Here is a 56,000-nt window from a genome sequence, read left to right on the forward strand (position 1 = left end):
GCAGAGTCGGAGAGAGAGGAGAAATGGTGTAAATCCATCAAACATAATAGTTTTTTTTATAAAGAAACTATAATTATTGACTATTAACCGACCTACCACTTGTAGGTTAGTAGTGAATGCTATAAAACCATACTAAATAATTAATTGTTATAAGCCCATACTACATCATATACATATATACACTAAGTAGCAGATAATCATTGTCCATACCCATTTACTGTACTCCTATCCTGTTTTTGTAATTTTCATTTTTTCACCAAGGAAAGCTATGTTGTGTTTGTGTTCTTTTTGTTCTTTCCTTCCACATTCGAGCAGCTGGAACTTAATAAACTTGAAGGCTTGAAGGGGAGGGAAGGGAAGGGAAAAGAAAAGGGAAGTGAATGTTTATAAATACTGGGAATAAGTTGGTTAAGTAGTAATACTAATAGCATAGACAAAAGCTAATAGTTTCTCATTTATTTAGCTGCCATATATTGTGAATAAATGTAAGCATGTTTAATGTATTATTTTAATTTTATTGTAATTTTATTCCGGTTAAGTATTGGCCTTATATTATAGTAGTATGAAATAACTTAACACTAGTTTACTGGTAAATCAACTCAAAGAAAAGGTATAGGCTATTTTATAAGTTAAATCTTGGAGTTTATAACTTAGCCTAGCCTATGTTTATAAACCTGTGAAACTTGGATAGGTAACAACTCTTATCAAACTTATCGAACATCAAAATATCGATTAGATTGATAACCAGGCCTACATCTAGCCCAACCAAAAACCAAACTATCAATACATAACGATGGAGTCGGATATCAAAGTTTTGCCTAGAAACCCCTCATGGTTTTAGCTTAAGTCAAAGAGATGTTAATCTACTAACTTATATGTTTAATCAGAACATTTATAGGCGTTAATAAAATAAACAACAGTCTCTACTTTATATTATAGGTTTTCCTAGCGGTTTCTTTTTTTATTGCATTCAAGAGTCGTTGTTGTTAATTGCTGGGGATCGCCTGAGATGCCTAAGGTATTTTAGAAGTTAGAATTCCCAACTAACCTTTAGATGGTTAAGACATAGGCCTAAGTTAGCTTCAGCTATAAACTTTATTTTGTTGGCATCCTTACCTATAAGTCTACTTGCACCATTATACACTTCCCAATAGAACTTTTTTGTAACTTTGTTTGATTCTGTTGTAAGGATGTATTCATCTGAGTTAGAAGAGTTGGTAGATGATCCAGGACTGCCTGAGAATCCCATTGGTACCAGTGAAGATACCTCTTCAAGGGTCAGACTTGACGCTAGCGACGATCTAGATGATTCAACCAATATTGATGATGTAAGTTAACTAGCCTATTGACCTTTTAAGCCCCAAAGGCCGATATTATAGCAATTAGGACTATTGACATAAAAAACTTAAGCATGCGACTATGGGGATAACTCAACAAAAACAGCTGAAATCTGTAACTTACCTGATGTGACGACAAGTGCTGTGTGACTGTTGGGTTTACTAAATGTTATCTTATAAAGTCGTTAAAAGTTAATTTAAAAACATTTCAAAATTTAAAGCCTTATTGATAAAATAACGAACTTAATAAAAAATAACTAAGTTAAGTTAAATATTTATTATTTAATACCCCCCCCCCCCCCACCCAGCAAACCTGCAGACTAAGCAAATTTCAACTTGTCTGATTACATTTTTACTAGAATATTTCCATAAAATAAGACATATTTATTCCTAATTTAAATAACATTAGATTTTTAACGAGTGCTTAGGTCTGCTGCTACGAAGAAAATGAAACTTTTGACCACGTTAATAGAATAGGATGAAACTAAAATTTGCCAAATTTGATCAACATATAAGTTATCCGGATAAACAAGTAAACTACAACAGTTTTCATTTTCTCCGTAAGAATAACATGGGAATTAAAAAAAATTGATAATCTAACTTAAATATATTGAAAAAAATTTAAATACTGAGAATATACCTAACTTTTATAATGGCCTCTAGGGAACTCAAAAAAAAAAAAAAATGAATCGGTCCCGGGTCCAGGTCGTACCATGAGACATATAATAATGGCTTATTCCCTATATGGGAAATTTGCTATTAAGGATATACTAGCTTGGCACATTTTCAAATTGGCAGGCTTTGTAATAAAGGATGTAGGTGTATTTAGTGGTAATAAGGGATGACTGGGTAGCTGAGTATTTATGGAGCTCGCCTATAGTAATCAAAAGGTCGCCGGTTCAAGCCTGAGAAAAGTTTGTAACTTTACTATGGTTCGAAACAGGACCCAGCTGTCCTGATCTGGCTTTCAATGATCCTGACCACAGATAAGTAAAATATACAGAGGAAACATGCTTATGGAACAACCGTGCGCTTTTAGCTCAGGAATGGTGGGACGGAAATATACTAGTACCGAGCCAGTAAGAGCCCGAACGGCTATTGTTTACAACAGCAAACGTACCATACCGCACTGGCTCTTTCTACAGCGTGAGTGCTATAGTACGTGATGGTGAGGATGGGGGGAGGAGAGCGAAAGGGGATGAATAGAATTTGAACTAGACACAAGCAACTGGTGCTAGACATCACTTAAGTGTACCATTGAATGTTTCCTCTGTATCTTACTTCTCTGTGTCCTGACTAATGAAACAGCTGGTCTTAGTCAGTAACTGTACACTACAGAGATCACCTCACTTCATTCAACACTCATATTTCACTCATGTTTGGGTTGAAATACGCACCTAGGTGTCGTCCTCATCTCAATTGGTAATGGTAATAATACTGTGATCTACAGCAAAGCTGTAAAATTTTTGTTTGTGAAGACATGGCGGGGTTTATGTCCATGAACTTTTATCTTGTAATTTAAACCTCAGTAACTTAGCATTGTTTATTGTATATCAGATGACAGAATAGTTTTGAATCCTAATTTTCATATCGGGAATGTATTAAACCAACAATTAATTTGTTGATACTTTCTAGATTGTGTTATGTGTTTACTACCATTCTGAGGCCTTGGCTGCTGCTGTGTACAACACTGGGACATCGGAGGTAATTAATTATATCAATTAAAGAAAAGCCTTTATTGTTAACCTCATTCATCAAGTTTAATTTCCTGTTTGATTGTGATTTGAAGATTTTATTTTTATTTTGCTCAGAAGAGCATTTTACTGATATAATTCTTGTTTCTTTATGACATGTAGCCTTTAAAGATGTATAAACGATTAGAATTCTCAAATGACAGAAATTGTTCAGCCTTTCATCAATGAAAATTACTTGTTTTTCACATAATTCTCGAAATACAAAGAGATTATAGCCCAATTAATATTTAATAAATTCTCTCTCGATTTTAGATGCAGATTATGTCCAGTGAAACAGATTTAGCTCCTGATTTTAAATTGCTCTGTAACCTCTATCAACAGTTTAAACCTAGGTGAGCATAGGTTATTCTTGACTCTTGATTCTTGATTCCATTGTTGAACTTAAAAGGTAACGATCAAAAACATTGTTTAAAAAGAAAAGTTAAATGTGACAAAATATTTTTATACTTGCTACAAAATTCTAATGTAAAATGAGTCTTATTGACATTATCGTAAGTGAATATATATTTTTTAGCTAAATCATAGTTGTGTAAAATAATGATAAAAGTTCATTGAAACCATTCTGTAAAATGCATCTTTTTAAATACAGCCACGTCGTGACCAGTTCGTCACTGTCGCAGCCGTTCCTACTGAAGGTCCATGGCCTTATCACTGGGCAGGATCTGTCAGTTACGCCGTCTGTCGATCCTCCTACCTACTCTGAAAGACTGCACTTCATACCTGCCAAGGAGTTCCGTAAGATACAGAGGGTGGCCAAATTATTAGACTAGACGTATGTACTGTAGTTTAATGCATTTTTGACTTAACTTTGAATTTGGTTAGAAAACATGTATAAACTAAAATAAAACTGCCTCATTTGGTATGGACTACAGTACCTATAAAACCAATTTATATTATGCTTGAATGTTTTTCAATGTTTTTGCCAAAGGCTGTGATACAATGCTGTGTCTTCTTTACAACACTAACATGTTTCATAGGCTACACTACCTGTAAAAGGAGTGTGCTGGAGTTGAAACTTCCGATGGAACTTGAAGACGTCTCAGAGGAGGACAGACACACCTACATCATGTCTCAGATAGACCTAAGCTCGGAGGTAAAGTGGAGAACATTTGTTTAGTAGATTTTATTGAGTTTAATGTATGTTTCGCATATTTAGTAGACAAATTCAGGAACATAATTCATCTCCTGTGATGTTTTTTGTAAGGAAAATGTAGTAATCCTGGAAAAATTATCATGCTGGCAGGAAAAAAACTGATGTAAAGATAATTTGGGCTGATTCACAAAAGCTCACATCTACTACAGATGGCTACTCGAATGTTTAACAGAACCTTAAAATCGTTTTTGGATTGGATAAAGGGTTGGCTAGGTCTGGCAACAGTTTAGGCATAGCAATGATATAATTGAAAGAGTAGGTCTGTAATTAATTACAAGTAAACGTGGTATAATTAAAAGTTTGATAACAAAATATTGTAACATTTTTAAAACTATAAAATACCACTTAACAATATGCCTTGACTAATACAAAGAAGAGATTAGACCGCTGCTGAAGAATTCTCATATCATATGGTTTATCTTTTGCAAAGGTTCGGTGTCGATCTGAAGAATATTTCATTCGAGCCTTCGTGCTCTTCTCTTCATTGCTCACCTAGGGAATTTAGGGTAGGTAATTTAGATAATTTTGTAAGAGTACTACAGTAGTTCCGCACTGCAGACAAACTCTTTCTCGGCTTATACTCTTCCCATAGTCAAAAAAGTATATTAAATGTGTTATTGTTGATCTTTTTGCAACATTTAATAGCTCAAAATTTTAACACAAATACCAACATTGAAGGATGCATTTCAAATCTTATATTTTTAGGATAAAGAAAAATGGAGTGATGTAAGACTTTATATTTTAGATTATTCTCCCTGCAACTCTTCTTTAGTTAAACCTGAACATATAATCTATTAACTATTATTATAACCCCCTGTGTTATTATTGACAGGGTCTAGTGGCGGCAATTGGAGGGCTTTTGTATTTCCTGCAGCGTTCTCTGACCAAAATCAGACTAGTTGCGTCAATCGAGATGCCCATTCTAAGGATTTCATATATTTCAATGTAAGTTGACTAAAATTTGTACGTGCTTAGTAAGCAATGAGAGTTTTTAGTTAGCTTTGCATTCTTCTTCAATGTAACTTCCATGCTTTATTGCTATATTATGAATTCAACAAAATGCAAACAAAAAAGTTGCCACTAACTTCAACCTCTTCTCCATATTATAGTCAGAGTTTTGAACAATTTAATGTTGAGTTATTTGACAATTTTGTGGTCAGGCAGCAGTCAAACTCGTACAGACAAAGTGTACTTTTCATATTAAAACTAGTTGAGGTTCGCAGGAGATTTTGAATGCTATTAGAAAATAACCCAATTTCGAGAAGTAAAAATTAATGACAAAATTAAAATAAAGGATGGAGGATAATAGGTAAGTGATCAGTTTCAAGAACCGATTTGATCGCCGAAGGAAAATAACTGATATTTAAGATGGACTGATCATGTGACAATGAGGGGGACAGTTAAACTAAAACATATAGAGAAGAAGTTCCCCTGGAGCCCGAGAAAAGGTGGAAAAGATTAAGTAAGTCATGTTAGTTGAAAGACATGATCAGGTTAACTGGTGACGTAAAATATATCTATGTAAAAAGGCCATTGGAGAAGTAAGTAAATAGATTTAATAACAGTTGTTTTTACGACTATCCCCTATAATAAACAGGTAATGCACCAACCAATTCAACTGTAACTATTCACTGACAAAATGAGAATGTTTTATAATAAAAACCTTTGGAACTTTGAAACCTAGAAAGTCGCAACCGAATTCTAGGTACTCACTCGTTGCTTCTTTTATTTTATTTTCAGGAAGGACGTAGTTTGGATTGACAATGAGACCTTGCATGCTCTCAACATCTTCTCCCCGGGACTGCATCCGTCCTCGTTCAAATGGTCGTCCAAAGCCAACGAAGGCTTTTGCGTCTTCTCCCTCCTCAACCACTGTTATTCCACTGTCGGCTCCAAACACATGAGGTGACCTGTAAACTTGTAAATACAATAACTAATGAGCTTGTATACTGGTCATTGTTATTGGCTAAGCCAGTGGGGGAGCGAGCTGGTATATAAGTAGATTGCGGGACTTTGGTCCCTGAGGTCCCACGTTCAGATCTCATTTATGGATTTTATTCAAGTGATAATGCTGTGACCCCTTCTAGGTCCAGCCTGAATTAATGTGAAAAACTATTCCAGGCTAGAAACTAAAAAAAATAAAATAATATTGTTCAAGTTATTTGAATTTTCTAAGAAAGAATCATTATTATCATCGGAAGTTTTGGCCAGCAGGCGTGGCAGTGGGCAGGGCTAGTGCCACCATCTTGTCACCAAAATGTTCTACATTCAGAGTACAAAACCAACTTGTATATTTTACAAAGTTTCATTTTTGTTGTATTTTCAGAGTGATGCTGTCTCAACCAACCAAAGATATCAATGTGATTAAGAAGAGACAACAGGTCATCGCTTTCTGTTTGAGGTCAATCAACGAGCAGACTGTGAAGTCTTTGGCAGACTCTATAGTTAATGTCAAGTCTGTAATGGTAAATACAAGGTGGACAGATTTACATATTTAGTAATCTATTTATTTTTGCCTTTATTATATTCTTAAAACCATTTGACAGAGTCTTATTACACTGTTGTGGGCATAATGTATTTGTTTATTACTCAAACAACTTTTTTTATCCCTTCAGGAGCATTACTAGAGACCGCTTCCAGGGTGGGCTACGGTTATATTCAATTTATGTTTTTGCGAAGAATGGCAGGTGATTTTATGGCAGATGAACATAGTATGTTTGTAGATTTTGTGGATGGAAAGTGGACATTCCTGCCGATTCTGTAGACATTTTTGTTGGTGTTAGAACAGCTGATAGCTGATTCAGGACACTTTTGGTACTACTTACCGGTGCTCTGCAGAAGATCTGTGACCTTGTATATTGCATACCGTAAATAAACATAACCCAATAACAACTTTTATATAAAATAAATCAGGAAATCATTAAATAAATTTCTTTTATTTGACAAATTAATTGTGAAGCTAGCATTTGGGAAGGGTAATATATTTATAATAGAAAGTAGCTTTCGATATCAATCTCAAACAGTAATGTATGAGATTAAGTAAGATTTTTCTGGATTTTGTTGTAACTACTTTTGTAATACCGTAGCTTGTATTTTATTTTCAGAAAATCCTAACACGAATGACCAACGCTCAAGCTTCAGTGAGTCAATGGAAGACTTTTTACAATGTAAGAGATTTTCCTCAAGTATTATCTACCATACTTCACAAACAAACCTATTAATAAATCAACGATATACTATATACAGGGTGAATCAGACTACCCATTCACATACTTTTACAAAAGCCACCTGTGTAACTAACTGATCATACTCGTTTACCCACTTCTGGAATAGTTAAGTGATCTGATATTTTTGTAGGGGTCTTTCTTGGTCTGAACCCAGAAAGTCCAAAAATTTACATTTTCAAATCCCAAAAAATCCCTTAAATCCCCCTTTTTTGAGGAAAACAGTTTTTTTTACTGCTATAGATCAAAAACGGTACGAGCTAGCAAAGATTTGAAAGAATTTTCATATTCAAATTTCACATAAGTGGAAATTTCACATTGTATGAAATTTTCATAGTGGAATTTAATTTTATACAAGACACTGTTTAGAGTTTTTTTGAAAATCGCACTCCTTCACCTTCGAAAAACACCCTACTTCAAAAATTTGTATAATGTCTTGGATTTTTGACGTCCTTTTATTTTTTAAAACTACTTTTGTGACATATATTTTTGCTTTCCCAACTTTGAAAGAAAAGGGCCTAAAGTGACATTTTAAAATAGTAACCCTCTATAAAAATTATTAATGGTGGATTTTCAATAAGAAAATGTAGTTTTTTAACGCTTGTTGTGCCAAACCGTTGTGTACGGGTTAATTTTCTGATTCACCCTGTATTGTATAGGTTTTAAACTAATCTTTAAATGATACAATTATGATATGTTTCATAAAAGTATTGGATACATGTAGTAAGATTTTGCCGCAAGATGTGAATGCTGAGCCTCATTTCACTGAACTGAAAGTATTATAATAGGAACAGTCTTCTTTATTTTCAGCTCCAGGATTCAAACATTTCAATTGCTATGTATGGTTAACTAAAGGTCCCTTTCTATGAAGATGAAATTCCACTAAAAAAGTCACAATTAATTAGGCCTATGTAGGTGATTTGTAAATAATCTTTTACACTTTTTACCTGACTTTCTTGACAAATAATACATACATAAATGTCTTCTCCACGTCCTTAGAGTCAATGACCCTGGGTAATACAGACTACTATCACGCTGGAGTTGTCAACAAGTACTGGTCTTCCTGATGGATCCAAATGTTGATTGAGGATTATGGGTAGGGATGGATCCACAATAGGGGCAGGGCAGTGGTTGGTTGAAATATTGTACATGTGGTGTAAACATTTTCTTATGGAGTGAACTTAATCTGTCAGTTACATTTTTGTCTCTGACTGCAGCGGATGTTGTTGAAATAAACACATTTAAGATAGATAATGTTATGATTTTGATAATACTAGTCAGAATAACTTATTGTAAATATTTTGTTGACTTTTTGTATATCAGTAATATTATTTTTCCTGGTCCAGTACATAAAACGTGTAAGGCATTTATAGAACTTTCTACCTTAATTCATTCCTCCTTTCAGACAATTTATAACGCTGTACTAGTTGGGGAAGTGTGCAAAGCGAACTCTACTGACATCATATTCTTCAGAGAGGTGACAAATAAAATAAACACAATAATATAATAATTTAAAAAAATATTATAGTAATTTTGTATATTTTACTTGATTTTTTCTTCACTCAAATGTTTTTGAATTGTATGAAAAAGTGTGTGTTCTTCACCGTGAGGTCTTATGGTATTCCTGTGTAAGTGGAAAATACCTAACGTAATGCTGTGATATTTATTGCAATTTTTATTTCAGACTAGGAAAAAATTAGTTTGTTAACAGTTGGTATATTTTTCCCACATTAATTTATATTCAAATTCACAAATCGGTAAGCATTTAACCATCTTGTCACAGAAAACATACTACTATAACCCAGAATTCCAACCGCATGATAAAAAGCGTTGAGTACTTTAAGAGAGCTTTGCCTACGAATTGACAGGCAAAGCTCTCTCAAAGTACTTAACGCTTTTTACTATGCGGTTGGCATTCTGGGTTATAGTAGTATGTTTTCTGTGATCTTGTCAAGCAAACAGGTCTCGATTGATTTTCTATTTCTGTAATGTCTTGTCTCACATTATTTGTTTAAACTGCGTAATGAGCACCAGAAAATCTGCTCTTTACCACAACCAGCTGAGAGAGAGTGGATGAGGAGCTTTTTGGTAAGCGAGTTTGCTTCACTCCACCTCCATCATTGTTTTTACAAACTAAAGAATTAGTTTAGTCTGCTTGCCACGGAAATAAACAAATATTTATTAGCAAAATTCCCATGTAAGGGAATAAAAATGACAGTTTTAGGGAACAAGGATTAGGTCTCATGGTAAGACCTGGACCTGGGACCGATTGGATTCTTCATTTTGATGTCCTCAGTGTTTATTTGCATTTCCAATCACACACAAATTTTTATTTTGAATAAAATATAAATTTACTATTTACTGTACTAGACCTTTGATTGTTAACTTATATTTTATTCAAAGTCAAAGTCATCTTTATTGTCACAAAACGTTTTTTTTTATGCTCTGGCACAGCCAGACAAAACAGGTGACATTGTCAAACTATACTAAAATAAACTAGCTTATATTGGTAAAAATAAATACATAGTAGGTAACAAAACAAACAATTCACATTGATTTATCTTCAAGAAACTGACCAATACTATAATAATTCTTTTCCAATAAAAATTCAAAAATTTTTTCTTTAAAAGATTTTAATCCTATTATAGATTTGTAGTACCCAGGCAAATTGTTAAAAAATCTTTTACCCATATAAGAAGGTGTCCTTTCCACAAGATTTAATCTGTGTATAGGATATTGAAAATCTGTATAAAATCTAGTGTTATAATTGTGTCGATTATTTTCACTGAGGAGTTTTTCAAAATTTGATTTCACATACAATAAACATTTAAGAATGTACAAATTAGGGACGGTTAGAATCTTTAGTTCTTTAAAAAGTTGTTTGCAAGAATGTTTTACGGGTTTAAAAGTCATAATTCTAAGTATTCTTTTTTGAAGTTTAAAAAGTTGATACGAATCAGATGTGACGCCCCAAAGCTCTATTCCATACTGTAAAATTGACGAAAATAAAGCGTGATAAATCATTAGTCTAGTGTTTAAATCAACAACATTTCTTAAGACCAACATTTGAAAACATACTGAATTTAACTTTTTAGAGGTGTTATGAATGTGATTCTTCCAATTCAATAAACCATCTACATCAATTCCTAAAAATTTAGCTGTGTTGCTAAGATTTATTTTTTCATTATCAAAATAAACAAAGCCTTTAAGATCGTCCCTACACTGTGCAGTTTGAAATTTTACTATTTGTGTTTTAATGTGGTTCATTTTTAAACCGTTTACTTTAAACCATTTTGACAGATCTTGAAGAGCTTGATTCAAGGCTAAACTTAGTTCATGACTGTCTTTTGATTTAATGATGGCTGTCGTATCGTCAGCATATAACAACAAACTAGGTTTAACATTCTTAGGTAGATCATTTATGTACATCAAAAACAATAACGGTCCTAATATAGAGCCCTGAGGCACCCCCATAACAATCTTTTCCCATTCAGAAGCATACTTAATGTTTTCTTTAATAATAACTGTTCTTTGAAAGCGATCGTTTAAATATGATTTCAACCACAAAATAACTGATTCTGAGAATCTATAGGAGGATAATTTATCAAGAAGAATTTGATGGTGTACACTATCAAAGGCTTTGGATAGATCACAGAACACGCCAATAGTGCTCTGTGACCCATCCAAGCTCTGTGTTATTGAATTTACAAAATGAGCCACAGTGGAAGTGGTACTTCGATTTTTCCTAAAACCAAACTGTTCATCAGCTAATAAGTTATTAGATTCCAGAAAATAGGACATTTGATTGAATGCAATTTTTTCAAATATTTTTGAAAAAGAAGGCAGGACAGAAACAGGTCGGTAGTTATCTGAATTACTCTTAGAACCTTTTACTTTCTCCCCCTATACCATAGTATATGGAGAAAGTATTGTTTTCGTCAAAATTTTCGAGTTTGAGTTTTGAGTGGATATATTCGTTTTGGGTCCCCCTGGACCCAAAAAAGTGGTTTTCGAAGTGATGTCTGTGTGTGTGTGTGTGTGTGTGTCTGTGTGTCTGTGTGTCTGGATGTGTACAGAGCTAGAGACTACACCTGTGGTTCGATTTCGATGAAATTTGGTATGTAGGTTCTAATCCATGGTATCTCCAGGCGTTTTTTTCATTTTTTTGAAATTTTGATTTTTAATGGGGATTTTCCTATAAAAACCCATAAAAAACCGGAAAAATCAGATTTTCTCAAAAATGACCCGAACGATTTTGATAAAAATTTAGTATGTTGTAGCCCTTTAAATTCTGAACAAAATGGTACAAATCCCATTTCTGTAAAAATTACGGTTCAAAAGTTATGGTAAATTATGTTATTTTCCCATAAAAATCCCATAAAATAACAAAAAATAGGATTTTAGACAAAAAAATCCGTTTTTATTTAACATAGTATGTTATGATCCTTACAATTTTGATAGGTAGTTTTTCTCATTTCTTAGAAATTTTTATTTTTAATGGGTATTTTCCCATAAAACCCCATAAAATGACGGAAAAAAAAGATTTTCCCAAAAATGGCCTGAACGATTTCGATAAAAATTTAGTATGTTATAGTCCTTTATATTCTGAACAAAATGATACAAATCCCATCTCTGTAAAAATTACGGTTCAAAAGTTATTGTAAATTATGTTATTTCCCCATAAAAACCCCATAAAATAACGGAAAATCATATTTTCCCAATATTGGCTCGAACGATTTTAATAAAAATTTAGTATGTTATAGTCCTTTAAATTCTGAAGAAAATCTTACAAATCCCATTTCCGTATATTTACTCTCACCGCTTACACATGATAAAGGTTGTTGACAAACTTATGGGAGAAAGTATGTGCCAGAATGCTGATACCGTTTATTTTAAATAATGGCTTCACCTCTGCATACTTCAAATGATTAGGGAAAGTGCTATTGGTTAAAGTCTGATTGATGATTATGGACAATGGCTCAGCAACAAACTTAATTACTTTTTTTAACATAGTAGTTGAAATCCCATCCCAACCAGCCGTTTTTTTATCACTTAGTGACTTGACTATTTTGATAACTTGCTGAGGTGTAACTAAACTAAAGTTAAAAATTGGAATATCAGGCCTATGTGTGATTGATTTTTTTACTAGTTCCATTGCCTTACTCTTGGAAAAATTTACCCCAAAATCCTTCCCTACCTCAATAAATTTAGAATTAAAGTGACTTGCAATAACTGTGCCATCTGAGACTATTCCCATTTTTTACTCCCCACTCCCAACAAGGATTCTTAAAACCTAGTTCCTTGTGCTTTATGTTGATCACCCAAACATTATAATTGTTGAAAAAATTGATATAGTTAGGGCCCACTTAAAGGTGTAATTAGTACCCAGATTTTCTACTAAATTTTTAATACCACGATAGAGTTTTAATATCTTGCTATAAAAAAAGCGGTATCTATCTATATATTTATTACGTAAGCCGATTCTTTGCGTCAAAATTGTGGGCGACCGGGAAGTCGTAGAAAGACGGGAGAGGGCTCAAATTAAAGGTCTCAACCCCGTGACGGCGGGAAAAATAGTGAAATTCCCAAAATCTTAACAAAAAATTAGATATAACGTAAAATGTTCTCCATAAGAATAGCATTAGAAGGCATTTTACTGCTGATTTTTGTTTACTTCAATACAGCTGATCGTGATTTATCATCAAGCAAGTAAGCAATATTACATTTGGATTACTCATTTGCCAGTCAATTCTGCAATGTAATGTATAGCCTACTATACAGGGTGTTTCAGTAAAGCGTAGCGGGCTATGCAGATTCAGATTCTACATGCAAAAATAAGTCGAAAATGTAGAATAACTTTTTTTCGATTTCGGCTTAGTTTGGCCGTAATCCGCCATTTTGTATTTTTTTGAAAATAATTAATAACTCAAAAACCCTTGGAGATACTTTTATGAAACTTGGTACAAACTTTAATTCTACAGGTATAAACATTCTCCGAAAATATCTTTGATCAGGCTCATCAAATTTCAAAATGGCGACCATTTAAAATTTTTGTTTTAATGGCCGGTTTTCATTGTATTTACTTAAAAAATTTTAAATGGCCGCCATTTTGAAATTTGTTGAGTCTGATCAAAGATATTTTCGGAGAATGTTTATACCTGTAGAAATAAAGTTTGTACCAAGTTTCATAAAAATATCTCCAAGGGTTTTTGAGTTATTAATTATTTTCAAAAAAATACAAAATGGCGGATTATGGCCAAACTAAGCCGAAATCAAAAAAAGTTATTCTACATTTTCGACTTATTTTTGCATGTAGAATCTGAATCTGCATAGCCCGCTACGCTTTACTGAAACACCCTGTATAAAACCAACTATATAAAGGGACAACGTTACCCATAATAATCAAGACTTTTTATTTATGTCAAAGTTGAAATAAATTGTTTTCAAGATTAAAGAAACGATTCAAGATTAAATGAAGATCTTCTTTGTTTTGATTTCAAATAATATGTTAAAGATTTATTCCACACTTTTTTGTAAATTTACTAACATTTATATTTGAGATGTATTGTAGTGTTTAATCAATATTTTGTATGAAGTGGAATAACCTCAACGGTTACTCTTTGAAAACAATTTGGGAATAAAGATTAAGAAGGTTCGTACAGGTATTTGTTCATTAAGTACTTAAGTACTTTGTTGCTCCAAGCAAAAAATGTTCAAATAATATAGCCTAGCATGCTCGGTAGTAAAGGCAGCACCTATTTAACAGTAGAACATAGAGATAATTTCCATTTTTTTTTAACTAATCAAAAATATTTATATCGTGATTAGTTTCGATAACTGGGTAATGGAACCCTAACCAGTCACAAAATAGTTAGTAATTAGACGTTGATTGGGCCCTTTTTTGGTAGAATATTTAAATCAATCGCACCTTTGGGAGGATTACCACCACATATACAGGGCGTTTATAAAAGAATCATCAGGTTTTAAAACATTTTATTGACGTTAATGTTAAACAAATACTGATATAAAACATATCAACAAAAAGACTGTTAAATTTGTCATAGATACCCCTACAAGTGCTCAATGTGCCATCCATTAGCCGTGGAGCGAATTTCCAATCTATGCAGTAACTTGTCCCATACACCGGCTAGCATCGCAAGGTTGGTTGATTCTACGGCATTGCAAATTCGTCCAGGGAGCTCTTAAGCGTTTGAGGCATTGGCGGTACATAAACTTTGTCTTTTACATGGCTCCATAGAAAAAAATTACACACCGTAATATCAGGAGATCAAGGGAGCCATTTGAAAAGGGTCAAGTCATTATCGTTACATCTGCCAATCCACCTCTGAGGTAGCTTCTCATTGAAGTTATGAACATACGAGTAGATATTAAGGAGAAGGATGAGGCAGAGTTTTCAAACTAGCGATACCACCTTAAAATGCTTTTGTATATAAGAGGAGTCTGTCTAAAATGCCTCCGAAACTCAAGCTGGGCGGTTATTAAAAATGAACTTGAGTCATAATAAAAAACAGAAAATGTGTTTTCTTGAATTGTAATCATTTAAAAAATGATGCGAACACGTCCAAGAAAAAGAACAAAACTGATTATTGAACATCTAATTATAAAACTTGGAAACGTGCTTTTTAAGCACATGTTTGAAATATTAATGTGGTACAAGAATTGGCTGAGATACATGCCATCAAAACCTGATGATTCTTTTATAAACGCCCTGTACTTACACTAGGCTAATAGTGTTTTTTTTTTGTGTTGATCAGAAACAAATTTAGGGTTAAGTTCTGTCAATGGGATGCCTTTACTTATGACTAATTTTGTTAAACCTTTACAAAATGAGCATAGAAATAATAACTGGGTAGGGTAGGGATGCTAATTTAGCGGTTTTGACCAAGAACTAAGTTTATCTCAACACACCATTTTTTGCCGTTTCTTATTTGACGAAGACAATTTCTAATACTGTATTTCAATCGGGGAAGCCTTTTTATCAGCATTAACCAAAAAACCAAAGGTACCTCAATAAACCAATATTTATTCATAAACATGTTTGCTGCCGTTAGCAGTTACACCTCTGGAGTCATTCAAATTCTTTATTGAAAATAACATCAACAAAAGCAAACAAAGACAAACAACAAACTGTTTTTTTTTACACAAAAGATATGTTGTACTGGGATATCTATCCTGACACATAGATAATTTGATTCTGAGTTTGTTTGAATATTACAATAATTTCATTTCCATTTGAGCTTTTTAGGGACTTATGTCCCTACAAGCCACTAGTATATAACTTATTTTCCAAATTATTCAACTTTATATGTTGATATATGTTTACAGATAGCAGATTGTCTGTGTGACTCAATATACCTGATGTCTCACTGTATTAACAGAGTAATGGATTTTGAAAAGTCCGTCGTTCAGGGCAGGATAGTCGTAAAAGAAGGGATCTCAGATGATTTGGACAAACGTAAGTATTTGGTCTTAAAATATGAATTTAAACCTTGTATCGTTGTTGAATAAGATTGGGGTGAGTGTGATCATGTACTTATATTATACTTACCATTGAACAAGTTGAAGGAATCTATAGGTAAGCTAGAACAAATGCTCTCCACTGCACAGGATTCTGGACCGTCTGCTTTATTTATCTCCAGCTACTGCCTTCTTCTTGTTCTTTTTCAAGTGATTTTCTGCAAGCCGTTTTTTTTCTTCCAATTTTTCTGCTTCCTTGCCGGTTCCAATCTAGAGTTTGCAGGCTAATTGTTTAAATTTTCTTAAGGTGTTGCTTATCCATCCGTATTTTCTTCTTTTATGATTTCAACTTGGTTTATTTCGGATATCCTCCATAACTCCTCATCTCCGACTGGATCTTGGATGTTAATAATTTGTTAGAGACATCTATTTATACAGTTTATAAGCAGAAAATCATATTTTGGTTGATTGACCATGTTAACCTGTTTCCCACCTAAGGATTGATATTTTAATTGATCTTTTCTATAAACATTTTACGTCATGTGCCTATTCATACATTTTATTTATTTCCTAGCCACAGAATTTCAATTAAGTAATGGAATTATAGGACCTAACCTAGAACTTTCACTGAGCCTTAAAAAAGTTGCGTTTTAATCTGCTGAGGTTTACGCCAGAGTTTAGGAGTGCTGCTGTCGCAATATTTTAATGTGAGGGCGGTAAAACACTTCTGAAAGCAGTGTTCTTAGATTCTGGTGTAGACTCTAGCAGCTTTAAATGCAAAGTTTTTTTTGCTCAGTGATATATTCCACGCACAGATCCGTAGTCTATGTGGGCATATGCAAGGTTAAAAGACCCTGCCAACTTCCTTAAAAAAAATAGTTTGCATGATAAGTAGGCCTAGCACTATCTTTTTAGCAATTTGTTATAAGAATCCCAAATGTCTCATGCTAAGGTGGGTTTTTATTTTTCAAGTAACAGAAAACCGATCTCGCTTGTGTACTCTGATGGACCAGCTGGCAGAGGTAGAACTGCAAGATTTGCCAGATTATGTAGAGTCTTGCTCCCTCAGCTATATCCCAGAGTCCGGATTTTTCCTGGCTGTTCCCCTCTGGCGTCCGGACCTTACAAATGAAGACTTGGAACTGCCTGACATGCATTTTCAGGTAAAATAGTTCTTACTTTAAAATTCAATGTTGATGGCTTTTTGCTATTTAACCCTTCATGGCCAAAACGCCAATATATCACCATACTGAGCTACCTTACTTTAGATCCAGGACCTACGTAGAACTACAAGAGGGTTTAGGATTGGCCAGTAATGAGGTAGATCAGGCTGACACATTCACTAACAGGTGGCAAGAGACCATCAGTGTACCTAATGTCTTGTAGCAAAAGTATTAATTGGTCTACGACATAAAAAATCTTGAGCTATGGGTTATGGTAAGGAGTCAGGACTGTAGACCAAGGAGTTTAAATTCTGACTCAAGTCATGGCTTGATGTGCAACTCATAAGAAATAAACTTGTCTGAGGCAGAGTTCCTCCTACAATGAACAATGGCTTGCTCAATTGATTCTAAGAAGATGAATTAACTCCTATCAAAGCACTCCTCATCAGGATTTTTGTTTTTAATTTGTTATTGATTCTTGCTGTTTCCAAGTTTCTCCAAGCTTTAATAACTTGTTTCCTGTATATGTTTGAATTTCATTCTTTTGAGTCTAGACTTATATTTTTCAATAATTTTATCTGAAATAATATAACAATAACAAATTATTTTAATTGATTAGATGCCAGTTACTGGTGTAAACTATTAATTTATAAAATGCTGAGCCAGTTTGCTTTGGTTGAAATGAAATAAAATTAAATGGTTCTAACTTGTCAATCTCTTTTTATTTATCTGTTATAAAAATACAGGATACAAGAGGTTAATGTGTTCCAAACTTTGTTTACCTACGACCGTTTTTAAACTAGTCGTTTCAGTTCAGTTCTTAGAATTGAAAAGATTCACTTAACAGTATTGCTTTACAACACAAGCAACGAATCAATGATGTTCAAAGATTGAGAAAAAAGAAGTAAAATTGTAATGCTTGGAACTTTAACTAATCAGCTGTTTACCAATTTAATTGTTTATGATTGGTGCAATTAATGGTTGGTAGAATGAGTCGTTCACTCACCAACCACGGACAACTCAAAAACCCACACTGGGGTGGGAGGTTGTTGCCACTGTCAGTGGGAATGAGAGGTTATAACCTAAAACATAACTTCTCAAAGAAGTTATGAGTAGTTATTGTTAGTACAGTCATAAAAAAAACGGCCGTAGGTAAAGTAGAGTACGCAACTCGCGTAATCTTAACAACACTCGTAGAAGTTTTTAAGGCACTTGTCTTTTTAAGACTCGTACCTTAAATTTCTACTCGTGTTGTTAACACTATCTTCACGCGATCGTTGCGTAAACTAATATTTATCAACAGTATATTATTAAATGGAATTTAATTTTCTCTCACTTTTCAGTTTATTAATGAAGACTCAGCCCACTACAAGAGTTCAAGATGTCATGGTAAGATATAAACTTGTTTGGTTGCTGTGCAATAACTATTCCATCTAAGCTTGTTCTGTTGATATGATAAATATCCAAGCCCAACCATCGTTTTCACCAATGAAATAAAATGTGGTTGTAGGTTTTAAGAAATACCAGGGAAGATCTTTTACATTTTACCCCCTCTGTCAGTTAAAAAAAAAATCAAACTGGTTGTAGGGTTGGGCTTAGAGGACACTGAGGCTGCTCTCCTGATGGTAGACTATATGCTACTACTTGGGAGCGACTTCAGTCCCTGAGGTCCCCAGTTCAAATCCTGCCAATCACTAATGGATTTTAGCTGTTTGATAATGTTACAACCCTTTAGGCCCAGCCTGGAATAATGTGTGAAATGGTTCTGAGCTAGGACCAAGTGTCCTAGGATGGATAAAAACTACATTCTAGTATCACTAACAATAATAATAACTTTGACTATAAAAACACCACTTTGTACCCACTATCATCGTCATGTTCACCACAATCTTTTCTTTTTATTTTAACTACACATTACATTTTCACAGTCAATTATACACTTGCAAGCATAATAAATTCTTTTCTTGGTTATCTTAACTCATAGGTACAAATTACTCAGTCTACGCAAATACATCCATGCTTATGTTGACTTTTATCTTTGTGTGAGTATTTTTAATCTCTCTCTCTCATTTCAATTATGATCAATTTGTCAGAAGAAACTTCTTATGTTCCTGTATTATTTTCCAGAGCTTGACAACATGTTGGGAGACTGGCTGATGCAAGGGATGGAGATAGAGTCGAAGATAATTTTGAAACTGGTGCAATACATCCAGCGCAACGTCGGGCCCTTAGTCAAACTGACTGCGCTCATCGCTGAACTCGATTGGTACATAGAGTGATAACAGCAAACTCGGCTTTATTATTTTGCCAACATAAAATTTAGTCTAAGAAGCTATTTTAGGCAGCTAAAAAGCTTTTATTGTTTTAAAAAGGTTAGTTTAAGCGACAATGAGACAAACGGAAAGTAAATAAAAGAAACGTCTTATAACACTTAAAACATATATTTACGCTTATACTGTTACTCACAAGACGGTAAATATACAAAACAGATGGTAAGTGGTGATCGATTTCGATTGGACACTCCAATCATCATCAGACCCAATAGGCGAATTCTTAGGCGAATCATTCGCCTATTGGGTCTGATGATGATTGGAGTGTCCAATCGAAATCGATCACCACTTACCATCTGTTTTGTATATTTACCGTCTTGTGAGTAACAGTATAAGCGTAAATATATGTTTTAAGTGTTATAAGACGTTTCTTTTATTTACTTTCTGTAAATTTAATAACACGTACAATGCTGATCAAGAAGTTATTTAATGAGACAAAGTGAAAATCAATCAACAAATTTGATTGGTCTGTAGAATCAACTAAGAAAACACACTGCTAGGTCACAAATAATTTTTGAAAACCCGTCAAAACAATCCAAGATTGGATTCAATGTTTTATTTATAAAGATTATTCCAGCCTCTCACAGTCACCATATTGACTGCCTATAAATTTCAAATATAGTCTTTTGGCACTGGCGAGAGCTGCCCGAGACTTTAACCTTGTCGAGCCTCAGGTGACCTCGGACAAGCAGATACACATCAAGAGAGGACGAAACATTCTACAGGAGCTGTGTGTGGAGATGTTTGTACCTAACGACACACACTCTAGCGTGGAGGACGGGCTCGTCAAAATACTCAACGGTCCTAACGCCAGCGGCAAAACTGTCTATCTCAAACAGGTAATTAGTAATCACCATCAAAATTGTTTTATAGTTGGGTAGCTGAGTGGTTATAGTGCTTACTTTGTGATCAAAGGTTGGCTGGTTCAATCCTGAGAATTGTCATTAGTTTTTATAATTGTTTGAAACTTAACCCAGCTAACCTTGATCATTGGTATAATAAATGGTCCTGGCTAGGAAGCAGCAGATCTTGGTCAGTATAAGGTACACAGTTTGTCTCACTCCGTTGTCATATTGCATTCATATTGTGCTCAACCAATTGGTGCCGACTTACGAGCGTTACTCGTACAGCTGCTGCAGGCTCGGCGGCTGACTTACGAGGGACGCTCGTGTCACCGCTAGGCAGCCACTAGTTAATTTTTTATTATTTTTCCCCCTTTTTGTTTCATCTTACTTTTATGATGTTTATAAATGTCTTGCTTCATGTTTTGCGTATTTACTCATTTATTTTGTGAATAACAAACAAGGTTGTGTTAACCCAGTGGAAACCAGATATCACCAAATATGTGACGTCAGTCTATTTTAATGTGACAAGCAGTCTATGGGTAGAAACCGGCCATCGCAAATGTGCGTTGCTGGTCAATATGAATATAAAATTTAGTACTATTGCAGTAGCCAACGTGTCTAATACCGCTAATAAATAGATGTGTACATTTTGTTTGCGTTATTGACCAAGGTTTTTGTATACAGGTTGCCCAGATCGTCTACTTGGCACAGGTGGGAAGCTACGTACCAGCTGAGAGTGCTACTGTAGGTGTTGTGGACCAGATCCATTCTAGGATACACCCTGTAGACGCTGTAGACTCACAACTGTCATCCTTCATGGTGGATCTCAGACAGGTAACCAACACAAAAAAATACAGGTGAAACACACAAAGTGTGAGGTTGTTTAATGTTAATGCATTGATTTCAAATTTTAAGAATGAGTAAATCTATTCATTTCTCAAATATCTAATCTAAGCCTATGGCCACATTGAGTTTTAGAAAACATTTACTTTTGAGGAAAATAAAAGGAGGTAACATTAAACGTTGTTCCTTTTGTTTCAAGCTTATGTACTTGAGAAAATATTTCACCTTTTTCACCCTACATTATAACATTGAATTGTATTTTGAAAATGACGTTTGTGATAGATACACTTGGTTCAATCGAAAATCTCAGGCTTGTATACTTCTTGTGGGAGGCATATTTTGCCGTCTTAAAATGTATTTGACAAAAAACATAAATTTTTAACAGATCACTCTAAATACATATTATTAATCCATTATTACCTTACAAACATTTTTTTCAGATGTCAATTGCTATCAGGAACTTTACGTCCAACTCACTGGTCATTATCGATGAGTTTGGGAAGGGCACTCCGGAGGTCAACGGCCTAGGGCTACTCGCGGCCTGTTTAGAATATTTTGTAGCCAAGAACCACGAATGTCCTCACCTCTTTGTGTCAACACATTTTCACTCTCTGGCTAATCTGCTTCCCCCATCAGATAACATCAAGCTTCAGGTAAGGTTAATTTGGTTATCCTTTGTTGAAAGTAGTAGCCTGTTCCTTGAATAGTTGTTTCCTTACTATCAGACCAGTATAATAACGGTAAAACTGTATTCAGACTAATACAAAGTCTGTTAGGTAGAATAAGTCATTGTAGAAAAAAATATTTGATTTTTCTCTTTGCAAGGCGGTAATTTGGAGACTGAAACTCTACAAAATGGCAGCTTTGAAGAATTAAATTAATTTTTAACTAGTTATATTCTCACGATTAGATGTGAGTAGAATCAAAAGATACAGACACCTTAGGCCTACCGCACACGAGAGACTTTTTGTCGGCCGACTATTTAGTCGTAGTCGGGAGTCAAAGTCGGCCCCATAGTGGTAAATCTGAGCGCGCACACGGGCCGACAGCAGCAAGACAGTCGGCAGACTGTCTTCAGACTGTCGGGGAGGTTTGGTGCTGACCGATTTTCCCGCCGACTGCTCCCCGACTCAACTGTCGTGTCTTATTGATAAAGGCACGGAGATAAGTTTGAGCGCGCACACTGACGACTAAAAAGTCTGTCTGTCTGGCAGTCGAGTGCGTTGTTATCATGTGTATTATTATTGTTATTGTGATAAGTATTGTTATTTGTGTGTTATTGTTACTATTATGGCTTCGACAACCACCAGTGCATGTGTTTTGAGGGACGAGAAAGTTGATAAACTTATCAATGAAGTTGAGGCACGGTCCCCTCCTTTATAATAAGGCGTTGAAAGAGTATTTGGTCATAATAAAAAAATAGCAACCTGCAGCAAACCTGCAGACTAAGTGAATTCCCATTTGCCTGATTTAATTTATTATTTAATCTATTTCAATAAAATTAGGATAAACGAGTACCTAGGTTTGCTGCTACAGGGAGGGTATTCAGGATGTGTTTTAGTAAAACATTAATAGCTGAGAATAAAATAAATAGATTTGCCAAGTTTTATCAAAATACATCCATAAACAAGCAAACTACAACAGTTTACTTGTTCTACATATAAATTACATGACAATTTTAACATTAAATATTTGGAATTTCCCTGTAACCATTATGATAACAATTAGCATGCTAAATTATTAGTTCTTCAAGCTCTGCAAAATGCTTTCTAAAGAAATTGCTGAATCTTTTGTTTTTATAGTAAAAAAATGGGAAACCCCCATTTTTACCCTATAAAACCCCCCATAAACCCCCGTTCCCAAAGTCATGCTGGTTTGCGAACTCATTCGAATAAAATACATGTAGATTTACACTTTTGTACAAAATTTCATCAAAATCGGATAATTTTGTTCGATCTTGCTAACGAACAAATATATACAGTATATATGTGTGCGTGTGTGTGTGAATTTGAACGGATAGTGTTTTTGAAACACTATGTGTGTATTTGAAGCTGGGGTAATCAACACTCATTCATGACCACATGAAAGATTTGTCCGGATATTTCCTCAAATCCGAGTATAGAGATAAATCTGGCCTTTCAAGGTTCTTGGACTATAAATTAGATGCACCCAGTATTTTCTCTTAAGTTTTCTTCCACGAAATCTTGTCAGTAACGCACATATGACAGCGGTTTCTGTCATATACATCCAAATCAGTTAAGTGGAAGACTGGACTCACTGATAAGATAATGATAAGTTTCTTTGTACACTGGCCACATGTACTGGATAAAGTGGCCAGTTAATTTCCAAGCAAATTTTGTATCCACTGTGTGTTTATATTGGAGGAAATAAATTCATTATTTCATTATTTGACACTCGAAAGACGACTAAACAGTCGTGTCGTGTGCGCACCCATAGTCAACGACCAAACAGTCTTGACGACATTTCGATTGTCCCCCCGACTCCAGCCAGACAGATGGCCAACAGTCGGCCGACAAAAAGTCTCTCGTGTGCGGTAGGCCTTAATGGATAAGAATCTATATATTTAATACGCTAGGCATATTTTTGTCATAATTGTTTTGGAGCAGTGGTGCTACCGAGCACCATGTCCAAGGTGTCATTAGAAAGGTCTTAGCATGCGGTTTTGCCATAAAAAAAACTTTGGAATTCCATCAGGGCTCTGCCCCAGTGGCTTTCAAAGTTCCCATGTTATTCTTATGGAGTAAATGTTTGTTTACATTTGAACAGATGAATACTTTGAAATTGACACTAATATTTGAAACAGCTGGTTATACTAAAATTGGAGTCATGAGCTATAAGGATTTATAAGATTAGTTGAAAAGATTGATTGTAAAAAATCAAAACATAACCAAAAAATCGTTCCGACATAATGGAGACTATAAGACTTCGAACAGGAAGGCCAATAGGAGGCCGAAGAACTTTAACTGGTATCAAAATTCATGTTTTCGGCCCCTGGACTATATTGTTAAGACAATAATAGGTTTTTTACATACCTCAGTCAAATAGTCCAAAAATGGTATTGCTCAACAGCTTACATGTTTCGTTGCGAAGACAACATTATCAAAGCTTGCAACTCGTCAAAAACACATTTAAAACACGAACACGAACACAGAAGACATTAATACGGTACGAATACACAATTGACATTTAGATAGCGCTATCATAATACTGATTTGGTCCGGCGCGGCGCGGGGCTGCTACCAGCCCCGCGCCGCGCCGGACCAAATCAGTATTATGATAGCGCTATCTAAATGTCAATTGTGTATTCGTACCGTATTAATGTCTTCTGTGTTCGTGTTCGTGTTTTAAATGTGTTTTTGACGAGTTGCAAGCTTTGATAATGTTGTCTTCGCAACGAAACATGTAAGCTGTTGAGCAATACCATTTTTGGACTATTTGACTGAGGTATGTAAAAAACCTATTATTGTTTTAACTGGTAGACGCGAACTAAATACAAATAATACTATTATAAGATTAGTTGAAAAGATTAATTGTACAAAATCAAAACATAACCAAAAAAAGTTCGACACAATGGAGACTATAAGACTTCGAACAGGACGGCCAATAAGAGGCCCACGAACTTTAACTGGTAGACGCGAACTAAATACAAAATAAATTTATTTGATTTGATTTGATTGTCGTTGATAGCCGAATACAGCAAGCACCCTTCCGTTTTGGGTTTAAGTGTGTTCTCCAACAGCCGCATGAAGATTTCACATTCAATTTAGGACTGTTGGATAATCGCTGCATAAGCTGTTGATTTTGGAAGACAAGGAGGCGGGTAGGACTACATCGGAAACAGAAGAGAGGAGATATTAGATGAGTGGCAAATGCGTTGGGAGCAGAGTGTTTTATGTTAACCTTTTAAAGGTAAACGTTGGGATATATACCTAACATCAGAAAGAGACTAGAACAAGATTGGAAGATGGGCCATTATGAAACGCAGTTTGTCACAGGACATGGAAATTTTCAAGGTGAATTTCACCTGGTGGAAGAGGAAGTATGTAGATGTGGAGAAATAAAAACCACGAGTCATGTATTTATGAATTTTTTACTTCAGGAGACAAATAGGATTTAAAAAAACGCCTGTAATACTTAGCAATTGCTCGAATTCGAGCAACAGGTACACTAGTGTTTTTATTCATATGTTGATACAGCCTTTGATTAGCACATGTTCTCTGTAATTCTTCATTGTACTGAACTGTGAGAAGAGCATGCAATGGGTTTTAAATACTTTAAAATTTGAAAAATATTTGGTTACAAGAAGGGTTAAAATTCCATAGTTTATTTGGTTATTGGTCTTAAGAAAATAAGGATACACTGATGGTACTTTTCTAAAAAGAAAAAACTGCTGGTACAAAGAACTAAATAAGTGCATTGATATTGGCTTATTGTGATATTTTCAGACCGTAAAATCAGCTGAATAGTTGCTTTATTAAAAAGCATTGACTAGTTGCTATCAATTTTCATGGCACTGCGTTCTCCCTAGTTGTGTTCCTTTTCTGTGAAGTTTGTGTTTGTGAAAGATCTTTGATTTTCGAGCCAAGCCAAGTCTAGCCTAAAAGCTGAGTGGTCGAGCACCAAATCATAAAAAATTGCTGTGCCAAGATTTTATTCTTGTGATAGCAGAAAGTGTCTGCGCGTAATTGCGCAATTGAAAATGTATGAAGTCTCTAGAATTTTGGATTGTGGTAATATTATGTATATGGCTGTACACTTCAAATTACATTTTCCTTATTTCCCGGATTGCAATATAGTAATTGGGCACTTTCACTAACCCAGCACTAATTAGTTACCACATTATGGGGCCGGACTGGTGAGAGTTCACTGTAGTTTGTATTTTCTCTTTGTTGCAGCATCTAGAGCACATGTTGGACAAAGGAGAGCTGGTGTTCCTGTACAGACTGCGCGATGGGGTGGTGGGGGAGAGCTTTGCACTGAGGGTGGCACAGAATCACGTATTGACACGTCCATGGGCCGACAGAGCTGCTCAGGTGAACACTAATGGCAGAGTGAAAATAGTTTCACCATTATTTTCAACCACTCTAGCACAATGTCATTGTGTTGATTGAATTGGTATAAATAGGAAAACACAAATGTATCAACTAAACGTGCTCTGGAGCCAGAAAATCTTCTTTTAGCCATAATGTGAAGTGTACTATTCAGAGATATATAGTCATATATGCAACTAGTTATAGTGTGGTGGTTGCTGCCAATCTGAACTAATTTGGTACCAAATTGTTTTGATTGGCCGGAAATCGTTTAAAATAATCACAATGATATATTCTTATCACAGAAATACAACACCAATTACAAAAACAATGTGATTTTCTCATACAATCATGACCAGATCGTAACAATTTCTGCACACACTGTGATCATCTTCCACAATCTTAATAATATCCGCGTAAATCTATTGTGATCACGGCAACACTTGTTCTTCTTACGACAATGTTACAATCTGATAAGAGAACCAGCAAAACCCTGTTATGGGTGCTTGGTCATATAGTCATTAAAATTTCCCTGTTCCATACAAAATTCACAGATTTTCCCCAGTCATAAAAATTCATGCACGATTCCTGGTTTTTCTCAGTTCTCAGGCTGGACACCTTGGTTCGTACAGTAACCTTTTACTCCAACAGGTGGTTTGTACAGTAACCTCTTGCTCCAACAAGTGGTTTGTACAGTAACCTTTTGCTCCAACAGGTGGTTCGTACAGTAACCTTTTTCTCCAACAGGTGGTTTGTACAGTAACCTTTTCTCCAGCAGGTGGTTCGTACGGTAACCTTTTGCTTTAACAGGTGGTTCGTACAGTTACCATTTGCTCCAACAGATGGTTTGTATTAGTGGGGTTTCGTTCAGCAGAACTACAGTGCACTTGTTTAGCAGCAGTAAGTTACATCCATCTTAAGAAGGGGTGAAAATGTAGTAGGAGCTTAATAATTTATGTTCTTTTCGAATGATGGGGTTGAATTTTTTGTCTGTAAATTAATAAAGTAGTTTTTTTTTTCGTTATGATAAACAGTGAGTAAACTGTAATCATTTAATGTTAAATCACCTTGACACTCTTAAGCAAGTACTTTTTCTCATGTAAGGTTCTTGAAGCTCACATAGACATGGTGATCAAGTATAATAAAATGTATAGATTTTAAATATCATCAAAATGATATTGTTTCGTTTTTTTTTTTTTTCTAACAGATTCTGCATACACTGAAGAACTCTGGTAGTTTTACCGCAGACAGTGACAACAGACTAACTCGAATGGCAGCTAAGTATGATTTTCCAATGTTTTATATACATATATTTTTTTTATATATTTAACCTAATTTGTATATTGTGACGGGTGGATATTAAAATCCGTTATCAAAATATAATTTAATGGTAAAGTAAATAATAATAAGATATTTAATATTAATTTTCATACTTGTTGCAATGAGGGGGAAATGGATTAATTAACGATTAAAAAATGTGTAGGAAATTTTTAAGATAATCTAGAATGGCGTATACCGGATGTCCCATAATATTGGGTGACATCATCTCAATTAAAAAATGTGTAGGAAATTTTTAAGATAATCAAGAATGGCGTATACCGGATGACCCATAATAGTGGGTGACATCATCACAGCCATGAAAAAATAAAAGTGATGGAATGTCAAGTTTCAGATAAATTAATGTATACAATTTCTTGTCATCACTTTTAGAAATTTTGTCATATCAAAGTCAGATTTGTGGCATTAATTTTCTTTTTTAAATGATGTGCTACTTTATAAGGGTTGCCAATTGAAAATTTTAAGTTACCCCCAGCACTTAAGTGCTTTTAAGTTATACTATTTGGGATGGGGAGTGAATTTCAAAATACCACCAAAAAGTACATTACTTTACTCTAGTAACGTCAATGGAAGCTTGTTTGAATTTATGCTGCCGTTCACAAGTTAACCAGGCGTGGACTATTATGGGACACCCGGTACATAATTCTGATCTACTTTGTGATCTTTTGAACTATCACGGAAACATTGTTATTAGGAGGAGTAAGTTCCTGAAAGACTTCAGTAAGGCAGAGTTAACCGAGGAGAAACTGAGTGAACTGAAGAAAGAACTGGTCGGTCTTCGCCTTTAAACACACCAATAAAGAAACCAGACCTTCTATATGAGATGACTTTTTTCGAAAGTGATTTTTTTCTTTGTAATTTTACACATTTGGTGTGTATGGTTTAGCAGTGTATTGATTTAGTGGTTTTGTCTGAATTTAAAGTACTCTGTTCAGAATCCATCTAATTTTTTATGGAGTGTCTTTTTTTATAATCTATATTTTTAACGAGTGCATCAAGTTCAAAGCTAGACTCTCAGAAAGTGAATTACTTTAAGGGCAAAACGTCTGACAGTGATTTAATTTGTTTGAAATGTAATTGTGTACCTGTAGTATGAGTTCTCCAAAGTCAAGTTGTTTTAAATCTAATGCACTGAGATGATAGGAATGTGTATTTTGCAGACAATGTTAACATTGGTTAAATAATAAATAGCATAATGATTCAAACATTTTATTACATAAAACAATGTACAATAAAAATGTAAATAAGATTGTGATCCATCTAGTCTATAAGCTATAAAATATGCAATTTGTTCTTAAATAAAGCGTTTGCCATCAATAATTGTTAAAATATTTTTCTCATTTACTTCCTGCACACAGTTACAGTATAATAAATTTTACAATAAAATTTTCTTACATTGTGTTTCACATGCAAAAGGGTTCTTGACTGATCAAGAAACAGTTTTACAACTAGGTTTTCAATCAGGAGTCTACAGGATTTAAAACCGTTTTAACCATTCTGAATTCTTATTTTCAGTAGCATGAACAGACAGCAACAATTTAAAATGTACACATTAAAACATGAATACTACATGCATTTTTACAAAGTGGCATAGTTACTGATTATCAAAAATAGGATACTCATTCAAACATAAAAGATCATATAGTTTTGTTACAAATACAAGCTAATATGTAAAAAATTAAAAATTATAACTACATAAATGCAATGTACTCATTTCCACTGACACTTTAATGTAGGGTTTGACAGTTAAAATGAAGCTTGTTGGAGGATACTATATTATAAATAATTGGGTAAAGATGTAAAACGTAAAGTTCACTCGGACTTGACAGCTGAGTTCTAGAGCTTCTGCCATCAAAAAAGCAAAGATAAATCTCAGATGGTAACTGAAGCAATCCTGATTGTGATTTTTACTCAAAATTGTGCCGAAAGAATCCTCATCACAGAGAATCACAATTATTTGTTCAATTGGTGGAAATATATCTTTAGGTGGAATTCTAACAGCCAGATCAAAGTTGATAATCACAAAGTTTTGGCGAGTCAAAATTTGGATTAAAGAGCAGTACTTTTTCACTTCATTTGTCTTTACCAGCGGAGTTCTTTTTGAAAATTCAGCTACACTGAAGTAATGTTTGCAGAAGATTAAAAAAAAAAAAAAACCTGTAGAAGGTTAAAAAAGTAGTTGCATATGCAGTAGTTTAAGTTTCCACTATTATCAGAGTATTGAGTCCCAATTCACATTATGGCAAACATATGTATATTAGGCTAAACGATATTTTAATATCTGGCTGTTAATAGTAAGACTCTTTCTGCCAGTGGGAAATAAGGTAGTGGCTATAAATTTCACATCCCATTGTTGTATAACCGATAGGACTTGGGCCAATTAAAAAGTTATTTGACAGACTAATTAATTGTAATTTAACACATCCTATTTTGATTTTAACTCTCACTATCTTATTTAGAATAAGAAACCACTCAAAAATGTACATCTATACAGTTTGATATAAGTACAAATATAATAAATGCTATTTAATATTGGATAAAATTTCAAAATTGGGTGGGATAAAATTGCAGTACACCACAAGGTTATTATCCTGGAACACTTAACATGTATGACTTATTGGTATGCAATGGTATGGGTTGCCTATACAACAAGCAGGTACGATATATACGGTGACGAGGAACATTTTATGTGGAAGTGACGCCCTTTCTAGCCACGAGCAAATTTAGGATCGGGTGTTTCTTGATGTAGTCTACTGCCTTTTTATGAGTCACCATAGTAAAATCATAGCCGTTACACTGGAAATTGATCAAATACATTTTATTAGTAAAGGTGTTTGTAACGATATACAATTAGACTTCAATAAATTAGGCAATGTTATATGGTTTTGAATCACAATTGGGCCTACATAAAATTAGATGTGCAGAAATTTGGAATAGAGAGTGAATGGAGTAGGATTCAGGCAGGGAAATTAAGTTTGTAAGAGGTATTAAAGGGGTATCAAGATTGGATAGAATTAAGAATGAAGAGTTGAGAAGAGGAATAGTTGAAGAAAGTTTGAGAGAACGAGTAGATAAATCGAGATTGAGATGATTCGGCCACTTAAGAAGAATGGAAAATTATAGAATTCCTGAATGAAGAAGACCAAGAGGATGACCTAGAAGAAGGTGGATTGACAAGGTGAGAGATGTGGAAGCAAGAGTGCAGTGGCAGTATGTGGAGGAAGAGGAATTGTGGAGGGACTGTAGAAGATGAAGAGGCCTAGTGAACACCCAGACCTGGAAACTGGAACGATGGAGAATATGTATGTATGTAATATAAGATATGTGAGAGATAGTTGTATTAAGTTTGAAGAATATAGCCGAGCGAATGCTGAGATGCAGGTGACACAACGCACGCAAGCAAAACTTTGCTTGTTTGTAGGTGAAACTTCACCTACAGGTCTTTGGAGTTTTCTCCGCAATTGTTAAGCTTACAAAAAAAATCAAGCATTTACAGAACATGTTTTAAGCTATACAAACTGGTTGAGAATCTTAAAAATAAAAAATAACGGACCAACTCAATCACAAAGGCACATACCTTGTGTCTGAGTAATTTTACAAGTGGCGTAAAATCTTTGTCTTTGCTACAAAATGTATCATGCGTGTTCCAGACAAATACACGCGTGTGCCCCAGCTTACGTGGCTTTGTAAAAAAACATGAGGACACAAGTTTTCTGCCGCTTGTTGCGTTGCGTAGCCTGTGTCTTAGCCAACGACCGGCCTTTAGCTCAGCTTTCTTACATACTTTTCGGGCATTAATTGTTAGCTCAATTAGAATTTTTTTGGCCATACTCCTTTCCAATTATATTTCCTAATTAATTGTTTCTCTTATGTTTAAAATAATTCCTACAAACTTATCCTAATATAAGTTATTTAATTTTAAACAAATACTAGTAAAAGATATTTGATGAAAAACTACAAAAATTCATACATAAGAAGACACTCTTCATGAAAATGGATCTCATCTAGAAATGAGAAAGAAAAGTTCAGCATAAGTTTAGGACTCTTACCTGTAGTATTTTATCGTGCATCCGCAAACCAGATTTTGATGCTGGGCTCCCTTCATGTACCTCTGTTACGTATATACCCTGGAAATATGAAATAATTAACAATCTAAACTAAGCCGGCCGTAGCAAGATCAGATAACACGGAAAATAGTCAAACAAATTGAAAACATGTTGAGAATCATAAAATCAATAATATTTCTTTGGTTTTAAACCTACTTGAGGTTCTAAACTTGTCTTTTGTTAAAACTACTTCCCTTTTCTTGGGTATTTCTGCTATTCTATCGGTAAAGCAGTACAAACCCATATACAACCCCTATTTTTGAGGCGAGGAATCTTATGGAACCATCGCCGCCCCCACGACCCCCCCTTTTTACTTTCAAGAGGGGAAATGCCTCCCAAATAAAATATATATGTATTTTTTTCATTTACGTTGATTTATTATGTTATCCTCCATAATTACAGTCATGTGCAAGTACCTAAGGCTTGATGGCCATTTTCCAAGTATAGTCAGAGGAAGCAAAGCAGTCGTATCGACGGACAGGCTGCATAGAAGGCCTACTGTGACAACACATGGATATAGTATGTGATTTCATGGTACTCAATCATCCACAGAGTCGGATAGGTAACACCAAAGGTTGGGTAACCAAATATCAGAAAATTAAGATCTTATTGTAATAAGGATTTAAATAACATCTTGATCAGCATTGTACACGTGTTATTAAATTTACGGAAAGTAAATAAAAGAAACGTCTTATAACACTTAAAACATAAATTTATGCTTATACTGTTACTCACAAGACGGTAAATATACAAAAAAGATGGTAAGTGGTGATCAATTTCGATTGGACACTCCAATCATCATCAGACCCGATTAGCAAATGTTGTGAAGAAGATTCGCTTATTGGGTCTGATGATGATTGGAGTGTCCAATCGAAATTAATCACCACTTACCATCTTTTTTGTATATTTACCGTCTTGTGAGTAACAGTATAAGCGTAAATATATGTTTTAAGTGTTATAAGACGTTTCTTTTATTTACTTTCCGTAATAAGGATTTGAAAACCATATTGTGTTCAATTTGATTATATCATACTGGATCATAATTGCATTATAAATTTAAAATATTGAGGTTCCATTCAAACTAGTGCCATGCACATTGCACAAACTGCGGAAGATTATCCTGGCAATCTGGCATAACAACTATTAATGAAAGGAATCATACGCACAAACCGTATTCATTCATGCAAAACTCCACAGTCAACTTACGTCCCAGCAAAAATCATATGAGGATTTGTTTGAATTTGGAAAATGTACCGTGAGTTGAACTTGAACTTTAAATACTTTGTTATCACTAGGCCTATTGATCATGCACATTCAAGCTAATCTCATGAAAATGAGTATTAATATTCCTTGAGTGAACTGTTAAACGAAACTGTCAACTTACGTTATCTGTATAGCCTTGTGGACTTTTTCTGTAATCTTGGTCTATTCCACCTCCAATTTTGAAGCCACATTTTAAGACTTCTCTGCCTTCATGATCGACACCAGCTTCCTTTTGTAAAGTGATTGGAATCTAAAATAACACAGAAAGTCATAAAGATTTAACAAAATAATTAACGTAAATCATTAAATGAGTAGCCTATTAACTTAGCCTACTGTATAACTTACCGTATTAAGTTAGTTAAACTAACTTAGCATATTAAACGCAGTCTATCCCAAAACATGTTGACCACATAAAATATCTAAGTTAGGCCAATTTGACGAGGTAAGTTAATCAAATTACTATCACAACAACAACAACAAACCTGTTTTTAGTAAAACTTTATTAGCCAAAGAGCAAGATAACCAAAGTAAAATATTGAAGAGTAAGTAACTGGCAGTTGAATTTTACGTCGGGTCCGGACTAACCTTATAATAGTTTAGCCTACTTATAATTATCTAAGGTTACTTATACTAATAATAGGGTCTAACCTAGACCTAATAACAAGTTACTTTCATTCGTACAACATAGCTTACAGCCTACAGGGCCCTTAGAGTACCACTGTCATTATCAAAAACATGTAAATCTGACAGATTATTAAAAAAATACAATCTGATTTATTGTGTAGAACACAAACAACAGCATATCACTGTAAGTTACTTACGCTGAGACATTCCATAGCCGTTCCGGCTTGGTGCTGAAATGCCATTTTAGCACACATTTCATAACCTTTTTAGAGAACTTTTTAAGAGGAATAAATGACCTAGGCCTATAAAAATATTCTTTTCAAGAAAACAGTTCCAGGTAGGCCTAGCAATCACACAATCATCTGGCACTCCCTAACAAAATTATTAATAACAAAACTGATTTGTATTGAAAAGGATATTTGAGTTTAATCAAAGCAGTTGAATGCAAATACTATCCGGCAAATAATATTCGCGGACCTAATTTATAACTATATGCAATTTAATTAAATGTGGAACACCCTAAACACTGATGATAGGAGGTAGTTTAGTTTAGAGGTTGTGTTGTGACGTTTCGAGTTTACAGAATGGAAATGGAACAGCAGTCCTTCTTCTTCTTGCCAGGCGTGTCACAGCAGTTCTTGGGGTATCTTCTAGATATTGTCATAGATTAAGATATTATCATACCTTATTTTTATATTGTTTATGAGATCCAACAAAATTTTATTATTAGAGTCAGTTTATGCGTTTATACGAGTTACATTGTGCCGTGCGCGTCACTTTTATATATATATATATATACTCACGCTAAAAAGGTTGATGTTAGATAGTGCCAAGACCAGGGTTTGGACCGTTCCCTTTAAAAACCGTTAAGAAATGCCATTAAGTTACCGTAAAATAACACGCCCAGTCCAAGTCCAAGCCCCTTGATGACATTACCGATTATATATCTTCTTTGGAAATTTTTAACAAGCTACCTAGCCCTATCAAGCATCTTGAGAGGTGAAGCAATTTTATTTTTTTAAGAAGCTGGCCCCTCTCCTCAAATACAAGGATTATTTTGCTTTGACGACACATTTTCCGCATGTTCTTACTGGTCCACCTATCCTCATGCCAAAGTTCGAAAATGTATGTTTTTTTTATTTGTGTCAGTTTTTTTAAAACTTATATCTGTAAATTGAAATTAGGACACTATCAAACAAATAAATTGGTTTTTTGTAGAGATGGTAATGACAATTATGGCATGTAACGGTTCGATATCACGATTATCAAATTGGTCGTTTTTGTACTTAATTCTGGTTGGCTTACACTATATAGCAATATTGTTCCATTGGCAAAAGTGTAGTTCTGTTGTGTAATTAATAATAATGTAGCAAATTAAGAATAAAAGTAGTTATTTTTAATCACGGCCACCTTTAACTCCAGGCCTCAGCCTGGTAGAATTGGCAACGTTGCAAGTAGTGTTGCCTAGTGCCAGACGTCCCATAAGATAACATTGCAGACAGGGGACACTAGCTCATTCATTCGTGTGTTGTTAATTTTAATTTTAATTTATGAACATAAATTTATTAAAAGATTGAAAATAAAACATATACTGTATAATTGAAGGCCAAAACAGTATTTTTATTGAAAATCTATTTTTGTACATTTAAAGTGAAGTCAATATTTTTATAGACCAGTAACCAAGCTTTATTATGCATAAAACATACACAAATAATACCATTAGCTGCCTCCAAACAAAACGGCTTTTACAACCCTACTTGCGATGTTGCCACTTCGAAGGCCACAGTCTGGAGTTAAAGCATAAAGGTGGCCGTGTTTTTAACAGTTCTATGAGTATACCATAAAACTACATGACATTTTAGCCAACCTACCTACAGATAGCACTATATTTGTAATTGTAAATAGCTAGCAGCACATGGAACAGAAAAATGTAGAAGGAGAGGAGAAGTCGGGGAAAAGAAAGCAAGAGGAAAAACAGGAAAGTAAACAAACTCTCGGTCTTATCTTAACCTTTCAATTCAATTTATTTCATTACTTTATCACATAAACTTTTTTCACAATTTAAAAGCATTCATATTATATTGGAAAATTCGTCATAATACATGTTGGTAGGTATTTACGAACTAATTTATTTACTTGAAAATGAAAGTATGTTAATCTCTTGTTGCTGTAGGCCTAGGCAGCCTACCTAGCTTTAGCCAAAGGCCCATTAAGTTACTGGCCCAGTAATGGGGATGCTCAATGTTTAAACTGTAATGCAATGTCCTCTACTCAGTTCATTAGTTTATAAGTTAGCCTAACAGCCCTTGAATGTTAGGACTGAATAAAATCTGTTTTGCGTTCAGAATTACTGCTACAATACAATAGTAAGTAAAGTATCTAACATAGGCCTAGTTCTGTAAAACGCCACCAACCGAAACAATGAGGGTGAGGTCATTACTGGTACTGGTAACCTACCATGTATTCTGTCTTGTTTTGTTTGTCAACCTATTTATTAAGTTACACCTGTGTCATTTTTCAAAGAGTTGCAGAGAATAAACACAAAAGCTTATTGAGATCATTCACAGTTTGAGATCATGTGAATTGTTTCAGGCTGCAGTTTGAAACTTAATTGCTGTAACTAACAACACAATGTCTGCAAGTCAAGCAGCAAAAACCATCTTACTTATGGGTAAATGTCTTCCTACTGCCAAAGAAAATGCAGTGAAAGTTGCAATCAGCAGATTTGAACTGAATAAATACCTCAATATTGTAAGTATTTTGTGAGTTAAAAATTCTTAAGAGTATCAATAATCCTAGATGCCTTATACAGTAGACTCTCGCTCATCCGGACTAATGTGGCGGACGTCCGGTCTGGATTACAAAAAATCCGGACTATCGAGAGTTGACTGTATATCAATTTTGTTCCAGGTCCACAGTATTGATAGCCATGCAAATGCAGTTCCACCTTAAATCGATAAATTGATTTTTGGTACTAGTTGGTAGAGAAATGTCTTCTTATTTAACATAATAAATCACTTATTATTAAAGTACTGTAATAATAAACCATACTCTCCAGTTCTATACAATTTTTGTCTAATTATAACCTATGATTTTTACCGCTGTGTTATCAGAGTTTTTGATTAGGCCTATCCGAGGTAGTCTCGGTCCCGTATAGCTTGGATAATTGGAATTCTACTGTATACTGTGCCACTAAAAAAAATCACAATTGCCAATCCGGATTAGCAGGAGTCCGGACAAGGCCGATCCAGATGAGCGAGAGTCTACTGTATATAGTTTCTCAATACAAATAAGACAAATACTTGTTACCTGTAGGCCTACTCTATACTCAGAAGGTACGGTACTCAAAGATCAACTCACCGTAAGGTAGGCTATGGTATGACTAACAGTTTAACATGTTCGCTCTGACAAAATCTTCTGCGGTTTTTAAAGTTTTTAAGAAGTGTACCACTGGTGGTGAGCACAGTGGTCCCTAAAACTCTGAAATGTACCACCGGTATAGACAATAGACAATATTCTTTATTTACATATTCGTAGAGATACCGTAGGCCTATTCTTTTTTGTGGCGATTACACAATACAAAACAGTATTATGGAGTTTCTGTGGTAGCTTACAATGAAATACATTTGTGTTTCAATTCTATAGCAAAGCACCGTGTTACCGAATAATTGTTATTATTTATCATAACACATCAGACTGTTTTAAGTAGCCTATGTAAAATTAAATGAAAACTCGTTCAAATCAGGCTTCCAAAACAGCAAACACAACCAAACACCTTGGCCGTATGCATCACTGTCTGAATCTGTTTCTTTTTGGCTCTGGAAGCCCAATCATTAGCTAGTTGTTTGCCAGATTATCTCTAGAGTTGCTACTCAAGCAAAAGTCATTTAGAACTTCATGATGTACTGTTTTACCGAGGTCACAGGTGGTGCACATCGAAAAGCTGTTATATATATATACAACAGGTAGATGTGTACCATGTCCAGGTAGGTCCTGGTAGATATGGTCCATGGTTTTTATTGGCATAATTCAAATATAATTTGTACCATTTTTATGTAGGATAAGTAAGTAGTGTATGTTGAGTTTAAAATAGATTGGTTTACATCCATTTTGTTATTCTTAAGTCTGTAGTTATTTTAGTACACATATTGACTTTTGATTGAAATTAAATCTGTGCGCCACCGGTGTACACTTTGGAGCAAACGTGCTAACACTATATTTACCATATTTTACCAGAATCAACAATACCGTATTGTATTCCTTTGTTTCAGTATTTCAAAAATGTTGAACTTGTTTATGCTCAAGATACTAACAAAGTAAGTAAAGTAGGAGATATTGTCTTGCTGGAGAAGTTACCAGAAAAGATAACAACAATGATACAACATAGAGTCAAGAAAGTTGTATTCCCTCTTGGAGACGTTACTGATCCAATCACAGGCAAGAAGGTGGTCTTCGACCAATACAGGTGAGCCGATCAAGCTGTGAACCTATTATATACGGAACTAAGCATAGACAATAACTTAGACTTATTGATTACCGCACTGATCATAGTAGACTGAGACTGAGGGTTGAGCAGTGGCCGCTGACATCACATGTTGACACTGTTGACAGTGCAGCCACCACACACATAATTACCTATCTCTAGCGAGTTAGTTCATATATGACAGAACCTATGAAAACTGCTTAGATACATTGCCAGCTAAACACTGCAATGTATTAAACAAAATAATATAAAAGGACATACTTTTGACCATAGCTTAAAAGTAGACATCCCATTTCCTTGATAAGGCTTTTGCATAGGGATGAAAATAAACGCAAATGAGTTAGCTGCACCTAAACACCACAGAGTGTGGGCTAGCTATTGTTGATTTGTGTCGTACACACTAACTTTTTAACCGTGTCAAACTAAATGAACAACTTTATGCTACAGCAACTTTTCACTCCATATCAACTAGACTTGAAACCTAAGGGAGAACATATCATTTTGACAATAGAAAAACTGCAAGAAAATCATTCAACTATAATATAGTTAAAATAGTTACGGAAAGTAAATAAAAGAAACGTCTTATAACACTTAAAACATATATTTACGCTTATACTGTTACTCACAAGACGGTAAATATACAAAATACCCCCGCCGCAGCAAACCTGCCGACTAAGCGAATTTCCATTTGTCTGAATTGATTTTCAATTAAATATATTTTAATAACATTAGGTTTGACGAGTACCTAGGTTTGCTGCTACAAGAAACCTAATAAAGTGTGTTTTTGAGTAAAATATTGATAGCTTAGTACAAAATAAATAAATTTGCCAAGTTTGATCAAAATATATCCATAAACAAGCAAATTACAACATTTGACAATATTCTCCATAAGAATAACATGGGAATTTTAAATTTACAATTTTTTAAATTTTCTCCGTTACTAATAATCGAACAAAAATACTTTTATATACTAAATTATTTGTTTTTTAAGGTCTTTAAAAAGGTCTAAAAAGAAATTGGGAAATTTTGTGTTTTGAGGGTCAAAAGTGAGAAAAACCAATTTTTACCCCATAAAACCCCCCCTAAAGCCCCGTTCCCATGGTCCGATCATGCTGGTTCGCGAACTCATTCAAGTTTATCTCGCTTTACACCTTTAAACCAAATTTCATCAAAATCGGACCAAAATTACTCAAGTTATCGCGTTCACGGACGTATATATATATATATAAATCTATATATATATATATATATATACATATATAAAAATTTGAACGAATGGTGTTTTTGGCCTCTGGGGACATCAAAATGAAAAAATAAATCGGTCCCAGGTCTAGGTCTTACCGTGCCACCTACGGTAATAGCTACTTCCCTATAGGGAAATTCGCTAAAAGATGGTAAGTGGTGATCGATTTCGATTGGACACTCCAATTATCATCAGACCCATTCGCCTATTGGGTCTGATGATGATTGGAGTGGCCAATTGAAATCGATCATCACTTACCATCTTTTTTGTATATTTACCGTCTTGTGAGTAACAGTATAAGCGTTAAATATATGTGTTAAGTGTTATAAGACAATTCTTTTATTTACTTTCCGTAAATTTAATAACACGTACACAATGCTGATCAAGAAGTTATTTAAAATAGTTATAAACTATAGAGGATATCATCCTCTTTGAGCAAAAATTCTGGCTACAGCTGGTCCACATAAATGGGACGTTTACTTAAGCATCCATAGTCTCTATCCCATTACCAAAGAGCACCTTTTTTACAGTTGATTTTTTTATTATGTGGTATTTAGTGGATGGAGTTTTCCATTGCAGAGAAAAATATGTTGCCTGAAAGACCAATTCTTCATTTCTCCTATTTTTTAACAACATGTTAAGTTATGGTAATAGCCTTATGGTCGGTTTAGCTTAAAGCCGTTGATGATCGATTGGCGAGATTGAAAACAAAACCTTTAGGACAAAAGCACCAGTACCACATTTGAACCGCTGCAGATGATTTAATCACGGCTATAATGTAACGTTAGTATTTTTTTAGTAGAAATGCTTAACCCTTTGAGTTGCTAGGCCATCAATTCGTATTTTTATTTTGTAAGACTTTTTTTGCCTTTTAGCTGTTCTTGAATTGAAACTGCGTTGTTCTCACTATTTTATTAATCAGCCTAATTTGGAATACCTAATAGACAGTCAATAACAAATAAACAAAGCAAAGTCTTGGTATTTGCAGTAAACATTAAATGACACTGTGTTTTTTGTTGTTTAAGTTTTCTTATAAATTGTAATGCTTATAGCATTATTTGAAACTAAAATCTCATAAAATCAAAAGGCATCTTGTTTACAACGTAATATTGAATTAAAACTTGATTTATTTTGATAAGGTTATTAATAGACTTTTTAGGAAAACCCTGTTTGTTAGTAAAGCCTCAGTAACACAATTTATAATCACTGTCGTGGTTCAGCTGAAAAAAATCATCAAAACAGTCTTGACTAACTAGTCCCGCTACAGAGTAACGCATTGAACAACTAAGTTGTAGTGCCATCGGTAGCGCTATCTATTAGCGCTTGTTGAGGTCAGCTCAAATACCAGTTTTTACTCCATATTCTCCAAGCAAAGATAGCCAAGAAGGCTAGGTCATGTGTCACTTGGCCAGTGGCATTCACTTGTTCGGGTTCCATTCCCGTCCTGTGTGGCAAATAATTGTTGCTTGTGTGTTTGTAGCAATATACTACAACCACTGGGGCATAGTGAGGTGTTCATAATCCTTGGTTTAGACATACACCTTGAATCATCGGATTGGGCGAATCTTTTAGCTAGTTAGTGTATCCTATAAACATGCAGGTCACCAAAGGCCATTTTGCTACTTTTTGTTAAAATTACCTTCCTCTCTAAATCCCTTAGAGGTTTTAGTGAACAACGATATATCGTTGCATAGCACTCACAGGGTTAAGTAAAGTTATTTTACACCAGATCCTGTTAACGTGATCACCATATTACGTTTAAAAATGAACTTATCAATGGAACTTTGATATTTTTCAGAGACGACTTGAAGGAATCGCAAAAACAGTTTGGAGAGGTAGAGTCGGCATTTGACTATGAAAAAGCTCCGCCTCGAGGATGGCAAGAGGGTAAAAAGGACTTTACGGCCAAACCTGTCTACAAGAAATACCACGTGTTTGAAGACGATGACCAGCCGTACGCCAAGTAGATCTTTGTATAGTTAGAGTTTGTAAATATAAATTATTAGTAGTTATTTGCTCTTCAATCATATAACCCTTTGCATTTGTAGAAAACATTTGCTCTATCAATAGATGAAGTACCGGTACCTTACTTTCTTGGATATTAAGTTTGATCAAATATGAAAGTTTTAAAACATTTAGACAATTTTAAACATCATTTTATCATTTTATCACATTTAACAATTTCTTAAGTAGGCCTATATAAGTGCAAACTTTTTAAATCAATTAGAAAAAGATTTAGGAGAGTTAATTCATTGATTTAATTTAAACAAAAAAATATTCATTTTTGATGTTCGAAAGGCATAAGTAGGATGACTAGGTTGTACGGAGATACGATATCAAAGCCCATTCTGAACTGATTATTTCTGACTGGGACTGTGGCGTCGTCCTGTTATCCAGCTACTTGAAGGTCACTAATTGTTGATATTTAGTCATGATATGTGGATGCGATACCCCATGGTGTGGATTAACGTCACACTAGTGATTACTACGACTATCCGCAGTACTATCCTGATAATTAGACCAATTCGTAAAATTATAAGGCAAAAATGTGGTTCGGATTCCACTATAAACTGTGGGTCCCTTAGTTGCCATTGGCTTTATGCGCTATTAATTAACAGCTGTATCCAAAGAACATGTCGGCCTTAGTCAATAACAAGACTACAAGATCGCACCACTCATCTCCATTCATACTTAAAATACCTACCTACCTTTGTATGATTGCCATTTCAATTAAAAGTATAAAGTAAAAATTAGGGCCTATAAAGTATTTGAATTATCAACAATTTGTGGAAAATCTATAATATTTAGGCTCATTTTGTAATAAATGGAAAATTAAACTGCCCACTACTTTGTTGGTCAGCGTTTTGTTCTGAACCCGATTAAAAAATATCTTCAGTACGACAGTAGCTTTATTGAGCTTTTTAAAGTAACTGGTGGTCACCAAGCCTTTTGAATTTATTTTTAAGAGGGGTTTAAAATAAAGTGTGTGGTTTAGTCTTAAAACTTTTGATGTTTGATAATAATATGAAGTAGACTTTTCTATTTTAATTTGTGTACGGTAAACTATTAGATCTAAATAAAAATTTTTTACTCCAATGAATCTAAACTTTATGAATAAATGTATTTTATATTTTGGAGAATAACTAAACTTTATTGTTTAATGTAATGAACTCTGTCTATGCTATTAACACAAAGATGGTGTATGACCATTGTTATTATCAGGCATTGCAATGTAAAGTACATAATCTAATGTAAATTCATGAACAAAAATTCTTTTTTTTCTGTGTTATGAAATAGGAAAGTTTATTGTCATTTTTGTAAAAACATAGTCATGGTAACGAATTAGAAATAATCAGGAAACCAGAATTCAAGTTAGTGCAAGACAAATTTCAAGTATTATAAATTTGAAAAACCCAGTTAGTTGCCGCAGTCAAAATGTCTTCAAAACACATATGTGCCCATTGCAACAAACCTATCAACGAGGCAGTGGTAGTTGCACTGGGCAAGAGTTGGCATAAGGAGCATTTTTTGTGTGCTCACTGTAAACAGCCGCTGAAAGATGCCAAGTACATACAGGAAGACGGAAAGCCGTACTGTGAAAAAGACTGGAAGGCCCTGTTTCAAACACCGAACCAACCTAAGTGTGCACAATGCAACTCGCCCATCCAAGACACAGTGGTAACAGCCATGGGGAAAACGTGGCATAAAGATCACTTTGTTTGCACCCACTGCAAAAAACCGTTCAAAGACTCAAAGTTCCTGACAGAAAACGGACTACCTTATTGCGAGGCAGACCACAAAGCTTTGTTTCAAAAAGGAGGCTCGAGTGGAGCGATTTGCGCTCAGTGCAACAAACCGATAGCAGACACCGTAACGCAGGCCATGGGTAAGAGTTGGCATAAAGAACATTTTGTGTGCACTCACTGCAAAAAACCGTTCAACGGTTCGTCATTCTTTGTCCAGGACGAGAAGCCGTATTGCGAAGACGATCATAAAAAACTCTTCCCGTCTGGAAACTGTGCTTCCGGCTCCAACCCTTTGTGCGCTCACTGCAACAAACCCATCACAGACACGGTTTTGACAGCGCTCGGTAAACATTGGCACAAAGACCACTTTGTTTGTGCTCACTGTAAGAAGCCCATCACAGAGGCAGAGTTTAGCACCAAGGACGGCCAAGCTTATTGTGAGAAGGACTACACAGCACTGTTCAGGAAGAAGTGCTCAGGATGTGGAGAGCTGATAAAGGATACAGTCCTGACTGCCTTGGACAAGCATTGGCACAAACAGTGCTTCTCCTGCAATAAATGCAAGAAACCCATCAACGCACAGCAAGGGTTCACAGAGAAGAATGGGATGCCTTTCTGTATGGGTTGTGGAGTGTAGGCTCATCTAGTGTAAAGTTTTGGATAGGGTAAAATTGGTTAATATATCTTATTGAGAACCTGATTCTATTTTTTTTTCTTTTTTTTCTGAAAATGTAGACACAAGTAGAAATTAGAAAAAAATTAGTACAAGTTGCAACTTAATATCTAGAGTTTTTTACTCTTTGAATATTCAAAAAAAGCTGTCACCACTCTTTTAAAATTTAATAATCACTACAATTATTATTGTGTTTAAAAACTGTACAGTTATCGAGTTATCCAATAAGTTTAGGATAAAATTCAGGTGAACGGGTTTTCCTGATGAAATGTATTTCTTAGCGAATGTAAGATAAATCTTTGTAAATGCATAGTTTCTCTAACTAAAACTTAAATCGTAATTGACAGGGGACCTTGAGCTTCATGACCTGTGAGGAATGTGTTCAACTGAATTTAAACTATTACAACCTAACGCTGTTTGGAATTCATCACTAGAATTTAGCTATAACGTCAAGACTGGTTTTATGCTAGTCCAGTGGTTGCAGTCTTTTGACAGGTTAAATTCCCATAACTTGTACAAGCAAAATCCATAGTAACAAGTGTAAAATTATGAAACCATCAAATAAGGAAATACAAATTTCAAGTATTGTGTAAAAGCAGAAGAGGCAATGGCTACCGAACAACGTTCAGATATCTACCAAGCTTCTGACGTACTTGAGATCTGCTCTCTCTGCAAGAAACCCATCACGGACACGGTGTTGGCAGCAATGGGCCGAACTTGGCACGTTGATCACTTCACCTGTGTCAAGTGCGGAGTGTCCATCAGGGAGAGTGGGTTCTACGTGGTGGCAGGCAAGCCGCACTGTGCAGACGACTACAAGAGACTCTACGGTAAGAAGTGCTCCGCCTGCAATCAGCTGATTGACAAAACAATCTACACAGCATTGGACCGACACTGGCATCCCAGCTGTTTTGTCTGCCGCAGGTGCAGCAACCCGATTTCAACCAAGGAGTTTGTAGAGAAGCGTGGCATACCTTACTGTATAGATTGTAGCAGGAGATAACTGGTATTGTAAATAACAACTTTAAAAATAAATTTGTAACAAAAGAGTGCTTAACTAGTTCCAAAACGTTGTCTATGATTTTGAATGATTAAAACCAAATGATTTTTTTGAATGATTTTGTTTTTTGGTTTGATTAAAACCATGTGGCTGACTTGGGAATTGTTTTGAAAAGAGATCATTCAGCTAGCTACCCTGAGAAAGATATAATTTTTCCTTTCTAAATGATACTTTTTTTAAACCACAGGCTTTTTTGAGGAGTTTAGGATTACAATTTAAATTAGTTATTGTAGAGTCAATATTTTTGATTAACGAATAAGAATCATTAGTTAACAACCTATTTTATCATACTTTATTTTGGCGTGTTACATGAAAATGGGGTTTACCTTTATCATAACTGTACAGCACAAATTTTTATCCATACACTTTTTATAATTTATGTTTTTCAACCCTTCTGTTTAAAATCACTACTAACATTGTTATAATACTGCAGGTTTTTCCTTTAACGTAAAAAATATGTCAATTAAATAAAATAAACTGGAGACTACATTACAGAGTTTACAAGCATTGAATACTTCTACATTATATTTGAAATGTAAAACAATATTTTCTAACTGTTTTGACTTGTTTGAGCTTGTTGTTACTTGGTTTGGTTTTAGTGTACATTTAATAACAAATTATTGTGGGTTTCACTGATTAATTAACCTAATTAAGATAGATGTAGATAACCATTTTGAGTCTTGGACAAAATCATTAGATTGGTAATCTTTTACTTAAACATTACCCAACTGTTCCACTACAGGATAAAGTCCAAGAAGAAAAAAACTAGTTCAATGTAGACCAAACTTGTTCTAGTTTCTCTGGCCAACAATCAATTTCAACGAGTGACAATAATTGTTTGTTTCCTGACTGACACACAGATTAATGAACCAATCACATCAATTGACTAATCACATCTCTGAGCTCACAAGCCGAAGGTATCCAGTCGAGGCAGGTTTTCATCGACGATTGATTCTACGTTGATTTTATCTAGAATTTCCTGTATTTTCTCCTTCAAAGGTTGTTCCAGAGTGTCGACTATTATGTGCCGTATCAGTCTTGGGAACGCGTTTATTATTCCCTCGATCATCATAGTGAGTGTCATCGGTTCGTTCATCTTGACCTTTACCCATCCCAGTTCAAGGTCCAAGTCGAACAGTTGTGGTTTCTTCCTTACATCCAGAGATTGGTGCACAATCGCCCTGACTTGTAGGTGGTCCACGGTGAAGTTGGTTTTGCCGCTTTTCACTATTCCGAATGTTTGTCCACTCCATTGACACTGCCCAGAGAGTTTTCCTGTCATTACGTGAATGCCGATTTCAATCACTCCCGCGTCCATGGATAGCGACAGATTGCCGACCCGGTGGAAACGGGACAACCCCTCCACCCAGAAGTCTGTGATGTTGACGTACACCAGACCTCCAAGCAAGAAGGTGTGGTCGTTGATGTTATACGGGTCGTAACCGGCGTTCTTGCAATACCTTCGCCCCTCGGAGAAAGCTAAATCCACGGGGTTCACTTTGTTGATGAACTTTGTCGAGAACTCTTTGAGTTTCTTGTTGACGTCGGTTCTGATGACTGAGTTGACTCTCTCGAGGATTTGTGGTTTGATGCTGTTGAACAGAGCGTCCCCCACCGCGCTGACTGCTCCTTGGAACATGGAACCTGTAAATCAAATCACTTTTGTAAAACTTTATTTATGTTTTGGGAGTCTCATTCACCTTACCTTACCAAGGGTTGGTATTCATCTTGAATCAAGAACTAGTTAGTTGTTAAACAAGCCACTGAATATAGTTCATTGCAGGCATAAAGAGTCATAGTCAAGTGGTTTGAGCGTTTCCCTCTATTTTCAATAATTGCTGATTTATTACGGAGAAAATTTGGTTCTGGATAAAGTTATCAATTTCTTATGCTGATGATTACTAGTTAGTGATTATATTTTATGTTTTTGACAACAATCAACAATGTTAAAGACAGAACCGAGGTATGAACACTCCTTAAACAAAAGGAAACATAAAAATCATTAAAAAATGTAACTTACGTATGCATAAACAAAACAAAATATTTATAGTTCTTCACAATACTAAATTTACCTTTTTACTTTACATTAGAAATAGACACCTTTTAAGAACTTAAAACAATTTGGAAAATGGAAGATGTTGGCAGTAAGTCTTAGTCATATGTTATTTATTTATTTTATTTTGATTGTTGTTTGTTTATGTTTTGATTCAGTTTGTTTTGAGTTGTGGTGAATTTAGTTTCATGATGTTACAGTCAATAAATTTAGTTTAAAGAATATATGTGTTAATCTATATAAGCAGGGGTTTTAACCTTGACAGTAAAAATCTTAGAATTTAAATCAAGTTTCATAAAAAAACAGTACTAGTAGTTTCAGTGGATAGTACTAGTTTTAAATTTCAATGGCAAATGTTACGAACCCAAGAAGCCGAGGTTTTTGAAGTCTATTCTCATGTCCTTCGTAATCATGTCCATTTGAGAGTCAGCGGCTTCTAGATATCCTTCAGCAGCTGTTTGGATCTCAGCAACGCCTTCTGAATCTACATCGAGAAGAGTGACATTGAACGGTCCTGCCGCTCTGGTGAAGAACGATCGTAGAGTGTAATTGCCGAGAATCACCAATCTCTTCATGTGAAGGAGGATGTATACCTAAGAAACAAGTTCAAATTTAGTTGAGTTAAAAGTCACTTCTTGTGATGAAAGATCTACTTGAAAAGGAGTACCTATTTAGGTAATACTAGTTCTTTTTTGCCGAATTGGTTTTAGTATACTGTTCACTTACCATGGGGGTAACTAGAAAAATATAAGTATTTCAAAATATTCCGGCACCCGTTTTGTATCAAAATATTGCTAACGTTTCGGTATTTTTGCAACACTATACAGTTAGCAGCTAGTTTCTGGTCTTTTTATGCACCTGATAGTTTGGTTGAAAATTTATTTTGAATTGTGTTTTTTAAACTGTGTTGCAATTAATTGTATGTATGGGTTGTGTTTTACTTAGCCTACTCTGTATTTATTTGTATATAGTGTGTTCATTTATTTATTTGTCAATACTGTGGCAAAAAATATTGTACGCAATTAATCCGGGATGATGTTTACGGTATGAAATCCCACGTGAGGCATGCTTGTAATTGAACCCCTACTTTTCAGCCTAATTGAAGATTCAAATATGCCATGGTTATTATTATATGGTTATTGATTGAAAGATTATGCCATTTACTCTAAACAATTACAAGAATTTAACTGAGAATAGAGTTATCATGAAGTATCGTAAGATGTAACTCTGTATACAACCAAACTGTGTTGTAACTGAACAATATTTCCCGATGGTTATATTTTTCCCCTAGAAGTTTCTCGGGCAACAACAGTGTTTTTAAAGCCCAACTTCTTCATAAATATAGTTATGCAACAACATAGCTTACATAACGATTGACTAGTTAAAATATTTACCTGCATTCTGTCCACATCTGTGTTTATATGTTCCACCGTAAATTTGGAAAGGCCGTAAACTTTCATGTCTTTGAAATCCATCGTGCCGACCGAGAGTGATTGCCTGAAGTCTTGCATTGTCATCGGCTCTGGAAAAAAGCTCTGCCCTGGAATTACTACTTCTCCGACCTTTTTGTAAGTGATCAGAACCAACCTTATCTGGTCGCTTAGTTTGTTCACTTTGTCCATTGTAAACTCTATCATTGATTTTTCTTTGTTTTCTGGCGTAGCAGCTTCAGGCGTCGCAGTGCTGCTTGGGCTGTAATATGGAAGTTCCTCATCGTCATCTTCTGAAGATGATTCAGGTGTTTTCTCTGATGTTTCACTTTCAGTCGTCGAAGAAGATTCAGGAGTGGTACTAGGATTTACCTCTGTGGTTGTTTCAGATTCAGTTTCAGTGGTCGGTTGAGTATCGGTTTCAGCTGTCTCAGTCGTTTCGCTAGCCTCTGTTTCTGTTGTAGTTTCAGCTTGGTCGGTTTCTGTTGTGCCATTCTGTTCAGGCTCTGTGGTAGGTTCAGGATCTTTCTGTGTGGTTGTTTCAACAACAACAGTCGGTTCTGGATCTTCTTCATTGTGATTTTCTACTTCTACAGGTAAAACTGGCTCTGAATGTAAGGTCCTGTTTTTTTCTTGTTCGTTATTTTTTAATGTCTGATTATTTTGTCCTAACGAGTTTACAGAGTCGGATGTAGAATCTAGAGATCGTTTTACTACTTTCTTTCCCTTTGTTTTCTCGTTACTCTCTGAACTTGAACTTGAACTGCTTGAACTGCTAGAGCTTGAACTTTTTGTACCGTTTGAAAAGGTTTTAATTTCTTCACTTGACTCAGTCTCTTGGGAAGAACTTGAGTCTTCTTGGTTGTCTTTAGATAGAATAACGGTTGAAAGAGTGTCCACTTTCTGCTGCAAATCATTGACTTCTGATTTATCCAAAAGTTCTTCGTCCGCTAGTTTTCCATCTTTTGAGAAAATTGCAGCTAAAAACAAAAAAGAAAACTTAAAATTTCAAAAAGAAATGTGTCTTAAAATCAGTACATGCACAGAATCAATTGCTTTCTTCTCAATGGTTAAAAACACGTAACTTACAAATTTGTTTGCAAAATATCTTTGCTACAGCAAAATACCACACAGATAAAGCCATCTTTACCAAAAATGTTATATTTATTAACATTCAATGACGTATCTCGACTTGCCATAAACCTTGAACTATATATATTTTTTGTTTTTTAATAGCTTAGTTTATCAGTTCTTGAACTTGACATACTTAGATTATCATGAATAAAATATATGTGTTTAGTAGGTACAGTAACACCATCAAGCCAAAATAATCCACATTTTATTCTAAACAGAGGAGAAGATAAATCTCAAAGAAAAGATTTATAGAGAGAAAAATAAAAAACAGGGGTTAAGTTTGTGTTTTACATTGTTAAAAATTTTCTTTTAAAATTTACCAACAGGTTAACACCATATTTTTTTCTAAATGTCAAAAGATATTCAGTATCAATAACGGTAGAGAATAAATCAAGAGTTCAATGATCAAAAGATCATGGAGCTTGCTTAATTTAAATTTCACAATATTACTGATTTCCCTTCAAGTTTACACAACCGATCAAAATTCAAGAAAACATTAACTATTAAACCTAAATATTCATGAATATCGATGCTGCATTGAACAGAGATAGGGAAATTAAATATTCCCAACCCAATTAGTTGTTATACAAGTTCACTATTCACATTTATGTACTTTATACTCACGATTGTACTTTACACTAACCAAGCATGAGGACTGACATAAGCTCCTAAATTAAGATATAAAAATACCAATAGTGCAATGCTTCTCTTATTGAGTAAATATTTTAGCTAATTTGATCCAATTTAACTTAAAGCCGGAAACAGCAAATTTTGCATTCATAAAGTTACAAATTTAAACCTATCGTGGCACTTAACATAGTTAACGTCTATATATTTAGCTAAAAAGTAGAAAATAATTTATAAATATGTGGAGAGTATAAATACTTGTGAGATTTAAAACAAAAAATGTGGGGTGCATGCAATTGATAATAATACATTAATTCAATAGTTGGAGGTAATTGTAAATCATCTATTGCATGCACCCCACGTTTTTCGTTTTAAATCTTACAAGTATTTATACTCTCCACATATTTATAAATTATTTTCTACTTTTTAGTGCGTTAAAAAACGTTTTGTTTTAAGAAGTTTTTTATTTATAAATTATTTCTATTCATCCACACCCATTTTCAATCCAAATAGAGTTTTCTGGAAGAGGGAGTTGGCAGTACTGGCTCAAAAATAAATTATAATTATAGATAGATAGACATTGTTATATTGTAGCACAGAGAATAGACCATTTATGGGATGGTCTATTGTTGTGATTGTAGTCCCCCCCCCAAAAAAAATATTCAGTTTTTTTGCTCAGGATAAAAGTGTCTTGAATGTCAACAAGTCTATAATAGAACCATTTTACATAACATGAAGTTCTTACAACATAGATACAAAATTTAGGAAAGTGTAAAACTACAACTTTTTGGTATGGTTACCTTTCTCAGTCATATTATCACACTGCTCTTAAAATTAAAATAATAACAAAATGTGTAGATGTTAAATGATCAACAAATGGAGCTAAACAAAATACACTCATATTAATAATCTTGATTCCTGTAGACAATTTTGCATTGCATTGGAAACATATTCATAATAAACTAACCTAAACCTTGTAAGGAATACCTTACAAATATACCAAATAAATCTATAATGACTCAATATCTTCTAATAAGATTTTTAGACTAAAACTTGTTTTGTAAGTAACTAAAGTGATATGACCTTATAAAAAACTGTAATGATGTACGGTATTATTATTGCACATGGATTGCATTATAACTTTATCTTTTGTGTTTGTACTTAAATCTAGGTTGCTTGATTAGCTGCATTACAGATAAAAATTGTCACACAGGAAACAGCTGAGTTTACAGCTTGCTTATCAACATTGTTTTGATTAGTCATAACTCTTGCTTGCATGCATGTTTTCCATGGCTTATCATATAAAAGACATGAATCATGCTTTACTGGATATTACTATATAGACGTGGTTACCGTATTAATATGTTCTTGCTTATTTTATCCAAATTTTAGACATTGTTGATGCTAGTTTGGGCTAATATTTTAAACATTTTCTAGATAATAATACATTGTTTTATGTAATTTTAAAGTAATAATTAAGGTGACTGAAATAATTTGAAACGGTAAAAGTTTGTAAGTACCAAATATTATCAGCACATGGAAACAAGGCTTTTTTTATGTGAAAACTATAAATCCAGCCTTTTTTGATTTTTTTGTAACCTCTGCAAACATATTCTCAGAATAGATACATGACAAGATAGATGTAATATTTGTCTTTTTTACTTGGTTTTATTAAAGTAGTTTTATAATTAAATACATTAAAGTCAAATTCAATAATTAACAATACAGGTAATCATATTGAATCAAAATATGTTTTATGGATGGTGCTTTGATGTTTTTTTCTACAAAATATTTACTACTGCACTGGTTCTATATACAATCCTATTTGGATTTGTAATTCGTCCCGGTTTTTTGCAACAATCACCAGTGAACCAATAAATTCCCAGTGTCCTAAAAGGAACTCTCAAGACAGTAAATTCTCACATATTCTAAAAATACCCCCGCCGCAGCAAACCTGCAGACTTAGCGAATTTCCATCTGCCTGATTGGATTTAAACTAAAATGTCTCCTTAAAAATATCACATTTATTCCCTATTTAAACAGAATTAGTTTAATGAGTACTTAGGTTTGCTGCAACAGGGAGGGTAAAAAAGTTTTTTTTTAATGTAAAATATTAAAAGGTACTGTGGTTTGGTAAGAAATTAATGTATTTTCCAAATTTTATCAAAATATGTTCATAAACAAGCAAACTACAACAGTTGACTTATTCTCCATAAGAATAACATGGGAATTTTAAAATTACAATTTTTTTAATTTTCTCCGTAACAATTAGGTGCATAATAACGCTTCAATATACTAAATTATTTGTTTTTTTAAGCTCTACAAAATGGTTTAAAAAGAAATTGTGAAATTTTGTATTTTTAGTGTCAAAAATGAGAAAAACCTATTTTTACCCCATAAAACACCCCATAAACCCCCGTTCCCATAGTCCGATCATGCTGGTTCGCGAACTCATTCAAGTTTATCCCGCCTTACACCTTCAAACCAAATTTTATCAAAATCAGACAAAAATTACTCAAGTTATCGTGCGGATGGACACATATATATATATATATATATATATATATCTATATATAGATATATAAAAATTTGAACGAATGGTGTTTTTGGCCTCTGGGGACATCAAAATGAAAAAGTAAATCGGTCTCGGGCTTAGGTCTTACCATGAGACCTACGGTAATAGCTACTTCCCTATAGGGAAATTCGCTAATATAATATAATAATACTAGAGCTCGATCCGTGGTCAAAAACTCAACCAAAAATATGTATTGTACAAAATTATCTATTTTCACACCACGCTGTAAATAAAACATGTGATTGGAATTTCTTAATTTTTTTATATTTTCTGTGTATTTTTTTATTTTCTCTGTTTATTTTGTTGTTATTTCGTCACCAACATGGCAACCCATAAAAATCGATGTTAATTTATTTTGAATTTTAAATTTATTTTTTGTGCTTATTTTTGAGTCTATTTTAATTCATAAAGGGTTTTTGCACATCTACAGGCAAATATATTTCTAACAATATGCGTAGATTTTCCCTGATGCACAGGAGCTGAGAAAAAAGGTTTTCAAGAAACAGCTTGTATTTTAATATATAGAACTATCCTTTGAGTTAAATCTCCATAAGAAAAGTTTAATTTGCATTTTTATTTTTGACCCAATTAACATAAATATTTTCAAAAAAAAAAAAAAAAAAAAAAACCTGCACACAGGACCAATAAAAATGTTAACCAAACAATTGCTATGACAGTTGTAAATAAAAGTAGTATTTCGTAAAATTTCCTCGAAAATGTTTTTGGAATCCAATTGGAGATCGACAGATCAAATTTCCCGGTGACGTTTGGTCCAAACTAATATTTACGCGCAGATAAGTCAGTAGCCAATCGTCACTGATAATACAAAACTGTTATTTTAACCAGCTCTTGTTGATTGTAGCTTTTAAAACACACATAGTTGGGAACAAAACCATGTTGACTCTATTGTGATATTTGCATTTTAATACAGCATTAGAATAGAAGAGAATAATTTTGTCCCCTCTTTCCTGAGAAAATTTTTGTAAAGTCGTGTGTTGATTATATCCGTTATTTATGTAACATTATGAAATTACATGAATTATCAGATTTATTTTCTAAGAAAAGTGTTTTACATTTTTAATCATAGGTACATTTGAACTAGGTATTTTTTGTCACTGGAAAAAAATTTTACAAACAATTATTTGTGAGGGATAATAATTTTGCAAGTTTAGCCTATTTGAAATCACAAAGCTGTGTGATTTTCAGTCCACTAACTTATATTTATATAAATATTTTTTAACTAAAGCAAATAAATGGGAGTATTTTGAAATAGCTACAGAGAACGTATAGTATCAATAAATAAATATATTCACAATAGGTGCAAATTGTTAGGTTTTTTTTACTTATCTAGACTTTATTAGCGAATTTCCATTTTAGGGAATAAGCTACGAGTATTATTAGGTTTTTTGTAGGTTCCTGGTCTAAAAAATGTATTTAGTAACTTTGAAAGTTCTGGTTTGGTTTTATGTTTGATAATTTATTAAAACAGGATATTTTAATGGAGTGTTTCCGTCTACAAAATAAAAAAAAACTCGTTTGTATCATGAAAAACTACAAAGTATTTTGTATCTTACACTTCTAACATAAGTGTATTTATTGGTTTGGTATAATTTAAGATCTGTTTACGTGAAGTTATGCACCTATAAAATAATTATAATATAATATAACCTATAATTAATAGTCTACCTAATTAATTATTTAAGGGGATACATAATGAATGTTGATTCAACATAGTTAACTGGCATTATTAATTTGCATATACAAATTGTACATTGATTTTTTACATTAGTTTTTTACTGTGTTGATAAAATAGGAATAACTCAACTCAAATCTCAAAAATGTTAAAACCACTTCAAAATCATTTTGTAAATTATCTTTGTGAAACTCCTTTCAATCTATCACAGTAAAATTGTTTTCCCAACTTTATAATTTATGTAATTATAACTTATCCATTGGTTCAATCACACTACGGTAGCATACATAAACCGCAAGTCATCAATTGCACGATTAAAATTCCACTGTTGAAGGGACACTAGATAAACTGCTGGTCATTGCAATAAAATTTAAAATGTACAACAATAATTAATACCAAAAACAAAACTGTTCAAAACCCATAATTGTTTCCTATTACGAGACTTTTCAAATTAAGAATTTTTACCAAAGTTTCAACAAATCATTTTTCACCACTTATAAAAATATTTATATTGCTTATAAACATATATAAAAATACTTACATGCGGTACAGTGCGCAGCTAAACACAGTAACAACACCAGAGCTCTGTTGTACTCCATGGTCCGTGGGATACTGAGGTCTTAGGTCAAGTATCTGGATCTAGATGTTGTCATTGGTGGACAAACAAATCCATTCATCGACACACTTGGCTTTGATTTAAACCGAGTGTAAACAGTTTTCTTTGTGACCCACGCTGGTTTATTGGGTATGGATGACACAGGAAAAGCCCAATTAATAATGTTTTGACTGAAGGCCGAAAGGTGGCGCTCATTGTCTCACACATTTTATCACGATTTAAATTCAGATTAATGGTGTATTGTAGGTTTTGAATAAATATTGTTTTCATCCTATTGTAAAATAATAAAATTACACTATCAGTTGTTGATTTGTTTTGCGAGTCGCTTTGGCAATAGACCTAGATAGATTGTGTAAAATAATCGGGTTTAACAATTCTTAATAATATTTTTGATCATGCAATAAATTGAGGATACCCAAACGGTTGCTATAATCTAATGAAAACGTGTTTCATCTCAATTAAATGATATAATAATTTTGAATATTTTAAATCTATATAAATAAAATTAGAGTTTTGTCTGTACATTGCTTAGAATAATGAACTTTTTGGTTATTTTTACATTTCATAGGTCAGAGAAACCGAATCAAACCTTATCTCAATTTCTGTCTGTCTGTCTGTCTGTCTGTCTGTCTGTCTGTCTGTCTGTCTATCTGTCATTCTCTTGGTAACGCTAAAATACGCACTTTATTACAACTACTCCTCAATAACTATAGCACTGTCCCGCCTGAAACTTATTTTCCAAATACTATACATATATGAGATGGTTTTAGACGTATTTCATCGAATATGAGACAGTTAGATATTTAACAGTAAACCCTTGAAAATCAAGTTTTTGTCGATTTTTGACGTGGAATTTCTGGAAGCCCATGTTAACCTTATGAGAAATGAAATTATTGAATCTTAACAGCTGTTTCAATTAAACAAGTTGGTTCTGTTCTGTGATGTTCAATAGCATTAAAGTTACAAGGATTACCAACAGGGTGCAGCACTAGCACTATTATTTCTTTTACATTTATGACAACAGCTAATTTGCAACCTGGAGGCGAGTGAGCGTAGCGAACGAGCTAACCTGAAGGCAAGTGAGCGTAGCGAACGAGCTAACCTGAAGGAAAGTGAGCGCAGCGAACGAGCTCCAACATACAGGTGAGTGAGCGTAGC

General features: G+C 34.2%; 6 protein-coding genes across 6 annotated transcripts; 4 read left to right on the plus strand and 2 right to left on the minus strand.

Moving 5' to 3' along the window:
- Positions 1 to 1,190: 1,190 nt before the first annotated feature.
- LOC128997600 (mutS protein homolog 5-like) lies at positions 1,191 to 28,830 on the plus strand. Its single transcript, XM_054423239.1, has 20 exons — positions 1,191 to 1,328; positions 2,973 to 3,041; positions 3,344 to 3,423; positions 3,681 to 3,826; positions 4,069 to 4,184; positions 5,077 to 5,189; positions 5,985 to 6,149; positions 6,571 to 6,709; positions 7,349 to 7,411; positions 8,874 to 8,945; positions 15,815 to 15,944; positions 16,919 to 17,109; positions 18,453 to 18,498; positions 19,237 to 19,375; positions 20,062 to 20,278; positions 20,969 to 21,118; positions 21,568 to 21,780; positions 26,044 to 26,181; positions 27,386 to 27,459; positions 28,211 to 28,830. Exons 1-20 carry the CDS (start codon positions 1,191 to 1,193, stop codon positions 28,302 to 28,304), a joined length of 2,493 nt encoding a protein of 830 aa, XP_054279214.1. The 3' UTR covers positions 28,305 to 28,830.
- Positions 28,710 to 34,084, minus strand: LOC128997044 (tax1-binding protein 3 homolog). The gene is made up of 4 exons (XM_054422624.1): positions 33,707 to 34,084; positions 33,007 to 33,135; positions 31,566 to 31,643; positions 28,710 to 30,312 (listed from the first exon to the last, which is right to left on the minus strand). The coding sequence occupies exons 1-4, from the start codon at positions 33,761 to 33,763 to the stop codon at positions 30,202 to 30,204; spliced, it is 375 nt and encodes a 124-aa protein (XP_054278599.1). The 5' UTR covers positions 33,764 to 34,084; the 3' UTR covers positions 28,710 to 30,201.
- A 1,404-nt stretch (positions 34,085 to 35,488) lies between these two features.
- On the plus strand, positions 35,489 to 41,247 carry LOC128997224 (28S ribosomal protein S17, mitochondrial-like). Its single transcript, XM_054422832.1, has 4 exons — positions 35,489 to 35,617; positions 36,102 to 36,260; positions 37,781 to 37,974; positions 41,034 to 41,247. The coding sequence occupies exons 2-4, from the start codon at positions 36,141 to 36,143 to the stop codon at positions 41,200 to 41,202; spliced, it is 483 nt and encodes a 160-aa protein (XP_054278807.1). The 5' UTR covers positions 35,489 to 35,617; positions 36,102 to 36,140; the 3' UTR covers positions 41,203 to 41,247.
- A 1,423-nt stretch (positions 41,248 to 42,670) lies between these two features.
- On the plus strand, positions 42,671 to 43,618 carry LOC128997601 (leupaxin-like). Its single transcript, XM_054423240.1, has one exon. It carries the CDS (start codon positions 42,671 to 42,673, stop codon positions 43,616 to 43,618), a length of 948 nt encoding a protein of 315 aa, XP_054279215.1.
- A 643-nt stretch (positions 43,619 to 44,261) lies between these two features.
- Positions 44,262 to 44,657, plus strand: LOC128997602 (leupaxin-like). The gene has a single exon (XM_054423241.1). It carries the CDS (start codon positions 44,262 to 44,264, stop codon positions 44,655 to 44,657), a length of 396 nt encoding a protein of 131 aa, XP_054279216.1.
- A 322-nt stretch (positions 44,658 to 44,979) lies between these two features.
- On the minus strand, positions 44,980 to 54,929 carry LOC128997157 (uncharacterized). Its single transcript, XM_054422744.1, has 4 exons — positions 54,768 to 54,929; positions 48,162 to 49,177; positions 47,132 to 47,360; positions 44,980 to 46,358 (listed from the first exon to the last, which is right to left on the minus strand). Exons 1-4 carry the CDS (start codon positions 54,823 to 54,825, stop codon positions 45,619 to 45,621), a joined length of 2,043 nt encoding a protein of 680 aa, XP_054278719.1. The 5' UTR covers positions 54,826 to 54,929; the 3' UTR covers positions 44,980 to 45,618.
- Between the last annotated feature and the right edge of the window lie 1,071 nt (positions 54,930 to 56,000).

The sequence above is a fragment of the Macrosteles quadrilineatus genome, unplaced genomic scaffold (genome assembly GCF_028750875.1).
Source record: "Macrosteles quadrilineatus isolate MER2022 unplaced genomic scaffold, UCM_ALF_1.0 Scaffold_6__1_contigs__length_79288215, whole genome shotgun sequence".
In the NCBI taxonomy this organism is placed as follows: domain Eukaryota; kingdom Metazoa; phylum Arthropoda; class Insecta; order Hemiptera; family Cicadellidae; genus Macrosteles; species Macrosteles quadrilineatus.

Coding starts and splice junctions, on each gene's coding strand:
- LOC128997600 (XM_054423239.1), top strand. CDS start 1,191: ATGTATTCATCTGAGTTAGAAGAGTTGGTAGATGATCCAGGACTGCCT. Junction 3,042..3,343: donor ACAACACTGGGACATCGGAG/GTAATTAATTAT, acceptor TCTCGATTTTAG/ATGCAGATTATGTCCAGTGA. Junction 15,945..16,918: donor CTCAGATGATTTGGACAAAC/GTAAGTATTTGG, acceptor TTATTTTTCAAG/TAACAGAAAACCGATCTCGC.
- LOC128997044 (XM_054422624.1), bottom strand. CDS start 33,763: ATGTGTGCTAAAATGGCATTTCAGCACCAAGCCGGAACGGCTATGGAA. Junction 31,644..33,006: donor CACAAGGCTATACAGATAAC/GTAAGTTGACAG, acceptor TCATATTTCCAG/GGTATATACGTAACAGAGGT. Junction 30,313..31,565: donor TGCACGATAAAATACTACAG/GTAAGAGTCCTA, acceptor ATCAATTTCCAG/TGTAACGGCTATGATTTTAC.
- LOC128997224 (XM_054422832.1), top strand. CDS start 36,141: ATGTCTGCAAGTCAAGCAGCAAAAACCATCTTACTTATGGGTAAATGT. Junction 36,261..37,780: donor TGAATAAATACCTCAATATT/GTAAGTATTTTG, acceptor CCTTTGTTTCAG/TATTTCAAAAATGTTGAACT. Junction 37,975..41,033: donor GTGGTCTTCGACCAATACAG/GTGAGCCGATCA, acceptor GATATTTTTCAG/AGACGACTTGAAGGAATCGC.
- LOC128997601 (XM_054423240.1), top strand. CDS start 42,671: ATGTCTTCAAAACACATATGTGCCCATTGCAACAAACCTATCAACGAG.
- LOC128997602 (XM_054423241.1), top strand. CDS start 44,262: ATGGCTACCGAACAACGTTCAGATATCTACCAAGCTTCTGACGTACTT.
- LOC128997157 (XM_054422744.1), bottom strand. CDS start 54,825: ATGGAGTACAACAGAGCTCTGGTGTTGTTACTGTGTTTAGCTGCGCAC. Junction 49,178..54,767: donor AGCTGCGCACTGTACCGCAT/GTAAGTATTTTT, acceptor TTTTGTTTTTAG/CTGCAATTTTCTCAAAAGAT. Junction 47,361..48,161: donor CAGATGTGGACAGAATGCAG/GTAAATATTTTA, acceptor CTTGTTTCTTAG/GTATACATCCTCCTTCACAT.